This window comes from Stegodyphus dumicola, chromosome 12 (assembly GCF_044657685.1).
Source record: "Stegodyphus dumicola isolate Sdum_Otavi_A_Nest chromosome 12, ASM4465768v1".
Classification (NCBI taxonomy): Eukaryota; Metazoa; Arthropoda; class Arachnida; order Araneae; family Eresidae; genus Stegodyphus; species Stegodyphus dumicola.
The window spans coordinates 35,474,183-35,546,271 of record NC_140779.1 but is presented as its reverse complement, the minus strand read 5'-3'; the positions used below and the strand labels follow the sequence as shown (position 1 = coordinate 35,546,271).

The following is a 72,089-nucleotide window of genomic DNA, read 5'->3' as shown; positions in this document are numbered from 1 at the left end:
CCCTTCGCTAATGGAATAGGCTTCCCTAATCATTACACTGTCTCGACGGCAATGTTTCTGATGAACACACGGTTCAGCACTTCATATGAACAAACGTCTGTGATATCAAAAGATGAAGCGGCAAAATACTGAAGTTTGAGAAAAGTCAAATTTATTCCTTATAATTAATTTGAGATAAATTTAACATTTTAATTCTATGTCTACTGTTGCTAAACAAATCGAGTTTCTTCAATTACAATTTTTTTATTATTATTAATTTAACAAATTTTTAAAACTCTTTGAAAACAGGAGTCTTCGCTAACTGTACGTTTTATGCAATACCGAAGCGCTCGAAATACCTTTCGGGGATTCACAGCAGTTTCCTCCCCTCCCCATCCATTAACGCACAAAGAGGTAAATGACATCTTTTCTACTTCCGAACAAATAAAGATAAGAAACCACAAATAAATCCTTTTAAGACAAGCTTTCTGCAATAAACTGATACAATGTATTTGGAGAACTTGCACTTTGTACTTCATACCTTAGGGGAGGGAAGAAACGAACATTGGAATTTCGGCCATTGGGGCAGTTGTGGTCGTTTGAATGAACGGCCATCTGGGGCGTTATGGTCTTCAAAAACTTTTAACCATTCGAAAGATTCTAATCTCAATTGCTTTAACCTTTTCCGGCGCAGTGTGTTCGGTGTGAACACACCAAAATTCCCTCTTTAGACACTGAAAATAATCGATAAATATTACGAAAAACTACACTAATGGTTACTTTTAATCTCTTTTATGAATAATAGATGGCAGCACCAAACAAACAAATACGTAGGTAAGTTGAAAAATAAGTTTCCCCTGTCGACTGTGGTCAGAGTTGTGTATGAAAGTCAAAAAATAGAATGAAACATTCAAGGTATGACATACCTTTATTTTTCCACATAGGTACCAAGTACATTGAGACATTTGTCATATCGCTTGATAAGCTTCAAAAAGCCCTCCAGGAAAAAATCAGGCCTTCGCATATGGAAGAAGCGTTGAACGGCTTGTTTCACTTCAGTATTGCTTCCAAAGCGCCTTCCCCCGAGATTTTTCTTCAAAGCCGCAAACAGATGAAAGTCGCTTGCGAGATCAGGACTATATGGCGGATGGTGTAGGCGCTCCCAACTAAGAGTTGCAATATGGTTTTGCGTTGCTGTCGCCGAATGTGGTCTGGCATTGTCATCCAACAGCAGAACGCCAGATGTGAGAAGGCCAGGCCGCTTTTCCCGAATCGCATCTTTCAATTTCGACAGGGTGTCACAGTAGCGCGTAGCATTGATGGTTCCAACCTCCAAAATGTCCAGCAACAAAACTCCTTGGGCGTCCCAGAAAACTGTGAGGAGCACTTTACCTGCAGAGGGAGTTGTCTTGAACTTCTTTCGGACAGGTGATGACGGATGTTTCCACTCCATAGATGCGGCCTTCGATTCTGGCGTGAAATGGTGGACCCACGTTTCATTCCCCGTCACAATCCGAAACAGAAAGTCATTGCCATCTTCATGGTAACGCACGAGATGTTTCAAGCGACTTCCATCTGTTTCCGGCTTTGAAGAAAAATCTCGGGGGAAGGCGCTTTGGAAGCAATACTGAAGTGAAACAAGCCGTTCAACGCTTCTTCCATATGCAAAGCCCTGATTTTTTCCTGGAGGGCTTTTTGAAGCTTATCAAGCGATATGACAAATGTCTCAATGTACTTGGTACCTATGTGGAAAAATAAAGATATGTCATATCTTTAATGTCTCATTCTATTTTTTGACTTTCATACACTCTGACCACAGTCGACAGGGGAAACTTATTTTTCAACTTACCCTCGTAATTAACGTTGAGATATATTCTGTTTTTAAAGACACTGATTTTTCAAAGAAATGTTTCAGATTTTTCTTTAAATATAAAGAATATCAATGAAAAAAATCTGTATATAACTTTGTTGTTCGTATGCTAATCTGCTTATTCTGTATTACTTTTGATTTTTCTCTTTGAAATATTGCGTATAGTGAAGTCTTCAGTGTATGGTGTGTTCGGATTGAACAGACTGCACTGGTAGCGACTTTACGTGGGAGTGAGTCACAGAATCTGGTCTCGTGCTTCAAACACGGGGGAGGCTGAGAGCGCAGATTTATTTATATTTGTTTTTATTCTTTTCTGTTTGTGGTTTTGAAGACCCCGGTGCTTTATTTTCACTTAGCTATTTGATTTTCAGCGAGAGCAGATCCTTTTTTTCTCTTGCTTCCATCGTGCGTAGTTTGCTTAATTTTGATTTCTGTAGATTTTTAATTGTATATATGTTACCGTGAAAGACTGAAATTGGAGAATGTCGACTTTCACCGGAGAATATCAACATTCACCAAATACGTCGGTGAAAGACCGAATATTTCACTACATTCTTGTATATTCGGACCCTCACCGGTATATGTCGACAATCACAGATATGCTCTGGTGAAAGTCGAAAAGAGAGGTCATAAAGTGCCATAATAGTTTAAGTTGTTGTAATAAATAAGATTTGAATGACATAATTTAGTAAGATTTTTATTACTGTTATTTTCCTTTCTCATTTTGAATGTATTGTGTGTTTTAGGTTCTCATGTTCTTAAGTTCTGATTTCAAGTCTCAAGTGCGTTTATTCGCAACTGAATTACGGAAAAGAAAATATAATACTGTTATATGTTCAACATGGTGAATGTCGACATTGACCGGTATAAGTCAGAAATAAGAGTATTTGGAAAATATTTCGGACATACACCAAGAGACTATGTGAATGTTGACATTCACCGGTGAAAGTCGACATTCTCCAGAATTCGGTGTTTCACCGTAACATATATATATTTAATGATTATTTTTCTAGTTAATAATTAATTGTAAATATTATAGTATTTTAATTATTTTTCTTATAAATTTTAAAATTGTGTAAATGGCTCGGAGAGGCCTCAGCATTGCCGAAGCATTGAGAATTACCTTTTTTTCCCGGTTTTTTTTGGGGGGGCTGTAGAGTAGTTGGCCTCCCCGTGGTGCAGCCTGGGTTGTGCTAAATCTGCTACAGAGATCCGATTCTACTGTTTTTAAATCTTAGACAAAGTATTTTACTGTAATATGTGCTTCACAGCAATGCTCACTTATCGCAGCTCGTGCGGCTCAGTATATTCGCTTCGGACCCACCCACAAAATGGAAACGGTTTGTGCAATCTTTGTAGAATTATACCTGCATACCCTCCTAGGCCTAAATAGACTGCCTACAAATTTTTTGGGTAAAATTCCAACTTTAAAGAGTAGCGTGCCGGAAAGGATTAGGGAAGAGATGCCTTTGTGGAAGGCTATCTAACATTCGTATGTAATTTAAACGCAAAAGGGAAAAAAACCCTAAAATCTCATGCAATCAGTCAAGTCACCTACCAAAACCTGAATATGAGTTAGACTATTAACGTTCAATGGTCTTACTAACTCAGCTAGTTGATTGCATTAATTGTGCATTGAAACTGACCCGGTGTAATGAGGATCCTAAAGTAATCAGAATGGTTTAGAAACCAATTTTCATTAAACATACAGTATACAATTGCAATTTACTGCCTTAAAAACGGACGCATGGTAATCAAGCATAGCGGTGGCAATGTCATTATCACTCTTCATAACAAGCTAGATCAACGTCTTCAGCTGACTCGAAATGATGTCTTGTCTAAAAAAGATGAGCTTTTAACTTCAGGAATGAAAGATTTTGTATGGTTTGGTAAATGGGATTATTTAGTAGATGGAAAAACTTTAAGCTTAGTGGTAAATTTGCATTTCTCTTTTGCGGCTGCGCAGGACTGAAAATGCATAGAGTTCTATGCTATATAGTCCTGCGACAGAAGCTAAGTTCTCTCTCTGTCTGTGTGTATTCCCGACGTCCTGGTTATCAACATGCCAACAGCCGTGATTCTCTTCTTTTCAGCGTTGTATGGCGATCTCATGTATAAAATCCTGACATGGAAAGAATCTACCGAAGATTACAATGCTAACTGGAATCTAGCTGAATGTTCCAGACAGCATTTATATGAAACATCATATGGAATTGTTGCATCCAAGTCATGACATACCAGCCAAGTTAATCGACCGTTATCCATCTTCCCATCCTCTTCATGTCATGTTTATTCCTCACATATCATAGGTTGACATATCCTGCTCATAGGTTGTATAAAGCTCAAGGAAAGGGCTCATTAAAGTTTATGCTTAACTTACAGCACGTATGTCCTTTTCGTAGGGAACCAGGTTTTACACTACGCCAAAACTCTCATCATCACCAAATTAAAATAAATAAATAAATAAATAAATAAAACAAATAAAAAATTCAACAATGATATCTGAAAATAGATAAAAACAAAAATGGAAAAACTTCGTGATACTGTCTGTCAGCATGTCTCTCTCTATATATATGCTTTTGTTGGAGCGAAAACTTCTCTCTCAAGCAAATTGGAAACAAATCACATTTAATTGCAATTAAAATAAAATAGAACAATAAATAAATGAATTGTTTTGATAAAATGCTGTTTTCAGGATCGCACAACGCTAGAGAACAAATATTTTTCTTGATACCATCAGTCTCTCAAGACTCAAATACTTGATAATATTTATACGGTTGTACAGTTTTTGTAGAGAGTGAGACAGGTCTTAATTTTTAAAATCTGAAGTACCGGAGCCCTGTGGCAGGATGTCAGGAAAGACGAACAAAACTAGTAAATAAATAAAATAACAATTAAAGTAGTAAAAAAAATAATAATTAAATAATTATTAATATAATAATTAATAAGTAGAATTTATTAATTAATTTAAATTCAATAAATTATAAAGAGATAATATGAACTGAAAAAGAAGACATCAGTGTAAAACTCAAAATTAGGCAAAACAACAAAGTTATTTTGATGTAACTATCGATATCGAAGACGATCAGATACAGATCCCTTTTTTCCACGAGCAAAAAGAATTCTGAAGAAAAAATAAGTTTACTGTTTTTCCTAATTTTGAGATAAATAAAAACTTGTTAAAAATAAAATAATACAATGGACCTCATTTTGTTTGGGGTTCCGGCTGAAATTATAGTGTTACTTAAAAACTGAGAAATAACTAAATCAGGCTCCGACTGAAACCCTACATATACAGTATAATGTATTACTTCAAGGATGATAGAAGCAAAGGCCATTGTTTTTCGAGCACACCAATTAAAAATGCTCAAATGGTTAGAGCGGCATTAATATGAATAGAGAGCATACCAGAGACATTAACAAGAAACGAGAGGGAATTGTAATAGAGGATTAATAGGTATGAAAACAAAGAGAGAAGAATCCAAGACTCTCTGAGCAAGATCGCCTGTCGATATACACTCATGTCAATAAATTAAGGATAATTCGGACTCACGCGGAAATCGAACTCTAAAATATAGATATCACCTGTAAAATCACTACACACATCTTCAAGAATCATATGCAAATTTCAGGAAGTAACCAGATGACACCGACGGTACGTCACAATGACGAGAGTGTAAAAGATTGATATATAAGGAATACAGGCAAAGATGTAAAATTGTTCGCAGGCGCTTTATAAGCATTTCAGTGCAATAACCGAATAGTTATGACACAAAGGACGCATTTGGATGATTTTTAACGTGGTAGAATTATCGGCCGTCTGGAATGTGGGCGTACCCAACTGGAAATATCAGACGAACTTCGAATTGCCCAGAGTATCATCTCCAGGCTTTGGCAACGATTCCAAGATGATGGTAATGTGAGTAGACGTTACAGCACAGGTCGCCCCAGAGTTACAACGCCGAATGAGGGCCGGTATTTGGCAGTTACTGCCAAAAGAAACAGGCGAAGCACAGCCTCAGACCTGTCTCGTCAGCTTTCTTCAGCCACTGGTACGACAATTTCAAGGCAGACCGTGTACAGACGCTTAGGGCAGATTGGTCTATATGCTCGTAGACCTGTCAGATGCGTTCCACTTACTGCAACTCACTGTCGTCTGCTTTTAGCCTGGAGTAGAGAGCATGCATTGTGGATACCACAACAGTGGGTTTGTGTGATGTTTTCCGACGAGTCCAGGTTTACCTTGCAGTCTGATTCTCGCCGGACTTTCATATGGAGAGCTCCAGGTACCCGTTACCACCAAGAAAACATCAATGAACGACACCGTTACGATGGTGCAGGAGTGCTCGTTTGGGGTGGAATTATTCTGGGTTCCAGAACTGACCTGCATGTTCAAATTGGAACCATGACAAGCCAAATCTATCGGGACGTCATTCTGAAACAACATGTACTTTTTGTTTCGGGGCGCCATGGGCGCACAATTTGTGTTTATGGATGACGACGCCCGTCCTCACCGTGCAAAACTCGTAAGCGAATGCCTTCAATCGGAGGATATCACCCGTATGGACCGGCCAGCATTCTCACCGTACTTGAATCCAGTAGACCACGTGTGGGATATGCTTGGCCGACGAGTTGCAGCCCGTCAACCTCCTCCTTCATGTCTACCGGAACTTCGGAGAGCATTGCTTTTTGAGTGGTGTAATATACCCCAAGATCAGATCGATAATTTGATACTCAGCATGCCTAGGCGTTTTACGGACTGTATTGCATCGTCTGGGAGACATACAATGTATTAACAATCATACCAACCATGTAATATTGGTTTTTTTTAAATAGTTTTTTTTTAAATAGTTTTTTTTTTTTTTTTTTTTTTTTTTTGTAATTTGCTTCAGGGAGAAAAAATCGCTCATTTTTTTTTAATAATATTAAACATAAAACATCTTTTTTTTGCTCTTTACCTTTTTGTTTAATAAATAAGCTTTACAAATAAGTCAAATTTGTTTTGCTTCTAACTCTTCCTTTGCCTGATTTTGCATTATCCTTAATTTATGGACATGAGTGTAATTCTAGTTATCAAGCAAAATGCGACAGGGGGAAAATTTCCCCGAATCAGAGGAAAATCCAGGACTTTCTGAGCACGATCTGCTGCCGATATAATTCTAGTTATCAAGCAAAATGCGGCAGTGTGAAAAATTTACCCCGAATGGGAGGATTAGTTAAGAGACAAGCGTACCTCTCTTTATAAGTGATAATTTTCATCCCCCGTATTTAGTTATATCGCTCTAAAATGTCTGTCTTTCTGCCTAGGGAGATCTCATCTAGTACTTTCGGGAAAGTACCATTTACTCGCTCTCATAAATTCATTAGACTTCCGGGAGCTTTGACATATTCGTGGGGGCTTTTCTTTCCTTAAAAGTCTCAACTTGTATCAAAAGTTTTGTTTTCCACCGTGGAACGATTATGTATTCAGAAGTTAGAATCGATTTTGAAGGCTTGCTTATTATTAAAATAAAAGAGATCAAAAGAATGCTGTGCTGAAATTGTGGTTCAGTTATATAAAAGAAGAGCAGGAGCCCTTTTATTTAGGGATTCAGTTCGCTCCGGCTAAAATTACTATTCATCTCAAATTATCTATTCAAAATATATATTCATCTCAAATTATCTATTAAAAATTTCAAAATTATCTATTCGCCGGAGCTCTGGAGTGAGAGGAAGAACTTACGCTGTTAAAAAGCTTACACGAATACATGTACTTACATAAATAGATGTTATAAAAATTAGTTATTCAATACTATATTTGCCGTACCATTATTTATCACTGCCCTACATTTTACAGTGATAGTTTAAGATTTTCTAACGAATCGCCGGATACTTCTCGATTTTAGACACTCCAAATATTCTTCTTTTTGTGTTTGCTCTTGTTAATAGCTTTCAGTGTCTTTCAACAACTAATCAGACTTGAGCTCCAAACTATCAAACTAGCAATTTAAATTTTAGATATCATTATGATCAGCTGCTTAGCTAAGGAAGAACAGCAATTCCCGAGGGTCCATACTGATGGTATGAAAATTTAGAATGACATATTTTCCATTTTTGGCAGGAGGAGGCGCGAAATCTTCAGTTACTCTCGACAGCTTAAAACTCTATAGTTCTAATCCTAGTTACAGTTCTAACGACGATTTTCTTCGCCTACCATAGTTCTAAAACTTTAGAAACTAGAGTGACTCATTTGGAACAACATTGACGCTTGTAAGATTCTTTATGTTAAACTAATCATTTATTATGATTTTGATTAACTTCTTCTTTCCGTTTTCCTTACCAAAAGGCAAATGACCTTAAAATCTATTTAAACCGACGCCTTTTGGACTTTGAAAGAGAGAGAGTTTTCTGGCACTCGCGTGTCATTGTTAGATTTCTGCCAGCTCTATTTAAACGTCATTACCTCAACTTTGCGTTCTTGCAATTCATACTTACATGCTGCTGAATTATTTGGGCTAGTTTGTATTTAACTATGTAGTCTTAGACTACTTACTAACGTTTAAATTTATTTGACAGTTATTATTTATTTGCATTGCTCAAGTCGTGGTAATCTGTAGCAAGAGCCGTGCACTGTTTTGTCAACCGTTTAATTTAATAAAAGGTTATTTAAAGCTTTATAAATCTTTGTCATGCTGTTTTAGACATAGAGGTAACTCGCTACCTGTCTAGCAAAGTTATAGGTTACTAAAGTTCCTGTATCACACCAAGTAAAACCATAAACCTTTTTTCACAAAATTTGAGTAAACTAACTGAAACACTTCACTTCAAAACTGCACAAAATTATCGACAATGAAAACGAAACAATCTTACAGAAATTATTGTAGAATGTATCATTAACGTCCACAGTATTGTTTTGCAACTAACGTTTAGAGATAAATAGCAGGAGAAAAGACTGTAGGATAATATCTGACTTTTGGAGAAAGACACCCCTCGAAGCATAAAGATCTCTTCCGTCCTTATGAACACATTCTGAAGACTGAATTTTTACAAAGCCACGCGATATTGTGTCTACAAGGCCATAGGATCTTTATTTGAGCACATTTAAGTTTTTCATCTCCGTCAAACAGTATCCTGTACTTATATTCTAAGGAACTAGCTTTCCCATCTAGGTTATCTTTGCATAAGTCCACGATTCGTGGTATGCTTTCACCGAAGCTCTATATCCTTTTGTATCTCTATGATAAGATAATGACTTTGCCCAGAATTCTGAGATTAGAATGAACGCCACAAGAACTTTAAAGCTTTGTTATATAATGATATATGTATAGGAATTTCTTTTGTAGAAAAGGAAAGAAGTAATGGAGGACTTGCAGACAATGATGAGGTATTTGAGTAAAATGATGCGAATTTATGCATTTAACCTATGAAAATAAAATATTCCTTCTTAAAAGCAAATTACGTAATAATTATGTCTTAAAATAGCTTTAAAAGTAATATAATATTAGATGGCTTTCAAGTTCTAACTCCTTTATCAGCATACAATGAATTTTTGTTCTGTACAAACTTTTCACTGATCTTTGTGAAAAAAAGCCGTTTTCTGCATCGATGACCTTTCAGCAAGTCACAACAAAAAAATTACGATGGTCGCAGGAATTGTTTTTCCTGCAAAATAAAATCAAGCTTTCTCGATATATATAAAAACGTATCAAAAATTTCTTCGGCATACGCAAGAGTATGAATCACCTAACAGGATCCATACTCAACTCAGGCCCATAGAATAATGTTGCTTGGGGAACTTTTATACATGCAGTCCAAAAAGGAAATTACCTGAGTTTTCTCAAAGATTTTTTTTCCAGAAAAACTGAACAATAATTTCAAATTACTTAGAGGCATTTTCCAAACAATTTTAAAACAGATTTGAAGATTTGAGAAATAGTAAGAACTGTCTGCTGCTTGTAGAAAATCCCTGGCATGCAGACAGCAGTTTTTATAAAATTAGCTGCACTAAAAAATACGATTATGCAACCTTACTAGACGAAGAGCTCAAGCAAATACGAATCTCAAAAGTAAAAAGTAATAAAGTAATCTGGAAAGTAAAAAGAAAAAAAAAAAAAAAAAAAAAAAAAGAGTTTGCTAACTTTTGAAAATGGAAGACTGTTCAGGAGTATGCTTAAGTTTTCTTTTTCTCCTTTAACATTTTTGGTAGTCATCTTATTCTAAAGTGAAATATGCAAAGAATTTGTGTTGAAACTGACTCATTGATCTTCCTTGATGGTGTATTAAGAGTTGTTGTTGTGACTTATCTCACTTGTCTGACAGCAACATCAGCGCAAGTCCACGAAATTCATCGTGGCAACAAGTGCAAGATCGCGCCTGTCATTGGCAGAAGCCTGGAGCATCATACAAGTGACAGTAGGACTTTGCTCAGTTCCGCCCCTAATTTTGATGGAGGGCACACTGTGAGACGAGTCCGTGGTCTAAAAGGAACCTGTCTATTAATCAATAGTCCAAAAAAACGTTTCACTTAAAAAAAATCATTCCATTTAATCGAGATTTACATGTTTTATTCTTTAAATGGGACTTTAATCATCAAAGCTAAAAGTTATTTCTGCGCCGGTTATAGAAAGAGATAGAATAAAAACATATTTTTAAAAGAGTTGAGAATGAAGCTTGTCATTTAGTTGATTGGCATCAATAAAAGTTTTTTTGAATAGTCCACTGAGTAAATGCATTTTTCTTCTTATAATGAATATTTACTCTGAACCACACATTGAAAGATTATTACTTTAATAAACTTAATTGCTGGCTGCAATGATAAAAAGTTCTAGTTACATAATTTTGAAAGAAAGTGTTGCTGTAATATTTACCAAATATATAATGTAACCAAATATTTTCATTTTAAGAGAGGGCGAAGAGTTTGTTTTATAATCTGCGAAAAACTCAAAAATTTTGTAACTGATGCATTTTTAGACGTTGAATTTTTTAAATCATTGACATCAAATAGGGGGGGAAAAAAAAAAAAGCGCGATTTTCTAGAACTGGCCCAAAAAAACCAACAGCTATGTTAAAAATTTCATTTAAAAGATTTTTTTTTTTTTATATATATACACGATGCTGCATATAGTAAATTTCTGAGATTTCTACTATGTTAGTTAAATAAAGATATGAGTGAAGAATAGTTTCAACATTAAAAAAAAAAAAAAAATAAAATAAAAATAAAAATCCAATTTTGAAAAAATCCTTTCTGTCACTCTATTTCATGCACAAACAGTGTGTATGCAAAATTTGAATTGAGTATCTTATCAGGAAGTTGTTCAAAAATCGCTGACAAACACCGAGTGTGAACTACGTAAAAGCTTATAATAAAAGAACGATGGGGGAAGGGAAAAAAGTAGACCATCTTTGCTACAGCGAAGTATCAGGTAGAAAAGCTACAACTCATTTCTTTGAATATGATGCTTCAGTGTTGTTGACCAGAAAAGTTGTGCCTAGGTTAAGAAAGCTTCAAAGTCTTCCAAAAATCGCGAAAAAGTGAAATATTATAGCTTTTGGTTCATAAAATTTTGGAATGGGCATAGAGGGGGTGAAAGTACAGAAACACCAGCCCTATGCTTATCCCAAACTTAACAAAACACCACATCACCTGGTGCAAACTGTGGCTCTCAAATTCTGCTGCCCAGTTTGTCTTTGCAAATTCTTGCACCAGCTCTGGGCCAGACCTGGTACCTAAGGTCTCAATATACATTAATCGTATCCTACTTAGAACTAACAGCGATAGTATTTGGAAATACAACAGAATCCCATTTTTCTAAAGATGGAATTTGTTTGAATAACACCGAAACATGGCAAGGTAACAGGCTGCTGTATAGGTGTTTTTGTAGTTTCCGCCTTTTATAATGTGGATAGGAGGCAGTTTCCCTTATAAATTCCTCCACCAGGCATCCCTCCCTTTCTGTATAATGCCAAATGGCACAGCATGTTGGGAAAAAAAAAATACCAAGGTTTAATTTAAAATCCGGCAAAAAGGCAGCCTTAGGTTGGTATAAATTTTGAATGACCGATAACACGCTCTTTAGGAAAATTAATATTTTTTTCTTAGAATGGCACTCATTCAAACTAAAATTCCATTATTATTTACTGTTTTTAACAAATAATGGTACATATATACAGGTGTATATGTACGTGTGTGATTATTTGGGAAATAGTACACTGATAGCACTTAGTATAGAAGATACCAATAACTTTCAGTCAAGGCCAAAGTAGAAATGAAATTGGAAGGTAGCTAAAATACTAGTTGCACAGATGACTGGATAAAATTTTAGAAGCACAAATAACAAGATAATCACAACACATCTTTATTATTTGATGACTATTACAGATGGCTTCTTGATTGGCACATTACAGTGGATGCAGGCGACAGTTTAGAAAAGTAAGTGCACACAACACAGCTAGCATATTTATGCTTGGAAATTTTCTGTTCAAGTTCTAAATGATGGTTGGATAAGAGCTCACAGCAATGCGGATCTCTGCACAGAAAGAAATGCTGCATCAATGAAATTATGAAGGGGGTTGGATTTAATATTTAAATCCGAAGTTTAAAGGTCTATTACCAATTAATTGTCTTTCGTATTTTACATTTATATATATAAATATGATGATTTAATTACAGATGAGATACGTCAGGCACACATGAACAGGATGCATGATAGAAGAAACTTGTAGATGTTGAATACTTTACACATAATTTTATTTTATTAGACAGTAATTTCCTTTCTCCACATAACATCATCATTGTAGGGGTGTAACAAACATCTCCACAATTCTATATATACTTATTACATTCTGAAACAATGAGTAAAGAGTAAAGCAGTGAGACGTGTATTGGCTGGAAAGAGCTTGTATGAAAAAGTGACTGCATATTAGCAGCTGGGGTCTATATATAACGTCAAAATCCTTTGTTTGAGTACTAGACAATGACTGGACAAGAGCTTTTACATTGCAGATGAAATTAATGGCATAAGTGATGCAGTTCAGATTCCAGACCAAGGATGCAGCTAAATTAAGAGCAGGAATTAAAAGAGTTACTGCCAATTAAGTTAATAAATTTCTTCCATTTCGTTTTAAATCATCACAATCTTAAGTGCATATCTTCAAATAATGATATCAGAAATTTTATTTTGATTGGTTGAGCGCCTAGCCTGCTAGGGGTTTATATATCAGGAAAGGTGGTTTTTTTTTTTTTTTTTTTTTTTTTTTTTTTAATACCACCCTGTATAAATTTTAAAGAACTCTCTTAGGAAGTTCTGGATACTAAGAAAAATAGCACTGACATGTTTTGTGACAATAAAAAACTATTTATTTATAACTTCAATTTATGCCCATAAAGGTTTTAAAGCTTTTATTAAAACAATCAAACAGCTCTTAATTTATTTGAATATTTTAGTTTAAAAAAAGACACAGTATAACAAAAATAATTTCTGTCTTATTTTGATTCAAAATAGCAAATATTTATCTTCATAATGTTATGCAATTCTAGTGAAAATTTTACATTTTAAAAGCATGTGATTTATTTTGGTGTATCACAGAAGAGTGGGTTATATTTAGAGTATTAGATTATGGAACCCAGCATTAAAAATACAGCTGTACAATGTAAGACATCAATGTTCATATCGCACCTTATTAATAACATGTCAGCTCAATAAATTTTTTTAAAAAATTCTAAATTGTGTATTTCTTTACTTCCAAAATTACCTTTTAAGATAAAATATATGTTATTTACAAGACCAAAATTAAATATAAAAATTACAATTACCACTTTAATGGTGGCTTTTTTTCACAAATATTAGTATGAATAGTTAACTAATTTTACAAAGACTAACATTTTGCATGTACTACACATTTTGAGGTTCCATGTGCAAGTTAATATTTTACCTCAATACGATTTCTTTTAAAATACGGACCACAACACTAGTTTCTTCCTCCCCCTACAATGCCTTGCAGTATGTTCAGTGCTAAAAACATAAGTTTCATTTGGTATCACAGGTTTCTCAAAAGAAATATCACATTTCCTTCCCGAGAAGGGTAAACAAACATTTAAATTTTGAAATTAGATGGCAAACATTTATTAATGTAAAGAGATAACGGCATTAACTTCGAATGCGGAAAAAAAAAAAAAAATTTCTAAGTAGCTAGGCTTAACAAAATTATAACTTGATCTTACTTAAGATCACTTATTTAATGCCAGCTGCTCAGACAGATATTCCCTAAATCGAACAAAGGTAAAGTTTTTTTTTTTTTTTTTTTTTTTTTTTTTTTTTTTTTTTTTACAACTGATTTATATGTAAGAATTCACACACAAATTAGATATATAAACCAAAAAACAAACTCGAGACCAGAAGACGGGATTTAAGAACTTAAAACTGTGAATTCGCAGCTTTAAGGCTAGAAACAGCCATTATATATATTTTTATTCTTAGTATCTATGGTTTATATTTCTGCATCTACATTATACCTCCCATCCCCAATAATTATTTTATTACTTTGTAATAAGTCAAAAATGATCACTACTAATCCAAAATAGACAGTTCACACCAATGAATAAATCTTACATTCAAGCAATGAAGAAACATATAAAATAAATATTTATTTCATAAATTTATGTATAATTCAGCAAATAATGAAATAGTACGGAGGTCATATTTTTACATCTTCAATTCGACAATCACCTTCTATAAAGCAAGTGCAAGAGCAACCATAACAAATATACAAGGCTTTTGTTGCCACTATTATAATAAAAATATACACATAAGACTTGAATCAGCTGCATTTCAGGTGAACTAAGACTGCCTCAGCTTGGCTAATCTCTGAGTCAGTTCATCCTATTAAAAAAAAAAGGCATATTAAGAACAAAGTACAAAAAAAAAATTCATTTCAAAGATAAATTTAGCTTCAATGTTAAGATTGTGCAAGAGCATATGAAAAATTGAATAAAAATTGCAGAATGCAGTATTTGATAAATTACTAATGTATTTAAATAACACAGGCTGTTAATACAAATGTTATGTCACCTCTTATTAGAAAATCTCAATATCTGGTTAAAAAAATAATACCTACTTAATTATTATTCTGATAAGAGTTTGGAACTCTTTTGGTTTTGCTTTTCAAAAACACATAAAATTATGAAGAGGAGAAAAGTGATTCATTAGACATGAAAATGTCTTAAAAATATATAACAGCTTTTGATATTTCCTTTTAATTTCTGTTGTATTTATTACAATTTGATGGATGTATAGTAATGTTATTATGTAAATTAACATACGTATCTTACTCATGACAGTTTTGTGTTCATTTCCTTGAGACAGAGCTTAGTTTACATTAGCTGAATTTAATAATAATTTTACAGCAAAACTTCTTTATTAGAGTGTGTATTTTTGAACACTATGTTTAATAAAGACTACTTTAAAATTTCATATTTATTTTAGAAAATATACAAGAAAAGAAGTATGAAAAATATACAGAAACATTTCATAAATTGTAACATTTTTTTTCAACTGCGCAAGAATTTTTTCAAGCATACTTTTGAAAAGATAATAACATGTCATTTGCATGCAACTAAAAAGGGGGAAGAATGTTTCAATTTCATAAAGTTTAAACTTTTAACAGATTCATAAGAATTTCATTCTAACGACTCTTAAATTACTCAGCAACTCCCTTTAGAACCAAACTTAAAAATATACATTTCTGTTAAATATAAACATTTCATATTCAAACATTCTCTGTTATTTCAAATTATATATTTTAGTTTACTTCACTTATTTTATACCCAAACTATTAGTCACTTTCCAATAAAATATCTATTTCAAAAATCTAAATTACTAAACAGTCAAATCTCTCTTGCACTAATCAAGGGTTTTGAAACCTTTATTTTAAGAACTCTATTTATAAGATGATTTATACATTTTAGCAAGCCCTTCTCTTAAGTAAATTTCACTAAATTTAAAAAAAAATCCACTAAACCTCAAAAACTAAATTTGAAACACACTGATGACATACTTTTTAATACATAAGCAGTAACAAAAGCATGATATATCTCTTACACAGATAAAAAAAAATTAAGTAATTAATTATTCATTGGGAGGAGAAGCAAGTCTAATACTTTCTCCACTTCAATAAGTTTATGTCACCTTATTACTGGGCTATGAACACTGTTTTAAGCAAATTTGGTATTTAACTACAGATTCAGTTTTCCCATTAGACTGAACAAATTATCAATCATTGACAAAAGTATATTTTTAATTGCAAAGTGTTATGTGCTGGATTTCAGGGGTTGAGTTTCAAACAGCCAATAGCATCTAAAATTAAAAATATGCAAGAAAGAAAGACTACATTTTAAAATTATACACAATTTGCAGAGCTAATATCTTATATATATATATATATATATATATATATATATATATATATATATATAAAATTCATGTTCTTTATTCTTAATGATAGTGTAATTCAAATTATAAATACAAGTGATACTGTATAAAGTTGTTTAAATGAAATGAAAGTGATTCAGTCTAGCAAGTGTTTAAGCAATAGCATTCATTATTAAATGTATCATTATAATCAATATTATTAAATGTATCAAGCAACAGTTACAATAACAGAAACACTCTTCCTCTAGAGGAAGGGGGAGGCTAAAGCACATAACAGATCTTTATTGCTCACTTTATTATGTCCATATAGGTACAGGAAAGAGATTCACTAACTTATCTCTTACGCGGGGTCTTACACTGGCAGCCCCCAAAGAAATTTTATGTAACTCATAAATACATTTCCTATAAATTAATTAGCATCCCTATGATATAAATTATTATGGCAAGAATTTGAAGGTAAGTTTCAGATTTTAACAATTTTGAGTCCAATTTTACAAGGTCCTGCTATTAATTTCCAGGATTGACGTAACTGTAGGAAAACGAAAAGTCAGAAGATGGCGCTAATAATTGCATATTGAAGAGCGTTTTCTTGTGCATGTGCAGTGAAATTGGCGCCATTCTGAAGTAAGTGGTTCTCATGGAAAGGTGCATTAAAACATAGTTCTTAAATTCCTGTTGTCGAAGTGAAAATGGAGCGAATTATTAACATTAAATTTTGCTTCAAATTGGCCAATCAGCTGCAGAAACCTACGAAATGTTAAAACAAATTTACAGCTAGGAAGCATTACCCCACTCAAGAACTTTTGAATGGTTTTGTTAGAAAATATGACCTATTGTAACCCTTTTTCTGCATCATCTCTCCTCCTTGAAATAATTCTAACTTTCACATAAGGTTTAGTTCTTATTTTAGCAATCTTAGTTCTTATATAGCAATTACTTCTTTTTTCACTGCCACTGTTTGTATTAAGAGCGGACTGTTCCAGCTTAATTAAGATGCAAAAATGAAAAATTGATGTTACGTGATCTGGAAAGCTGAGTCGTGCCAATAGCTGATTGGCTGCCGTGAGATGACGTCATGTCTACTTCAGGTATACGTATCTCGCGTCGTTCTGGTTTATTGCTCCTTGGTGTGCCATTCCAGCCCTCATTGGAAGAGGATATTGCGATGTGTGCCGTCCAGCGATAAGTGCCATGGTTCCAGTCCGAGATGATTTTTCCTGGATTCTGCAAAGCGGCTACGATGTGAGCAACTGCCATGGCCGGCATCCTGTTTCTACGGTTTGGCGGTGATAGATCTCAAGTTGCGGTTACTGGTGGTCAACTGATGTGGGCGGCATCCTGTTTCCAAAGTTAAGCAACGTCAAATTCCAAACTGTGATTTCCGGTGAGCAACTGCCATGGGCGGCTTTCTGTTTTCATGAAGGCGGCATCTTCAATACAAGAGGACTAGCGGTGATGTTTTTCCAAGCTGTGATTTCTCGTGAGCAACTACAATAAGCGGCTTTTGCCAGTTCAAGTGCACTCAAGGTTTAGTTTAATTTTTCACGTGCCTTCTTGGCCAAAAGTATGGACCTATTTATAGTGAAGTAAAATTCATATTAATCATGTAGTTTTTGTTCTGTGACATGTTTTTTGCATATTGAATGCCAGTATTCAAAGATCAGGTAATATATTTACTGTATCATTAATAGTGTAATATTCTTTAAAGGAAAAATGCTTGGGGTTAACGAATAGTCAACTAAATGTAATTTTTGATAATGTTACACTCTTTAAGTTTCTGGTATTGATTAAATTTATTTATTGTATTTTTATTTTTATATATATTGTTAATAAATTGGTCAAGTTTAAAACTTTTGTCTTCAATGTCTGTACAGTATATAACCTTAGGGAGCTTCTATTGCTATTTCTGCTAAATGTTTTTATAACTTTAAACTTTGCTTTTGCATCAGGTTTAAACGCTTTCACTAAGGGCGCGAAAGCGGCGAAGATGATCCACATACAGGTCGGCTGCACCGTACCCACGCCGGAAGCAATTGAAAAAGTTCTCGATATGGTGAAATGTGATCGTCGATTGACTATTCGAGTACTCGCCAATGAATTGAACATGGACAAAAAGACGGTTCGGCGAATTTTGATACAAGATCTAGGCAAATGCAAGATTTGTTCCAGATTCATTCCTCACCTTTTAATGGACGAACAAAAGCAATTGAGACTGGACACATGTGGCGAACTTATCGACAATGCTGATGCTGACACTGCGTTCCTGGATAGGATAGTTATGGGAGACGAGTCTTGGTGTTATCAATATGACACTGAAACCAAGTGTCAAAGCTCCGAATGACGGTCTCCAAGTTCACCAAGGCAGAAAAAATTTCGATTTGAAAAGTCCAAAATCAAGGACATGATAATTGCTTTCTTCGATTGCAATGGACTCATTCATCATGAATTTTTTCCTCCTAACATGACTATCAATGGACAGTTCTTCACAGAAGTTCTTGACCGACTTCGAAAACGAATTCGTAGAGTGAGGCTTCATTTTCAACAAAATGGGAGCTGGCTGCTGCTACATAACAATGCCTGCCCACACATTGTGTTGCTTGTGAGACAATTCTTAGTCCAGCATGGTGTCATTGAAATGCAGCATCCACCATACTCTCCAGACCTAGCACCCACAGACTTTTTCCAAAGCTGAAAAATTCGTTGAAGGGAACAAGATTTCAGGATGTAGAAGCTATCAAGAAAACTGTAACGTCACTATTAAAGAGCATCCAAAAGAGGATTTTAAAACTTCTTTCCGAAATTTGTACATTTGAGCACAAACGAGCATTACGGCTGATGGGGATTACTTTGAATCATATTAAATGGCTATGTGTTTAACCTTTTTTTCTTCTGAGTTATTCCACGAGTCCTGGAAATTAATAGCCGGAATTTGCATATCCTTTTTATTAAAATGAATATGAGAAACACCCAGAACATATACAAATGGATATATTTCATTTAACACAGTGATATAAATCTTATTCAAAGATTTGGATATATAGACTTGATTAACCTTTTTCATACTTGTCAAAACATAATTATTTTCAGTTTTAATTTTTTGCAAAAAGAATAATTGCTTTGTTTGAGAACACATCTAGACATGAACAGTTTTTTCCGCAGGTGAAAATTAATAAGTCAAAAGAGGAACCACACACTGACTGATGAACATTTACAGATAAAGCCTGCATGTAATAATATTTCCCCAATGGTACAAACTTTATCAAATCGAAATGCTTTGAGATGTAGCTGAAAATTGAAATAAAGTTTATTATTATTTAGATGCATATATATGTATTTTTTCCATATGCATCAAAGAAAAAATTAATAAATAAAAGAATGCTAATAGTTGCCATTATTTATTATCAAGTTTTCTCCCACCTGGAAAGTTTTTGCAATTTGTTTATTTATTTATTTATTTTTTCAAATTACTTAGTGGTTAATTCAGCTTATTAGAATTATATTTCTATTTAGCTACTGATATGCTTAAATAATAATAATAATAATAAAAAGTAACCAACAACAGTTTCTTGCCTTTAAATTTCAAGCAGAAAATAAAATTGGAATTTTTTTCCTTCGTGTCATCATCATTACTGTTTAGGTATGTTCTGATAAATTTAGTAAGTAAAATTTAAAATTTACTTCATTTTCTGATGGTCATGAACAAACTCAGCTCACATTCCACTTATGTACCACAGTGGGTCCAAGCTCACATTACAATTTTACAACTGACAGAAATTGTGCTTATTTGGGAAGAAAGAATTGTTCACCTCACAACTGCCAAAAGTTTACAGAGTTTGAGACCACTCTATGTATGCTTTAATGATCAATAATTTACCTACTATATAAAATTATTATAAAAATCAAACTAAAATGATTTTAAAGAATGTGCAGTGAATGATGAATTTAGCAAAATGCATACAATTATTAGCACAGATGAAATTACAGTTATGATAAGAGAAGCAGCAATCAAAATTGTGGCTACCTAGCCAACCATCAAACAGTTGTTGGTATTTAATATAAAGTATACAGCAAAAAATATCAAAAATATAAAAATTTAAAATACATTATATGCAATTTAATTTACCTGTTCAGTTGATGCAGCTGTTGCTGTTAAAGTTCCTGTCTCTCCTTGGGGTAATTCCATATTCAAATCAAGTCTATAAAATATAGATATTTCATTAGAAGCAATACGGATACAAAAATAATGTATTAAAAATTAAATCATAAATGGTGGAAGGAGTTGCCTGAAACATGTTAAATCTTTTATTTTATAAATACTGAGAAAGAGATTTCACAAAATCTTTGTTCTTCGATGCAAACACTAATAATTTGCATTCAATTATGGCAAAATCTTTAAGGTAATGGTGGAGGTAAGTAGTGAAATCTCATGCTGCATTTGAATTACAAGAAAGAATTTTGAGATGGATTTATGAAAATAAGTGTAATATATATATATTAACATAAATTACTATATTTATATACATATACAAAGTCCACCTGAAGAAGTAACACATAAAACTTTAAAGTAATACTTCGTAAAGTTTAAGATAGACTAAATATATAGTCTTAGCTAAATCAGAATTAATTCATTAAAAACTATGTATCATAAAAATTTATTCATTCAACTGAACATGTCTTCTAAAATTTATCTATGCATGTCAGTGATGTTAGAGGATAATTATAAAAATTAAGCTAATTGTACAAAGATGATTAAAATCCCATTAAATGTAATTATTTATGATAATTACATGCCATTGAACACAAAAACTTATTGCTGCATATGTATATGGACACAAAATATGCAAAATGTCATATGTAAACAAAACACAAAAGGAAATATTCAATATCATAGATATACTTATGTTCAATCTATCATAAATTTGAAACAGGGCATGTTATTTAATCATGGCTGAAAGACATTATTTAGACGAAGATCAGAGGCGGAAATCTTTCATAAATCTGAAGCCATTCAAACACAATTGGATGCTTCCAGAGAGCTGTACATTACCCAAAGCATGATCTCAAGAATATGAAACTATTTTTAGAGTGAGAACATTTAGGCTGATCGGAGGAAAACTGCTGCATTTGAAGTCTATTACTTTTCACTGCGGGCACAAAGAAATCATTACGTGACAGCCAGACGGTTAGTTGGCTTAAGACGTTCTGGCAGACACTGGTATTTAAATAGTTACACTTTTGAAAAATTCTTCAGTAAGTAAGGTAGTGAAATTAAGCTACACAGCATCACAAAGCTGATTAGTATCAGCATGTTTGTTCAGCTTCATTTCCAATAGTTAAAACCAGCTAGGAAAATTATGATGCAAAGATGTACATCAAATGTTACTGAAATAATCCAATAATGCATACCACAAAATAAGACCATTCTACACAGTAACATTAAATATGCCACACATACACAATCAAAAATATGTAACATATAAATATTACAGCCTCATTCATATAGTTAAGAGTTCAGTACTCATTTATGTATCACTGCATGGTTACAAAGCCTCTACCATAGACATAAAGCTTGCAATGGCCATTTCTCATAATTTCTCTCCAAAGAAGTAAACTGCCATGATGGAAACAATGTTTTTCATAGATATATGATAGAGGATTGTTCCAGGTTTTCTCCAGGTAAAGGGTAATCCAGGATCGCTACTTAAACTAAGCTTGGTGTCACTGAACAGTATTCAGGTCCATTCTTAGCTTCACAGATTATTAAGACATAACCGACTTAAAATGCTCTACTCTAGAAATTGCAGATAGTGAGATATAATACATGAGTTGTCTCACAAAGAGACTATGATTGGGAAGCATACAGCATGCAACAAATATGTTTCTTTGAGCCTGTAATAACCAAATGACTAAAAGTTTGAAAAAGAGTTGCTTCAAGCAAAAATGATAATTCTTCAGATACTCCTTTTATCCTCTGATGCCCTTGGCCAGCAAGAAGATTAAGTGTTGCCATACTTAAAAATCAATTTCATATTGCTTTGGAAAATACTTAGCTCTTTAAAGATATTCAGTAGTGGTCAACCATTAAACATTTAACCACTTTTAAGCTCATACTTTTACATTTAATTAAGATATGGGTGTAACATAAAACATGTTTCATCTTATGATTTGTTTGTGTCATGCTATTTGCATACCATGTGCACAAATAAATATTTGCATAGCAAAAAATTTTTGCGTTCAATAGTTCATTATGACAAGTTAGTTTATTACTATGGCTATAGTATGTAATGTAAATAATTATAAATAATGTAAGACCATGGTCCTTTTTGTTTCTAAATGTGTATTTAGTATTTGATTGCTCAAATATTAAATGTGTATTTAGTATTTATGCTACAATAAACAGTTATACTTGGTGGGATTTTAATCAGCCTTTGTATACAGTACTACCACTTTTACAATTATCTTTTAATTTTAAATACCAGTGTACTTTGTATTTTAAATTTAAGTTGAAAAAACTGGAAAACAATAGTCATAAAATTACCATAATAATATTCTCTTATCTACATACAAAGAGTTATCCTTTTCTTAAAAAGGCAGTATGTTGCTTAATGTAACATGTTTAAAAATTAAGCATGACATATTGAAAAGAATGCTATTTTAATTTTTCTCACAATAATAATGTTAAAAAAAGGCTTACCCAGCTTCATCAGCTACTTGCTGCATAAGATGCTCAACATCATTTTGAGGTACAGTGACAGTTGTTGTAGAACTCATTGTGTTTTCCATGTATGATGACTGCACATCCAAATCTTCAAACTGTTTCTCAAATTTATCCATAAGTGCCGAAATCTGAAAATTAGCTGTTACATTAGCAAAAGAAGAAAAATTCAAATTTAAGACAACTTAATACATTCTAATATACATATTTTGAAAATGATTAATAAAAATGAAATTAATATTTTACACAAATGAAATGAAATAAATAATCTAGATACTTAAATTCTATTTTAATTAAAAAAAAGAACAAGATATTAAAATGGTCACATATTTAGAATTTAGCTATTTTATAAGTCTTCATGTAAAATCTCAGAAATTAAAATTATTAAACAGAAAAGTGAAAAATGCTTTTTCTTTATGTTTCTATATTTCTGAACTCCTGAAATGTTCACTGAAGAATACTACGGGGATTTTTATTTATATAACTGAAAAATAAGGCACATTTTGAAAAGAATGTGTACAAATCAATTCTGTCATTTCTAAGCTAAGATATACTAACTTAGAAAATGAATACTTATATACATAAAGTGGTTTAAAAACAACTGTATACTGAAAACACTAACATTTGTCTATCCATTTCCTTTTGATTAAAAAATGGTACAAATGATAAGGGATATTTGCAATCTGAAAACTTCAGATTACAGATCAATATCTAAAAAGTTTCTCATTAAAGCTTTTTTTATAGGCAAGGAAGCGAGGAATTAAGTCGCACAAATATTTCTTTTCTCTTCTTAAACAAAAATAATGGCTACTATTTCCCCTGTCTTAAAACTAATTTCTTAGTGTTGAATAAAATGAAACTTTAAAAGTTCCAGTATTTTCTTTTAGAACACAATATGATGTAAACAATATATATATTGTTGCGTGCATATGGGTTCTTTATGAATTAAATGCATAAATCAAAGGAAAAATTAATAAAATTTATTATTATCACAAGAAATAAAAAAAAATGCTTAAATGTCCTCAGATATTTGTACAATATCCCAATATCTCACAGTAGTTACCTTTTAAACTACTAAAACTGTTCAACAGAACTAATTCAAAATAGAGAAAGCTAATCCAATTTCACCGCGAATTCACAACAGCAGTTTTCTAAACAAAACTTATAAAACAACTAACTAACTAACAAATTAAAAGGTTTTCATGCGACTTATTTAAGCTTTTAAATGTATCAAAAAAAGATATTTATTTATTAAATGTTAAATGCACGTGCTTTTGTATTTTTAATTTTCCGGCTTAGCTTTCTCTTAATACTCATCCCATACTGCACTGCATGGGGAATAAAACAATTTAATTTATAATTCTACTAACATTAGGTATTTAAATACCAAATCCGTAACAATACATTTAATTATTACTGGGTGCTAAAATGAATTTTACTTGCTCCACACATAATATAAAATTATTACAAAATTTTAAAGAAATCTAAAGTAAATTTTTAAATTATTATTTATGTTGTAATTCAGCTAGGTATACATTTTATGTGGAATGTTCAACTGGAATTTATTACCTAAACTTTGAATATAATGACATGATTTATAAGCTATTTTTATATGTAGTCATCTGTCACTACAATATACTTGCTCTAGTGCCTAGGGAGTTTTTTAAGTACAGTAAAAGTCTTTTTTTTTTTTTTTTTTTTTTTTTTTTTAAGGAAGAATAAAAGTCTTTTTTGCATATTAACCATTCTTACACAGAGTCAATAACTTGCTCATTAGAGTTGAATTTTTCCACTCTTAAAAATTCTGTAAGTGGACCAAAGACTGGGCGAAATACTCACCCTCCAACTAATTTATAAATTGTGAATAATTCTGAGTTGCAATAACACTTTCATATGTCCAAAATTAATGATTTTTCATGCAGTGCTGCTGTCAACTTTCTGCTCCAGCATGCTAATTAGAACTAAAAGTGATGGGAAGAGAAAATAGCACTTCTTTTCCTGAGTTCAAACATATATGTGTGTGTGTGTGTGTGTCTGTCCAACGATTTATGAGTATGTTGAACTCTTTGCAAGAGCAACGAAGCATGCAAATTTCTGTTTGTATTTGAATATCCTTCATATAATACTGACGATAAATGAAAGTTTTTACATATCATTTGTATTATTAATCAAGCAAAATAAAATGATTTCTCTGTTTTGAATTTAACTGGATAGAAAGAAGCATTAGCATGTGAAACCAAAGCCCTGGTCACCATACAAAAAGCCTCTGGACCCAGAATAACTGATATAATAGCCATAATACATGTAGCACCTCCTTCCCTCCAAAAAGTTACATCTAGTTATACTTGCTACTATTTCCCCCTCTTTCTGCAACAATACGAGTCTTGATGTTCCTGGAGACAATGTCTTATATTCATTAAACAGCTTTTTTTGAAAATTCGGCTTTCCTTATTCTTGTCTTTTCATGGTTCTTACCTGGACCACTTTTAAAACGGAGTTTTTTTACACAGAAATACTTGTTGCAAATAAAGAGTGATTCAGAAGTCAAACAACAAAAATCAGCGTTAATTCACAAAATTTTCACAGGACTAGTTTCGATGGTTTTACCGAACCATCATCTTCAGCTGCAAAACCGCAAATGAACAAGATAGGAAATAATGTTTAGATAAGATAAAAAAGCCTGGACAAGAATAAACAAGTGGCGCCATCTGTTGGCGAAACCAGAACTAAAACATAATTTCTCTAAAAGCTGAAGGCAAATTTGGATTGGAATTAGGATCGTTAACTAGAATAGAAAGATTTTTATGAATGTGAAATGCCTCTAGAAAATCCAGTTCTCCAATGGAAGATGTTTTTTGAATAATTTTGGCAGCAGAAAAATTGAAAGTGTGATTTTCGGACCAACAATGTTGAGCAACAGAAGACTTCTGTGTTTCCTTTTTTCTAACATATGCCTCATGTTCTTTGACGCGAAATTTTAAGGCTCTCTTAGTTTGGCCAATGTAAATTAAACCGCACTGGCAAGGAATCCTATAAACACCCCAGGAATTCATATCCGGAATGGGGTCCTTGAGTATAGAAGTTGGAATTTTATTGATGGGAGAGTAAACAACCCGAAAGTTAAATTTCTGCAAAATATGTGCAACTTTATAGCTAATTGATGGAAAGAAGGGAATGACAACAGAATTTTTATAATCTCCTAAAACAAGAGTGTGGCTTTTAGTGTGTTGAGATGAGAATTTTTTAACTGCTTGATTAATAATGTTGGGTGAAAAGCCCCTGTCAATAGCTATTGCTTTTAAATAATTTAATTCTTCATCAAGGGCTAGTTTGGAGGAGCAAACTTGAAGAGCACGGAAAACATAGGAATAAAATGAAGTTACCTTTTGTTTAGTCGGATGACATGATTTAAAGTGTGGTGGAAGGCAAACCGATGAAGGTTTACGGTAAACTGTAGTACTGAAGTTGGATGTGTTACGTGTGACCAGAATGTCGAGAAACGGAAGAGAATTGCAAGTCTCAAGTTCAAAAGTGAACTGAATAGCAGGATCAATAGAATTCATTGTTGAAAGACCTCTATTTAAATCATCTTTATTACCTTCAAACAGGGTAAAAGTATCATCTACGTAGCGGAACCATGCCGGGAAGTTTAAAGTTTCAAACAATTTTGATTCATAATAATGCATGTAGATATCAGCCAGGATGGGACTGAGGGGGCTTCCCATGGCTAATCCCTCAGTTTGCTTGTAATATTTATTTTGGAAAACAAAATGTGTTTGTTTCAAACAGAGTTGAGTGAGAGAAATTAGCTCATCAATTTCGATGCAAGAGAAATGAAATTCGCGAAGTCTGGTTTCTAGACATCTTAATGCACCCTCCACTGGGACATTGGTGAATAATGATTTTACATCAAAAGAAACCATGAGTAAATTACGAGGAGAAATGTTTTTAACCTTTTTTACAAACTCTATTGAATTTTTTATGGTGTAAATGTTATTGTCTAATAGAGTGGAAAATCAAGAAACTAAATATTTAGCTAATGGATACGAGGCAGTACCTAAATTTGATACAATAGGGCGGAAAGGAATACCACTTTTATGAATTTTGGGAAGAGCATATAATCTGGCACAATTCGCAACAGATGGGATAAGCGAATGTTTTAAGTTGCTTGAAATGATTTGCGAAGATTTGATCGCAGTTTTTATTTTGGATAAGTCCGAAGGTGAAGGATCTTTAGGGATCAGATTATATGGTCCTTCGTTTAAGAGTTTAGTGACACCATCGATGTAAGTGTTCTTATCCATGACGACTATCTGGCCACCTTTGTCGGCCTTTGAAATGACAATATCCGGGTTAGAATGAATCTCGCGCATTGTAGCTCTTTCTCTCGCAGTTAGATTTGGTTTCAAAGGTTTATTATTGAATTTCACACTATGAGCGATAAGATGCCTAATCATTTCTTTCTGTGAATCTGAAACTTTACTGAACTTGAAAGCTTTTTCGATAGGAGCCAAAATCTTTGGAATCGAGGGTTTACAGGTTTGTGAGAAGTTAAAATTATATTTTAGAATTCTCTCTTGTTCTTCTGAAAGACTAACATTAGAAATATTAACTATTGGCTTGATGTTTACAATGGGAAGATTTTTTGAACTACTTGAACTGGAAGACTGTAAAAGAAGTTTTTCGAATTTAACTGCAAGGGTGTTTTTATGACGGTTAACTGCATTCTCCGTTCTAGACCAAGACTTTTGTTCAAGGGCATTGAATTTTGGATATGTTTTAGCGAGTTCCAGATGAAGCTTATAGAGTTCATGTTCAATTTTGGACAATTGTTGACGTGTATCCCTTATCACGGACCGAAGTAAGGCAAGTTTGCAATTTAACAGAATTCTTGAAACGCGACTCGAAGGTTTTTGATTAGATTTGATTTGAATAAAATTGGGGATCAATTTTTTACATTTACATTTAAGTAAAAAGTCAAGATGATTCAGGAATTTTTGCCGTTTCAGGCGTAATTTAGTGAAACGATTAACGGATGAAGGCATGATAAACAATGCAGAAAATCAAACTAAATTAACTGAGCAATAATAAAGTACACACAAAATAGCAGAAAAATCCCTCACTGAAATGAATAGAAAACAAAATGTTTGTAAGCAAAATGCATGAAATCAGACAAGCAAAGTACAATATCCAAATGTACAAAACATAAACATAACTTGAAAATTGCAAAAATGTACTCACCGAAACTCCTACAATCACAAAATGGCGGCCACACCACGTGCAAAAGAGAAAAATTTTGTGAATTAACGCTGATTTTTGTTGTTTGACTTCTGAATCAGTATTTATTCGGCGTGTTATTGTGTCTTAAAAGAGTGATTATTCAAAAGATGGGCAGCAGATGTGAGATACGATATCTTTCTGAGCATCATGAATGATCTTACAAGTTCTACGTTGATAGAGTAAAACTGTCTTTTGCACATTCACAGCAAAAGGGATATAACTTGCAATATTAAAATTTTAAAAGTGTATAATGAAAAATATTTATTTTTCTTCTATTTAAATTTTATAATGCTCTACATTCCAATAGGCATATCTGAGTGTGCATATATCACATGTAATTATTTCCAACTATACGTCAGCTAATTTATTATGCAAAACACACATGGGCCATTGTCTAAGGAAGTGATGTTTTTGCTGAGAACTTTCTATTGGAAAATGGCTGTACTTATATTAAATATGGGGAAAATTACAAAAACTCCAAGTAGCTTACACATTCATTAGAATATCAGTTAATTTGAATTACTACTGTTAAACAATTTTATACACCTGATCTCTACTGGATGCTGCTGCTGTACTGGATGTCATGTTTATACACTTGGAGAGTATTTCAAGAAAGAAAAATTATCATTTGATATTTAGAACTTCAAAATAATATAGTCGATCCCCTAGCTAATATAATAGCCATAATACAATATAATATTCTTCTGAAGTTTTATTAACTGTTTATTATGTTACATCTGACTTTCACAACCTAGTTTACAAATTTTTGATAGGCAAATCTAGAAATGATTATAATTCTAATTTCGTTAAAATTTAACAATAAACTGAAATAAGCTTAATTTTCTTTTTTGTATAAACATACCTTTTCTAAATTCATACTTTTCATTGCAGCCTCCATAGATTTAACTACACCTGCCATTGACTGTGTGACCTTCTTTGTAGTAACAGCTGTTTGTACTCGGCTTGCCACAGCATCTACTCTAGAAGCCATTCTTAAGTAGTTAAGAGCTTGATTTTTCTGCCTAATAGCATTTTCAGCATGGATTCTAGCTCCTTCCATATTATTTTTTTGAATGGCCTAGTAAGAAAAAAAAAAAAGCATTAACTAATGCTTTTTTATAAATAAAGTACATTAAGGTCACCTATTTGCAACCTTATTATTTGACGGTGAGAACTCCTATCAAAAAGAAGAGGGGGGAGAGAGAGAGAATACAGTTCTAAATCTCCCACTTCGGTTGGCAGACAACAAAATTTAACATGTATTTATCATGTCTCAAAGGTAAAATTCTGTAATGGCCTTAGTGACAGAAAATGGCAGTGGCACAGTTTGGACTTAAGACAGTACGATTTGCTGTCAAATTTTGTAAACATCCACGAAAACATAATTGACTATGGAAAGAGATAAATCAGCAATTCATTCAATAACTACATGAAAAAAGTTATTTAGCATACATAGAGAGAAAGAAATTAATATAAGTTTTTGGTTATTACAGTATTTAACCCTTCGAGCACCATGAATGGCTTTATCCAGACATCAGATTTTCTATTGATGACAGATGATCTCTTGATATCCAGAATCAGATATATAAGGTAAATAAGACTTTCTGTGGGCTAAGAAGGTTTTTCAGATCTAGATTAAATAAAGTTTTTGATTTACAAAACGCTTGTCAGACCCGTTTTAATATACGCTTCTGTGACCTGAGGAAAGACAAAGCTGGAGAAGAGTATATAGCAACTTTTGAAAGAAAAATACTATAAAGTATTCTTGGTGGTATAAATAAAAATAATATCTGGTAAAGGAGACATAGTTTTGAGCTTTACAAGATATTTAGACAATCTGATATATTAAAATATTTAAAAATTAACAGAATGAATTGGATAACTCCCATGATTCAAAGGCAAAATGACAATGTTGCAAAGAAAAGTGCTTTTTAAACCTACTGGAATCTGACAGCAGGGAAGATCATGGCTGATATGGAGTGATTCAGTAGAGTTGAATTTTCTAACAATTTATGAGAGGAACTGGAGATTGAAGATAACCAGTCAACATGGAAATATCTTCAGAGAAAAGCACTGTCACATGATGGGCTGACTGGCCACCTACAGTGATGAAGATGATGGTGCTAAAAAAAAATGCTCTGATTTGGTGATATTAGTGATTTTAATTCTCTGCTAATTTTAAAGTCACTGCAAAACATTTTTAGTATTTAAATTTAAATATAATTTGAAAATTTTCAAATATAAAATTCTAATTTTTTTTTGGAAAAAGTTTTAAAGATACTTACACTAAGATGGTGTCTAAATTTTCATAAGCTATAATTCAAAAACTTTCCAAAAATGTATTTAAAAATAAATAAAAAAAAGTCGGGACTTTATATGGATTTAAGCCTTAACCTTAATAATTTAAGATTATTAAAAATGAACAACAAATGAACATTATGGAACTAAAATTTTGATGACACATTTGTAACTACTCATCAGACACAAACTTAATACTTTGAACACTTTTACAAAACTTAATGCTTTGAGGCACAGCACAGAAATATAAGTTATTTTAGAAAAATGTCTGACTCTGTATTGAAATATTTATGTTAGAATAATGCAATATATATATATATATATATATATCTAATACATATCTTAAATCTCACTTTTGAGACACGAAAAATACAAACGAAATTTTGTCAACTGATTGACTAAAATGAGAGATATAGGACAACTCTTGTTTTACTTATGGATACTTTAATTTTAAAATAAACTTATATTACCCCCCCCCCAAATCAATAGCTGTAATAATTCTTTTTGTCTTGGTAACTCGGATAATGTTAAATACAAAATTAATAGAAAACAGTATAAAAGCTGGTATTATGGTTGATTTCATATCAGAAACTGATAAAAATTCCTGCATTCAGTGATTTCATCCATTCAATCCACTGTAAATATAACTTGAGAAAAATAGCAATTACATTATTATTATTTAGATAGCCAACTTTTATAACTGATCATAGTATTTTATGTAAAGCAAAAACTCCCATTTATGAATTCTCTGAAATACTTATAAAAAATTGAAATTCATTATTACACAAAAAGCATTAAAAAAATTACCTTTTTTAGTTTAGTCTTTTCTGCTTTTTCCTCTTTCTCACATCTTTTTGAATTCCTTTCCATTTCTTTTGCAGCAAATTTTAGGTTGAATAAATGCTCTTTTAAACAGTTAAAGGAAACATCAGATAATACATGTATTTTAAATACCTTATGGATATGAGAATCAAAATAATGACATTAAAAAAATGGTATGGGTATTTTCTGATTATGTGCACGCTTCACCAAAAAGTTATATACTTGCTGTTAACTCTGGAAAGCATTCACGAATTCGCTGGAGACAAATTTTTCACCAAACTTATGCATGAAAGGCAACAGCCATTTCAAAAAACGGCAGCATGCTAAGAATTCCATATAAAAGAGATCAATTAATCAAATTTAAAAAACATGAAACATTAGTTTCTTACTTTTTTTCATGAAAATCTTTTTTTTTTTTTTTTTTTTTTTTGCACTTTGTTTTCCAAATGTACACAGTGATCTGTCTTCACTTAGAAAAAAGTATCACAATTTGTTACACGCATCCACACATTTTTGTGACATGGTGGGTTGCCACATAACTACACTGCCTTCCAAAAGTTAAGGAACAGCATGGTTTTCACAGCTGACCATTACAAAAATGTCAGTAATGTTTAAATTAACAGTTCATATGCATGAGAGTAATGAAGTTTAAGAAAATATATACGTAAATAATAGCTACCACTTTATTCTATAGAAATGAATACTCATGTAGGAGTTGGAGAAAAAATGCAAAAATTGGAGTTTTTGTTCACAAGTGTTGATCTTCAGTTGTTATTACAGTTTCATGGACAATAACCAGGAGAAGTCGTTTGCCCAATTCATTGAGATCGCTAGAGATCGGATGGATGGAAATGGGGATATTACAAGCTGATGCTGCTAGACGTCTCAATGTCTCTTGCAGTTCGGTCCACCTACTAGGAATCAGTTTGAATCCGAAGATTCTGTGTCTAGAAGTCATGTTCCAAGCAGACCTGGTACAACACCTGCGGAAGATTGTTATTTAGCTCTTTTGGTCCGAAGGAGGAGTAACATTACTGTGCCTCAGCTCATGGCAGATCATTTAGTGGCGACAGGAACAAGAATCTTAGCTACTAAAGTGTGCAGATGCCTGCACAATACAGGTTTGTATGCAAGATGACCAGTTGTTTGTGTCCCTTTGACCAAAGGACACAGAGGTGCCCGTTTATGTTGGGCAAGAGAACTGTTCTCCTGGATCACTCAACAATGGCATCTGTTGTCTTTATAGAAGAGTCCAGGTTCACACTGGAGAGTGATTCAGGTCATCAGCTGATCTGGAGGGAATAACATACTAGATACAACCAATCCCACATAGTGGAATGACACAGTTACAGAGGTGGTGAAGTAATGGTTTGGGCTGGGATAACTCTCAATGGTCACACTGTCTTCCATGGAGGAACCAGTGCGAGATACCAAGACGAGATCCTTGATCAATATCTCCACCCATCTGCCACTGCTATGGGTCCTGGATTTCTTCTGATGGACGACAATGTGCGACTGCACAGAGCTCAGGTTGCTGAAAAATATCTTGAGGGTCACGGTATAGAATGAATGGAATGGCAAGCTCAATTCCCGGACCTGAATCTGATAAAACACCTTTAGGACTACATTGAGAGACAGGTTGCTGCTTTAAGTCCTCCTCCAAGGTCATTAGATGAGCTTGAACAAAGATTACTCTGTGTTTGGTCATTGCTTCCCATTTCACTGACCAACAACTTCATTGACAGCATGGAACGTTGCTGCTGCCAATGTATTTCAGCTAGGGGTGGACACATTCCTTCTTACAACCTATTTTTTGTAATGTTATCACCCCATTTTTCGTCAAAAAACTGTGATATACTGTTTCTCCAAGACTGGATTTCTCTGCCAAGAATGCAATTTTTTGTTGTAATTCATTTTTGTGTTTAACTATAGATACATTCTATGTCACATTCATTAAAAATCTGTTTAGCGAACTAAAAAAGAAAAAAGACAAAAACAAACTTGGTGGCATAAAAGCCCTAGTGGGTCACAGCCTGCAGTGCCTCGAAAATCTGCTTTCTTGACCTTGGCCCTGGGATGCATCAGCATATGCCCTGGGCAAGTGGTCACTTGTAGCAGGATCCCCTGTATTTCGTCTCCAAGCAAACTTGGTACTCATTTTATCATCTCTTGAGTCAGCCTTGCCCAGCCCAGTGATCAAACCCCACACCTGTGGTGTAGCCACTTTGCCATCAGGCGATCATTTAGTGAAAATGTCCTGTAAATTTCTTATTTCTATGTTGCTTCATTCTCAAATTAGACACAAAAAACATGCTGTTCCTTAACTTCTGGAGGGCAGTATATTTCAGTGACATACTGTTTTTCTTCGTGAATACTTTTTTCAACTTTTCAGTGAAAGGGCAAATAATCAATTTATGCATTTAGCTAAGCTTCACAATATACATGAAACAACCCAATTGCATATAGTATATGTCATATAGTATATTAACAGCATATATAGAATATGACAAGCATATTACATTAAAGACAGTTGATACATTCCTTTAGTATTGATGGTATACCTACCCGATTATTTACCTTAATTTATCTGGATTGCTATTTATCAGTTTTAAATTTATGCAGTCATGCCTTTTTAGATGCAGAAATATACATACTAGTACTAATGGCACAAAAACAAGAATTACAAGATATCTCTTAAAATCTTTTAGTTGGCCATGGCCTGCAGTGCCCTGATGTCTACCTTCCTGACCACAGGATCTGGGTTGCATATGCCCCAGACAAGTGGTCAGCTTGTCACGGGGCCCTCCGAAATGAACTTGATACTCATTTTATTGACACACTCAAGGGATAAAAGGCTGAGTCAACCTTGCCTAGCCTAGGATTTGACTATTTAAAAAAGTAATCAGTTTAGATTTACCAATAAAGTAGTTTAGGGTCTCATAATCCTTCATACATGCTTTCCTAGGTTAGCGCCCTTAAAAAAAAAACAGTAATAAAAATAAAAAGCATACATTAAATATCATAAAAATTACCTCCTATTAAGGGGTCATCATGATTTATGAATTATCAGTAAGAAAATAATTAAAAAGAACTATGCATTATGTTTTTATGCAATTATAGTTTTTATGGTCAACCTATATTGTAATAACACTGAATCATAAAAAGGATACTTTCCATTGCAGAAGTGGACATGGTAACAAATCTTCGTATGCAATAACTAGGGGGAAAAAACTATTTAAAAAACAAAAAGATTATATTAAAAATATAAAAATAATTTTCTCTACAGAAAAATAAACTTGAATTATGGAAGAACAATTACTTCACTAATAAATAAGAAGAAAAAAAAAAAAAAAAACTTCATTGTATTAAATACTTGAAAAGTAATTATAATCTTGTTCTTTATCTGTGATGTTTATAGTGAGCTTAAAGTATGAAATTTAATAACACATGATATGTGTATTTCTTAGATTAAGATGCTATTCTTTCGCCACATACACATCTCTAAAATACATGGTGCCTCATAATAACACTTCTCCTCTGAATTTTCTACAGTTTCAAGCATAATATCCAATAGTTCGTTACAGAAAAAATGTTGCATTATTAATGCTCTCAGTGGCCAAGGAAATAACATTTGAAGGGAAAAACAAGATAAAGATGGCTCCAAAGAATAATACTGACTATGGAGTACATTGCTATTAGTTATGATGCATTATTGCATATTTAGAAGATTCTACAAGAAGTGAAGAATACTGACCTACAGATAAACAGGTATGATTGTTATTATCATAATAACATACAAAATTGTTCAATAAATTCGCGGAGTGCCATCTATTCATCAATATTAGAACTAAAACTTTGATGCCATTTTCATATTTGTTCTTTCTTAGGAACACGTCAAAAGTTTCATTTCAATCTGTTAATTTATTCATTGTTTAACTGCCCTTTATATCTAACGTGTTGTGGCTTTTTTCAGGTATGGATAAAATTGAGCAGCGTGCAGTTATCAAATTCTTTGTAAAGAAAGGTTTAAAGGCAATGGAAATTCATACCGAAATGGTGAATGTGTTGGGTGCATCTGCTCCTTCAAAAACAATGCTTTGCAAGTGAGCTGGTTTATTCAAAAGTGGTCGTACCAGCCTTGAAGACGATCCGCAAGAAGGACGTCCAAAAACTGCATCAAAACCGGAAATCATCGGAAAAATACAAGATATGGTATTGGAAGACCATCGATTGACTGAACGAGATTTAACAGAGGCTTTAGGCATTTCATTGGGCACAATGAGCAATATTTTGAGTGTTAATTTGGGTTTCAAAAACTCTGTGCAAAATGGTTGCCGTATTCTCTAACGATGGAGCAAAAACACATTCGGATGTGACTTTGCCAGCAACATTTGGAGCGTTTTAAGAAGAATAAAAGCAACTTTATCCATCAATTTATCACAATGGATGAGACTTCGGTCTACTATCATGATCCTGAATCAAAACAGGAGGCTAAGGAGTGGTGTGAACCCGGCTCTTCGGCGCCGAAGCGAATTCGTGTGCAAAAATCAGCCAAGAATGTGTTAGCATCAGTTTTTTGGGATGCGAAAAGAATTTTGTTTATAGATTACCTTCAAACTGGCAAAACAATTAATTCGGATGATTATTGTAACCTTTTGAATCGATTAGAAGAAAAAATTCGTGACAAAAGACCCGGATTACAGAAGAAGAAAATCATTTTCCACCAAGATAACGCACCTGCGCACACAGCTAAAAAAACCATTGCTAAAATAACTGAATTGAAGTATGAATTGTTGCAACATCCAGCCTATTTGCCAGATTTAGCTCCCTCCGACTTCTGGCTCTTCCCACACCTCAAACAATATCTCTGTGGAAAACGATTTTCTTCAAACAAAGAGGTAATAGCTGCCATGGAGGGATATTTTGCAGAGCTGCCGAAAAACCACTATAGTCAAGGGATCCATAAATTAGAAGACCGTTGGAATAAGTGTATTGAAGTTGAGGGAAACTACGTTGAAAAATAAAGTCATTCTTACAAATAAAAATTGGTTTCTTCATTTCCATTCCGCGGACTTATTGAACAACCTGGTACATTCATGCATATTCTTCATTATTTAATTTTCTTAAGTATAATATAGAGCAATAATATTTTGCGGCAACAATTTGAAAAGAGATTCAATGCTTTTAGTGATTTGAAACAAAATGCTGTTTCAAGACTAATAGCCTTTTTAAGCTAATACCTCTTTGGGCTAAAAAGAAAAAAAAAAGGTGGGTTTGCAGGAGTGAGTGCAAGATCAGTCTGCAAGCTCAACAAGAGCATAAAAAACGTTAAGAAATTCTTTTGGGCAACTGCCAAAATTTGAAACCTTTCAGACTTTTTGGCTAATCTTTGGAATATGGTAACAGGTAGTTTGGCGACATTTTGATAAGGCGATAAAGGTCACTAGCTAGGACTTTAGCAGTGTACACGGATAAAGTCAAGAGTGTGCGCAATGCCATTTTTTGTGCGATTCTGGGATGTTTTTTTAAGTGAAAATAGGTCGGCGTGTACATGGATACCGTGTATGTGCAATTCTTAAAAACGCGGCAAGCAGTGGGCGATTCTGCACTTCTCCCATTTTCACACCTAATCTTCGTCGTGATTAAGCACTTTTCTTCCATAAAAGTTCTAGCATAAGCGTAATTTGGCTAGCAGATTGTTGGAAAAAAATGTTGAGTGAAAACAAAATGGCATCCAAAAAAAAACTAGCAGGTTGCTGTAGCAGAATTGGTCACCAAATTTTCGCAAAAAAATCTGAAGTTACCATAATCCAAAGATTAACCGACTTTTTTGTTTGTTTGTTGTTCCCCCTCCCATTTTCTTTTTTTCTGAAATGCAACCTCTATAGTATAGTAGAGTTTCTTAAAGTATGGGTTGCAACCCCATTTGGGGTCGTGTGACCTACGGTAGGGATCACCAAAAATTTTAGCAATTTTGATATTTCTTTAACTTATTATAATAATTTTAAAGTTACCAAATATTTTTATATATGTAACTCAAAATACATAAAGATAAGACAATACTGACAAAGGAGAAATGAAAAAGGTTTGCATGCATTTTTTAATAATGGAAACATTCATTTTACTTTAAAAATTAAAGTTAATGATCTAAAACTGCAATAGTATATTACAGCACAAGTGAAGAAACTGACAGTTTCACTCACGTGTGTGTTGGATTTGTGCAACGCTTGTGGGGTTCTACAAAATTTTCGTAAATATTCGTCCCCAAACCAAAAAGTTTACGAAACCCAGTTCCTATAGCAAGAATTACTCGGTTTGAGAGTCAATAACAAACCTAAGGACACAACTACAAGATCAGGAACTGCAACTGATACAATATTTTTAAGATATCTCAAGCAATCTCAGTCTAGAATGCTTATATTATATTCCCATAACAAACCTATTATATTATTCTTTTTAATTCCGAAGATACAGAAACAAAAGTTACCTTTGATTACACATTAAATGATTTTTAATTAATTATTTTGATAATACCATTTCGCTCAGTTACATTTTGCAGGAAATTCAATCCATGCTGTCCATCTAATTTTAAATGAAGCATATTTGGCGCCTCGGCCGACTAAAGATAAACTAGAACTTTAATCAGGGCAATCACCAATTTTAATGTCTGGGGATCATGTTAACACATCTGCAAATCTTCTAACAAATGTGCTGAAAGGCCCCCATTTAGAATTACATAACAAGTAAAAAGAAATACATTCTATACTAACAGTCTATAAAGTACTCTCTCTATGTTTCAGGAATTTTTTATGCTCAGTAAAATCACAAGTTAGAAAATCGCCATCACTGGTTATCCCGGGATAGCGCAACCGCGCGGGAGCCCGCTTTAGCGAACTGCGTTCGCCTGAGTCGTCTATAAAATAAATGAAGTCAGCAGTAACACTAGTTATTCACACATAGTAAATAATGCACTAGTTATTCATATAAAGTAATGCTTAAAAAAATCTACAGATGTATTTGACTACATTTACATAAAAAACAACAACATCAACAGCACCATAATACGATTTCTATGGACAGTAAGGAATTTAATTTTTTACTTCAGTGTAATACAAAGGTAGAGATTAGACTTTAACAAAAAAAAATTCTGATTCATTGTTCAAAGGACCAAAAGTATATACACGACAGTATACTGGTATATTAATGTAACATACATAAATCTGAAGATGTTATAAGAGATAAACATAAATAAGATGAAAGTAAGAAAGATAAAGAATGTAAACAGATGTTAGATACTTACTAAAAGTGAAAATTTGAGCTTAGTTCCAAAAGAATGTGCCGTAAATAAATCACATATATATCACATAAGTTTCAAAATATTTAACAAGTATTATGACACACTCACATGATATTTATAAATAAATGAAATTGCCTACAGAAAAGTAACCGATAACGATTAAATTGAATTAATGGAAACGACTTTCTGTTGCCACCTATTAAGTATAGAAGAACTAAATATTATATTAACCAAATAAGATATATTTTCCTCCCCCCCCCCAATCTGTACAGTATTCGATTTATTCGAAGAACTTCAAAAATTCAAAAAGGGTCTTCTTTCCTTTTCCATTATCGATGAATGACACTTGTTTAATAGCTAGCAGCCATGTTCCTATTAGCAAAACATCCATGACAAATGTTGAAATATTCGAAGTAGTATATTTGCCTCATTCATAGAGTTAAAATATTATTTATTTAAATTAAACTGGGATCAGGGGCACTGAGCCAAGCATGATTTTAAGGGATATTACTTATCGCTTAGGGCACCGAAAATGCTGGAATCGGGATTTTGTCATTTGATGGCAGTTGTTGTTGGATTTCAAATTAAATGTAGTTTGTATTTTATATTTACTTTCCTTTAATTTTAGATATACTTTATATGTACCAAAAGTAAATACACGACAGTATACTGGTACATTAATGTAACATACATAAATCTGAAGTTGTTATAAGAGATAAACATAAAAGAGATGAACGTAAAAGAGTTTAGTTTCTTAGAAGTCGCAAGGAAAAAAAATAATAGAATAAGCTAAATATATGTTTATGTAGTAGTTAGTCTTATTAAAGAAAAATGACATATTATTTACATGAGTGATGTTTTACTTAAGTTAACAAATGACTACTTTAAAATATTTTTAGTAGTCTCTTAGAGTTCGTGATACGCCAGGGTTCGTACGGTCCTTAAGTGTTGAAACTCTCAGGGCTACAACGTGCAGGTTACAAATTAAATAATCACAGCAGGGATTATTAATATAAAGATTTAATATGGATATTTCACACAAGCTGAAAACATTACATTACTCTAACTAGTGCATACATATAACTGAGTGAAAAGGGAATTTCCCCGCTTAGTTCGCAGTTAAATAAAAAATAAGAATATTAAAAAATAGTCCAATCAGATGCGGCGCTCCTTCTGTTGATCTTCGCCGAGCCGTTATGTAATCGTCTGTCTGCAGCAGCCGTCTCCAACATTAAGAGTCCTTAAAAGTCCTTAGATTTTTTGGAATCGATTTTTGGTACTTAAAAGGTCCTTAATTTTGGCCAAAATCATCAGAAGGTCCTTACTTTTAATTATCTGAAATTTCTGTCAGTTTTTACGACTGCCGTTTTGAGTGTGAAATAGCATTTTGGAGAAATATTTTTGGCTATTCACTGCTGTATATATGGTTATCTTTTGAATTTTTTTATTGAGTTATAATTAGTTTTATTTCTAATATAAATGATGGGATATTCGAGTTTCTGAGAAAGAAGTAAAACATAAGCATTTCGAAATTCATTCTTTCTAATAAAGAGCTCTTAAACAACTTTTCGCTTTTGGGGATGTGATTTCTTTTATTAAACATTTCTAAATTTGGCGACTTTTCACCATTCTGGCGATTTTAAGATTAGTTTCTATAGAAACTTCTTAATTCCGATATCTGAGAATTTTTAGACGATTTTTTTAAAACATTGTAACATTCATAAATTTCATATAAAAATAAAACATTTTTATTTTTCGCTGTCATATTATAAAGTTTCATTTTGGCAACTTATTATACAATATTTTCAATCTGAAAAATAAGCAAGTTATAATACTATAAAGCACAATTTTACGAAACCACTCTTAGCAAAAGCAAAATTAGCTATGTAATTAATTAAAAATGTCTTGTTTTTAATTTTTTCATACTAAGAGTTTTTCCCATGTAATTGTCTCAGAATATTCAAAATTCTCAGAATGTGCAACAGTTTTTCGGTACTTTTCCGTTTTGCCGGAGCAAGCGATAAAGACGCCAATAATAGTAGAACTGATGCCAAACGGAATATCCTAGCTGGTAAACTTTTACGTCTCATTTTCAAAACAAGTAGCAGCCATTTCTTATCAGATTGATTGTTCTCTTTCAATACAGGTATACAATTACATGGAAGTTTTACCAGATAGTTCAATTTTATGTCTTAAGAACATTCGCGGTAATTAAATAAAATTAGGATGCGATCACAACACTCACCCGAAGGCAAAAATATAGCTAAAGGCAAAGTCAAGGATTGAACTCATCAATCCTATTGAGAATGCACTAGCGAAGTAAAGCACTGCCGTTTAAAATAATTGAGTAAGCTATTCGTACGAATTGAAACAATTCTTGCATTTAAACTTGTATTCCAAATTAAGATTTAACTTGAAATTAATGTAGATAATTACTGAGAGAACTAGACTTTTGTAGCGTAGTTTAAGTGAGATGAGATCACTTAGGGTCACGTGATATGAACTGGTGAATCAGAATGTTGAACAATGAAAACATAGTAAATTCTTAAATTAATGTCTTTTTACAAATTTTTGTGTTCATTTATTGGATTTTTACAAAATTTTAAACGATATTAAAATGTTTATGCCTTCAAAATAAAAAATTCTTAGAACTAACATTTGTTAACATTTTTTATTTGTATATTGTATGTTGTCGCCTACAAAGTCTGCTTGGCGAGATTTGCGCCGACGAAACGGAAAAGTATCGTTTTCTCTATAAAATTTCTCTATAACTTTTTCCCTCCCTTTTTTTCCCAAAATATTTCTGGCCTTTTGCTGTTACAGAAATGGTACGGATAATTTTTCTTTAGGATTTTAAAAATTGCAGCTTGGGAAGTTTAGAAGGATTTGAAGGCAAGATTTACAGACCCACGATTCTAGAAGATTCGAGAAATATGTGACAAAATTAAAATTGTCTCCATGGCATCAACACGTAATGGATGTATTTTACAGAAAGTTTGCAATGATTTTCTTACTTTTTGGAGAACGTCTGAAAGAACAATGAAAACATAATATTTGAATGTTTTAGTTATGATACTAGAATCTTAACATGTTTATCTTCCCTTTATTTTCTGTACTTTTCACTAGACACAAGCATGGAAAATATCAAAAGTGCTTCTAATCTTATCACATGGACAGGCATTAAAGAAAGGTTTTTTTTATTAATAAAGTAATTGAAAACTTACAATTTAAAAGATTCATCTAATATTTCTTAATGCATCATACACATAGCTGGCACTAAGCATTTTCCCACCTGATGCAATCTCTGTGGATCCTAAATTCTGCTGCTTAGTGCCTTTCTAAGTTCTGCTTCCAATGCCTGCTCTAAATTCTAAAAGTTTTGCCATTTCTAGATTTTGTTGTTTGGTGTGTCACTAAATTCTAGAAATTCTGCACATCAGATCTGTAACCGGCCTTTATTATATATATTTTATATTTCTTCTGAATGTTTATATTACTAAAGAAATAAAATTAGCCGCTTTTTCTGTACATTCTAAATGCATTTTGTGTTTTTTAGAATAACAGAAATCCTTAATTAAATCCAAAAATTCTAAAATGAAAAGGAAACGAGTTGAAGACAGAAAGTGAATACATAAAGAAAATTATTCTTCAAAGATATGTGCAGTTATTACTATGTAAATTACTCAATTGTTTATGATTTCAGCCTATACTATAGTTTCCCATTTCTATTTCCTCATATGATAGGAGTTATTGAGCCAGATTAAATTAAAATAAAATTGTATAATGTTTGACTATTAGTCCACATCATTAGTTTGAATTTGACTGTTCTTCTTTAATTATGTCACCGTGAGCTCTAATTGATGTTGTTAACATCAGAACGTGCCTTTATGTTCTAAAGTCTTTTTAAATAAGAGGTATATTTGAATCTTTGTCTGATATTGTAGTTAATTTCAGACATAGCGATAATATGCCTCACGTCTGTCGGGGGTTTTGGACTATTTAACTTTTACCAGATCAATTAAACCCTCATAGGTACATTGTGGAGAGATTGACAAGTTAGGAGATAAAGCACACAGAAACTATCGACAGCATTGGTTTGCATATTGAGACAAATCTCTAATTGTTAGAAAAGATGCTTAAAGAGAAGGAAATCGATATAAACTAGCCAAAATGTCTAGGAAGGCTTCAAATTAAAATGACGGATAAATATTTTGTTCGGTGTTGTTGTTACAAAACATAAATGTTTTGCAGCTTTTAATGTGTAATTATCGTAATATCGTTTACATAAATTGTGTAATCTGTGTTATAAATTACATGTATTTTAAACTGTGAAAGTTTATTAGATTTTGATTTTAATAGGGCTTTTTTAACAAATATTGTTAAAAAATAAAATTTAATAGTGGTCATGTAAATCCATAATGACTAAGGTTATCAAACTACCTAATTTAGTTATTTATAACTAACTGCTTACCCTTAACTTAAACGTCTCGAACTCTACACGAAGCTACGACACTAACTGCACAACGTCACCTAGACTACAATCTAGGTGGCGTTGAACTGCATCAACCAGAGCCTGACTAACTTTCAACACTTGCCAACCGTGCCTACATCAGGCCTTTCATGTTTGTTCTAATCAGCAGATCTCTCTCTAGACACGCAGTAGCGGTGATAACATGTCTTTTCTTATGAATCATGCTGATTATGATCGTATTTCTTATTTTAAAATATGCCGTTTCACATAAAATTTACATGCTATTTACTAAACCTCTAGACTGACCAAGTGTGTGACAGAATGAGACATAAAAATAATCGACATAAAGCTGACTGTTAGTAAAACGTAAATGTCACTTATCTTCTTTCAAATATGACCAACTATTATAAGTATAAAATATTTAATGCTACTTGATAAATTGCACAAAGTTTATTATTTTATTCTCAAACTTATTAACAATTATGTTAATTAATTCATGTTTAGTGATAATGCATACTACTTTAAGATCTATTTCATTTTTAAGATGATATTACAAAAGTGAAATTCAGGCATACTTTTTAGAAGAAATTTTAAAGAAAAGTGAGATAAATTCTTTTGAATTACAGTCGGAGCTTAATGTTTTTGTTTCGAAAGTTCTACGTTTGGAAGATACGCACGTACGTTATCTTAGCACACTGTCCGGAAAAGAAATTGAAGCGGAATTTATGTTATTGAAGATTACCGTGACAAAGCCGTTAGAATCGAAACTAAAGTGAAAGATATTCTTCAGAATCTACAAAATGTAAATACTTCAAATTTAATTTTGAATGAATCTGTTAATGAGAATGCATGTAAACATACATTTAAACTTCCAAAGCTTGAATTACGAAAATTTGATGGTGAAATTAAGGCATGGTTATTTTTTGGAGCCCTTTGAAAAAAATTGATAAAGATACTACGATCTCTGATAGTGATAAATCTCTCTTCAGATTTATTACTTCAGATAAACAGAAATCTCTCTTCAGGTAATAATATTCTAGAGTATTCGAAGTTTGATTGTCCATAAAATATTTCTCTGAAATATTAAATAGATATCATTTGTGAAATATTTCATAAAATATTTCCGGTACTTTTCCGTTTTGCCGGCGCAAACGATAAAGCCGCCAATAACAGTAGTACAACTAATGCCAAACGGAATATCTTCGCTGGTAACCTTTTACGCTTCATTTTCAAAACAAGTTGCAGCCATTTCTTAAATACCGGCATACAATTACATAGAAGTTTTACAAGATAGTTCAATTTATGCCCTAAGACCATTCGCGATAATTAAGCCAATTAGGATGCAATCATACCTCTCAGCCGAAGGCGAAAATATAGAAAAGGCAAAATCAAGGATTAAATTCATCAATTCTAATTAGAATGCACTAGCGAAGTAAAGCAATGCGGTTTTACATAGTTTCTGAGTAAGCTATTCGTACGAATTGAAATAATTCTTGCATTTAAACTTATATTCCAAATTAAGATTTAATTTGAAATTAATGTAGATAATTACTGAGAGAAATAGTTTTTGTAGCGTAGTTTACGTGAGATAAGATCACTCGGGGTCACGTGATATGAACCGGCGAATCACGATGTTGAACCATGAAAGCATAGTAAATTTTAAATTAATGTCTTTTTACAAATTTATTGTCTTTGTTTACTGGCTTTTTAAAAAATTGTAAACCATATTAAAATATTTATGCCTTCAAAATAAAAAATTCTTAGAACTGACATTTGTTAACATTTTTTATGTGTATGCTGTATGCTATCGCCAATAAAGTCTGCTTGGCGAGATTTGCGCCGGCGAAATGGAAAAGTACCATATTTCCTTACCTATGTTTTTCGCATTTGCTAAAATATCCCATCTGTGTGTAATTTTCGTTTAATTTGGTATCAGAGAAACTGCATTTTTTTTTTCTTGTTCAGCTCAGTTACCAACAGGCCATATTAGTGGTTTTTTTTTTTTTTTTTTTTTTGTACAGAGGGCCAATTTTCCCAGAAGAACTATTAATTTCGTTTCGGCATTTTGCATTGATTCACTACAAGCGTTGTTTTACTTTTCAAATTGTCGCCACCAAATAATATTGCCTTGTATTATATTTAAAGAATTAAATAATGAAGAATCTGAATAAATGTATGTATTCTCACGTTGTGGTAAAACAAAGGTGCCTAGAGCCATCAGAATTTGAATAACGTCCTCCTGCGAATATGGGCATCTGGGATCCCAAATTTGAAATTAGGAATTTATTTTATTATCGATTTCATATTTTGTAAAACTTGATTATCAAACTTATTGCTCTTGAATTGAGTTTTATGGTTTAAGTACGAAGAACATGATATTTAATAAATAAAAGTAATACACAAAATGTAAAAATAAAAAATAAAAAAAAAAAACTTTGGACGTAATTTAAAATCTGAAACCTTTTTTTTTAAATTGGGTTGTATAAATAAACTACACGATTAAAAATAGTTTTCATTTCAGAGATACCAGAAAGTCATTTCATTGAAAGATTGAATTCAGAGATGGAATCAACATTCAAAGATCGAATATTTAACATCATCAACATACGCATTTTTATTCATAATCGTGGTTTGATTTCCTTTATCATTTCTGGAAGTTAATAACATTTAGATTCAAATAAATTATTCAAAAAATTGTTTTTGAAAAACTCATTAAAATATTACTTATGTGGCGTTCCGACAGATACTTCAACTTCTATTCATGAGATGGCGCCACGTGTAAAATCCAGTTCTTAATCGGAGCAGCAAAGCGACGTCATTACTCACTCAGACTTCTCGTTGGACAAGTGTACGCGACGCTAGCACGAACTGTGTTCCGAGCTCTGTGTTGATCTCTGCAATGTAATTTAAATTGTAATTTAGTATTTAATATATTCTTTTGTTATAGGAGATTGTCTACTCTTATTTTCTTTAATTATATCATGCATTAAGCACACACGACCACCAAAAGTGGTGACCTTTTGACTGAGCACGCTACTGACAATGGATTTTCAACGACCCTAAGCCACGTGCATCCAAGGCATTTTAAAGAACTGACTAAAAATAACAACGAATATGGACATTAAACGTATGCTACAACGTACCCCTTCAATTATTTCTAGATGTATTGATATATATTGCTTGTGATTTTTTCAAAGTCGTGCATATCATCGCAAGGAGCTTCAGCAAATCATCAATGTGATCTGTTCCGTTCCGCTGACTTCGCCAGTCGTGCAATAATTCTTCGATCATTCAACTTTTGTGACAAATGTAATACAATAGTGATTTTCGCTAAATGTGCCACATCAGTAACTTTTGTACAACGTGCTACGGCAAAATTCTTTTCTCAGTGTTCGAAAGTAGTGAATTGTTTTCCCATGTGCTACAGGAGTGATTTCCTTTTTTCCTCCGAAAGTGCCTTAGCAGTGTGAAGTGGTGATTTTGTGCGTGCGCAATACAAAATTAACGCATCATTTTTTTTCTCAAATAAGGGTTTCTTTTCAAATGCATTTCGGTAAAATATTATTTGTGTGTGTAATTGCTGACCCTGTATTATTTGTGTGTGTATCGTTACGTAAATTTTTTCTGCATGGTTAAAATATTTATTGTTATCATGGTAAAATATCAATAATGTATCCTCATTCTTCAAGATTTGTGCTGTTAAGTGTTTATTAATTAAAGTGAAAATTATTTATCAGTATGCCCGACGATATTCCACCAGAGCCACAAATCACACGCGTTGCGGTGAAGCCACCGCCTTTCTGGAGAAATAATCCTTCATTGTGGTTCGCTCAGATCGAAGCACAATTTTCTATCGCTCGCATTAGTGAGGATTCTACAAAATTCAACCATGTATTTGCAGCAATTGAGTCTGATATTCTGAATTCAGTGCATGACTTAATTCTCAAACCACCTGACTGTGATAAATACTCCAAACTGAAATAGCGGCTCATTGAAATCTATTCAGAAAGTGAATCTTCAAAAATACGTACTTTACTACAAGGACTTGAACTTGGAGATCAGCGACCTTCATACTTGCTGTCACGAATGCGTGATCTGGCAGGAAGCCATTTTAGTGACGACTTGTTGAAGTCACTATGGCTTTCGCGTCTCCCTAATAACATACAAATAATTCTTGCTGCTTCCAATGAAGATCTAACCCGTTTAGCAGCAATGGCTGACAAAATTAATGAACTTGTTACTCCAGCTTATGTCAGTGCTGCTAATGCTGCACCTTCCAGTTCAACCCTCGAACAAAAAGTGGCTGAATTGACCAAAAAAGTATCTGAACTCTCTACAAGTCTTCATGCTTCACGGAGATACAATCGATCAAATCAGGGCCCACGTAATAAATTTCGTGCCCGAAGCAGGAGTCCATCCCGTCTTAATACTCGAACGCAGTACAAAGAACCCACAAGTGGCATATGTTTTTATCATATGAATTTCGGCTCTCAAGCTCGCAAGTGTGCCCCTCCATGCACTTTTGTACAAGCGGGAAACTAAATGGGCGGTCTTCTGCTGGCCAACAGAATGTCCGCCACATCGACAGAATAGTACTGGCTGATCGTTCAACTCAGTTATGTTTTCTAGTAGATACTGGAGCTGACATATCAGTGCTCCCGAGAACTAAAACAAATGCTCACCAACTTAATAAACTTGTACTGTATGCAGCCAATGGTACCCAAATTGCAACCTACGGCACCAAACTATTGACACTTGATTTAAACTTGCGCCGGACTTTCAACTGGCCTTTTATTATTGCGGATGTAACTCAAGCAATTATTGGTGTCGACTTCTTGACACATTTCCACCTTCTAGTGGATGTCAAGAATAATTGCTTAATTGATGCTACAACTCAGCTGACATCACAGGGCCAAGCTTCTCACGTATCAAACGTACCTACCAACATAAGTGTTTTATCGGGCAGCACACGGTTTCATCGGTTATTAGCAGAATTCCCTGACATTTTAAACCCATCCAAATCAGGGCAGCATACTCATCAGCCAGAAGTGTATCATCACATTGAAACACATGGCCCACCTGTATTTTCCAAGCCTCGTCGTCTTTCCCCAGAGATGCTAAAAGCTGCTCGCAAAGAATTTGAATTCATGCTAGCGCAGGGAACCATTCGCCCATCTAAAAGTCCATGGGCCAGTCCACTTCACATGGTTAAAAAGTCTAATGGTGACTGGCGGCCTTGTGGAGATTATCGTCGACTTAATGCCGTCACAGTCCCTGACAGATATCCAGTCCCACATATCCAAGACTGTACCCATCTTTTTCATGGAACAAACATATTTTCTACCCTCGATCTTGCCAGAGCATATCATCAGATCCCAGTGCATGCTGAAGATGTGCCTAAGACCGCAGTGACTACACCATTTGGTCTCTTTGAGTACTTATATATGCCATTTGGCCTTCGCAATGCTGGCCAAACATTTCAGCGTTTCATACACCAAGTACTGTCTGGCCTCGATTTCTGCATTCCATATTTTGATGATATCCTGGTTGCATCTACAGATGCGGAAGAACATTTTCAACATCTGCGTCAGATTTTCACTCGCCTTAAAGATCATGGATTAAAACTAAATCCATCCAAATGTGTACTTGGTCAACCCTCAGTTTCCTTTCTTGGATGTCTTATCACCCAGAATGGAGTTAAACCTTTACCGGAAAGAGTCAAAGCAATTAACGACCTACCCCAGCCCAAAACCATCTCTGAACTGAAGCGTTTTCTAGCAATGTTAAATTTCTACCGACGCTTTCTGCCAAATGCCGCAAAAACACAAGCCTGCCTACATGAGTTTCTGAAGAATAGCAAAAAAAAACGATCAACGAGCTGTCCCTTGGACTGAATCTGCATCTGCAGCATTCGTGCAATGCAAACACGATCTGGCAAATGCAGCCACACTTTCTTATCACTCACCTAGTGATCAGCTCTCTATAATGGTAGATGCATCTGACACGGCCATAGGAGCAGTGCTTCAAGCCCATACCACTAAAGGACTTTCCCCAATGGCATTCTTTTCCAGAAAACTTACTACTGCAGAAAGGAAATACAGCACATATGACAGAGAGCTACTTGCTGTGTACTGTGCTGTTAAATACTTCCGGCACAACTTGGAAGGACACGACTTCATCATTTTCACCGATCATCGACCATTAACCTTCGCTTTTAAGCTTCGACATCTGGATTTCATCGCCCAGTTTAGTACAGATATCAGATATGTCTCTGGTACTGATAATTGTGTCGCTGATGCCTTGTCTCGGGTAAACAATATCAACCTCACTACCCCAGATTTCTCTGAAATTGCAAAAGCTCAATTGCATGATGAGGAACTCAAGAACCTAATCTCAAACCCACAAACCTCCCTTCAGTTACAACCGCTGCACATTGATCCAACGCTTAAAATTTACTGTGACATAGAGAACAATAGAATTCGTCCCTATATTCCTGTCAATTTTAGACGTGAAGTGTTTAATGCCTTGCACAATTTGGCACATCCTGGAATCCGTGCCACCAAAAAGCTGATCGCAGACAGATTTGTCTGGCCAGCGATGAATCAAGACATCACAGAATGGACTCGTTCATGTATTAGATGTCAACGGTGTAAAGTATCCCGTCACACTCACAGTCCCATTCAACAATTTAACCTTCCAGCAAGACGCTTTGATCATGTACACTTAGACTTGGTTGGCCCATTGCCTCCTTCAAATGGTTACACTTACCTCCTCACTTGTATTGATCGGTACACAAGATGGCCTGAAGCCATTCATATTGAAAATATATCCGCTGAAACTGTAGCTCGAGCATTCATCTCCCAGTGGCTTTCAAGATTTGGCATGCCTACCACCATCACTACTGACCAAGGCCGACAATTTCAATGTCACTTGTTCGCATCCCTCACCTCTCTTCTTGGCATTCGCCATATTCGCACAACACCATACCATCCATCTGGAAATGGGATGGTGGAACGCTTTCACCGATCTCTCAAACAAGGTCTGAAGTGCCACAGTAGCACACACTGGACAGAAGCCTTACCCCTAGTCTTGCTTGGTCTTCGCACAGCATTCAAAGAAGACATTGGTAGCACTTGTGCCGAAATGTTATATGGTGCAACCCTCCGTCTGCCAGGTGAATTCTTTCATCCAGAATCTACTCCAGTTATCGACCCTCCAACATTCCTTCAACGTTTACGTGAGACCATGAGCAATATCTCGCCAACCCCAGCATCTTCGCATAACCAGCCAAGCTATTTTGTACATCCTGCGCTTAAGACATCTTCGCACGTATTCGTGCGCAACGATGCAATTAAGCCAACTTTAACACCTTCATATGATGGTCCATTTAAAGTTGTCAAACGAACACCGAAACATTTCACCATCATCTGCAATGGCAAACAATCAGTGATTGGAATCGATCGTCTCAAACCAGCATTTCTAATGCAAGATCCAACAACTTCCTCATCAACATCACTCCCGGAAGAAAGCTTACATCCCGTTAAAGAGCAACCTAAAACTACCAGATCTGGAAGAAAGGTTAAATTTAACCCAAAGTACTTATAACGTACCGATGGTACTTGGGGGGGAGTACTGTGGCGTTCCGACAGATACTTCAACTTCTATTCATGAGATGGCGCCACGTGTAAAATCCAGTTCTTAATCGGAGCAGCAAAGCGACATCTTTACTCACTCAGACTTCTCGTCACACAACGGTACGCGAAGGTAGCATGAACTGTGTTCCGAGCTCTGTGTTGATCTCTGCAATGTAATTTAAATTGTAATTTAGTATTTAATATATTCTTTTGTTATAGGAGATTGTCTACTCTTATTTTCTTTAATTATATCATGCATTAAGCACACACGACCACCAAACTTAAATCCGCATCAATATAATAATGAAACTGCATTTGCATTGTTTAAAAAGATTAGAGAGAAAGATCTATAAATGCTAGGTAAAATATTTTTTAAATTTCTCTGTGTTACTTTAGATAATGTAAAAATGAAAAAAAAAAAAAAATGTTTTCTGTAAAAGGAAACAGGACATTTTCGCTGATTGCGATAAATCCATCAGTCAAATTTATCACTCATATTACGTGCACATTTTTACAAGGCCCAATTAAATTATAATGGTTGCGAACCCATTTATTAGTTACGTATGTGCATAAATCTTTATTTTTATATGTTTACTGTATTCGACGCATAGCTATCAATTATGAAAGTATGAAGAACATTAATAATTAAAAAAAAAATCTTTATTTCAAATAAAATTTGTTATTGAAGTATGTGCTGCCATCTGTTATCGAAAGGTAAAATTATAAAATGCCTGTGTAATGCATCGTAAAAATTACTATTTTCATATTTAAGAGCTGTTAGAAATGGTTTCCAAATTCAGATTAACTTCCGAATAAATAAATTATTTTTCCAAAATCAAAAATTGGAAAGAGAAACTTTTTTTCTTGATACTGCATTAAGCAGCAGCGGGATGAAATAAAATAAATGGAAGCAAATTGCATATAAATTAATTTATCCCATTAATTGGAGTCAGCAGTTCAAGATATGGTACTATTTGCATTCTCTGAATAGAGCAAAAATGGTAAACAGAATTGTAAAAATAAGAACACAGTAAATTGTATAAAAATGTATTAAATTGTTTACATTAATTAAACTCTATTTTGAAAGCAAAAAGTAATGGAAAATAATCTATTGTAGTAAACTGTGATAAAAGAATTTTGCAAGGCAATCTGTAATTTTAGTTTAAAGTTAGTAAATATTGCTCAGTTAGTTTTAGAATGATTTAACTTACATATGGGAAAAAACAACAACTAATAATTGTTGAATAGGATCGGACTAAAACTTTTATAAATCCTAGGAACTTAAAAAATTTAATTGCCCCCGCCTATCTTTGCATCAGTTTTTCCACCATTCTTCCACTCTTAATCTTACCTAACCGCACCATATATTTCACTGTAAAAATAAGCAATAGGAAATTTTTGTGATACATTCGTTTTTTGAGTACCTAAAGGCATATTATGGTGGCATGGTGGCCCATTTCCCTAAGTCTCTAATGATATTTTTTGTGATGCCTTCTTTTTTGAATCCATAAAGGAAATAATAAATAAATTCCTTTTTCGAATTTTTTGTGGTGCATATGCTTATTTTATCTTACTGGTTAACCCTGCTCCGCAGCGGCAAATTTTTAATTAATTAAGTAATTAGGCAAACTTTTAAATTTAAACAAGCGCAATTTTTGAAGAGAAGGCTATCAAGTTCAAAGGTGATTGGACATAGGTTCTTCTTTATAAGTAAAAAGGTTTTTGCAACGTCGGAAGGGGCGAGGATGGTTGGAGCGGCAACCAAAGCGAAAATGATCTGTCGAGAAAAATTCTAATGAAATATGCAAAAGCTAAGATATGTCAGAATTTTTTGGGAGATATGGATTGCAAATAATGTCAAAGGTAAGTTTTTATAAATGAGAAAAACTTCGAGGAAATCTAATTCGCCAATTCAAGAAGCTTTATTTATGGATAACAAAAAGTAGCAAGTCAAAATTCAGAATAAGCGCCTAATTGCGATGAACTATAGTTCTCTTTTATGAAAGTAAGGTACCTTGATGTGAAATTTTACTGCTGTTTTAGTTAGGGCGATATATGTGAAACTACTTTGGAAAGATATGCTATGAATTTTCAAATAATTAAAATCAGGGATGGGATCCTTAGCAATAACGTTTATTGATTAAGAGAAATATGAAAGGTTTCATATTTCAAATTACGTCCAAAGGGGTGTTTTTTTAACATTTTGTGTGTTACCCTTATTTATTAAATATCATGTTCTTCGCACTTAAACCATAAAATTCAGTTCAAGAGCAATATCTCAAAATAATTTTAAATTGAACATATCTTTAGAATTTCCGATACACAGTCTCGCGCGCTGGAGATAAAAATGTTCCTTCTGATACAACGTTGCCATTGCTCGTTTTTAAATTCTTGAGTTTGTTAATCAAAAATTCGTTAAGTTTTACAAAATATGAAATCGGTAATAAAATAAATTCCAAATTTGGGCTTTCAAATGCCCATATTCGCAGGAGGATTACGTTATTCTAAATTTGATGGTTCTAGGTACCGTTGTTTTATCACAATGAGAGACATACATACATTTATGCAGTTTCTTCATTATTTAATTTCTTCAAATATAATACAGTCAATTTAAATATAATATTTAGTGGCAACAATTTGAAAAGTGAAACAACGCTTGTAGTGAATCAACGCAAAAGCCTTTGGACTTAAAAAAAAAAAAAAAAAAAAAAAAAAAATTTGAAAACTCAAACTTAATCGAGAAAAACTAGCCGAAAAAGCAGTTTCATAATGATAGGAGGGACAAATTGTATGGCGACGATGTTGACAGTAGTACATGAGAAGAGGGAGTGAAATTTGCTATCCACAAAAAGACATTACGTCGCACAAAAGGACACTATGCAGACATACTCAGTATCCATTAGGAGGGTTGGGATATAGTCATAATCACTTTGTAGAGAGGGATATACAAATTTATTCGCTATGAACGAGAGCCTCAATCCCGGAACGCAGACTGGGGGGGGGGGAAGTCACCTTTCTCTTTGGCTCAAGCAGGTAGAATAGATGGAGTATGACGTCACAAAAGTAAAGATAAAATGGCATAATGTCACAAAAGCATGACGTCACAAAAATAAAGATAAAATGGCAACAAGGTGACGCCACGACTTATCATGGCCGCCATACAGCGTACGAATAGGACTTCGAAACATATTGTTAAATATAAAATTACACTGAGAGAAAATAACAACGTTCACAGGCTCATGAAAGTGTTTTGAGGCATAATTTGCGAAAAATAGCATTGAAACTTTCACTGGTCTTCCAGGTTTTACCATGTATACATTTGTCTTAGTGTTACCATTTACACCTTTTCATGTACCTATATTTTGTTAAATTTGAAACAGTTATTTGCCATCCTTGTGACCTTTTCTATATATTAAGTAGAAAATCAATTACGTTAAGTATTAAAATTAGAACGGGAGACTTATAAACGTTCAATGATGTAGAGCTAACATATAGATAGCATCAATGAGAATGTAAATATAACCAACCAGAAGTTCGCTTATGGCAGCGACACCATGATAAGTCATGACGTCATACCGTGTTGTGTCATGGCGTCATTTCCATTGCACGCAAGGAAAGGAAGAGACTCAATTTCAAAAAATGAATTGAATGACTTGGATTAAATTAATTTATAATTTAAATCTTTTCGTATTACCGTCAAAAAGCGATGAAGTGTCATCATCATAGCAAATTAAGAACTCAGAAGCTGGGTTTTCAAATAATTTGACCTTAAAATAGTGCAAGCAAATGCCAACAAGTACTGGCCTACAGGAATTATTAATGACTAATCCTTCAGTTTGGTGAAAGAAATTATTTCGGAAAACGAAGCGAGATTAATTTAAAGAAAGTTTAGAGGAAGAAATCAATTCTTGTATTTCAGTATCCTTGAAATGGAATTCTCGAAGTCTGGTTTCAAACCATTGTAATGCTCCTTTAAATGGAACATTAATCAACAGGAATTTAACATCAGAGAAAACTTTAAGTGAGAGCTGGAGAGAAACACAGTGGTACCTTGGCATACGTTCTTAATCCGTTCCAAATCTGTAAACATATACCAAACTGGACGTACACCAAACGATATTTTTCGGTAAGAAATAAACGGAAAATAATTTACCATTCTTATTAACTCTTTCGCATCGAGAGATCTCAATTCTCCAAACATCGAAAACGCCCGTATCTAAGAATTTCTCCTGGAATGCTTTTCCTTCCCCCATGACAAGTTGAATACTACAGCGCTAACAATAGCCTTACTTAAGTAAAGCGAGAACTTCTTTCTTCGACGCTTTGACACTGTGTGAAGTTCCCCCTTGGGACGGGATTGAAACTTCGGGCATCAAAAGCTAAACACTGACAGTAAACACAGGAAAGGAAGGAACAAAGGAAACAAGGAAGCTACTTTAGTAGCTTCAAAAGAATGATTGACATGTGATTTAACAACACCTGAAAGCAAAGAGTAATGCAGTAACGTGATGGGGGAAAGCACTGGGTAGGAAATTATTCAGGCGTTTCGGGCGTCCAGCCGATGTCTGAACGCTCGGGCGTTTGGAGCGACTTCGATGCGAAAGAGTTAAACAAATTGTTATTATTTATTTAGACTGTTTAATACTAAATTACAAATGCAATGGATGAAATATATGTTGTATATAAATGAAACGCTTCACATAATCCTGTACATAAATGTTTTTCTGCTAACCAGAACAAGAGTAGTATTTTAACATGACCTAATGTTTCTGATCTTTGTTTGGTAATCGATTTCACCCCCTTCACGACGTTAGCCAATTTAATAGCGTCTATGATTTCACAGTCGTAGACACTTATACTTGACATACCGCATGCAATGGCCAAGTTCCGGATACTTATTTCATATTCATACTTTGCAGCAATCTCTTCATCTGCATGGTGATCCTAATAATTTCTTTCGTTGCTTGACTCTTCTCATTAAGTTTCCTGAAACACATTTTTAATAAATTTACAGAACATTTACTCGAAAAAACACAAAAATTACTTGAAAATTCAGAGTTATAGCTTGGGTTGTTTTATAAATAACAACAAACGGCGTTCTGACGTTAATGGGCAATCGCAGCATTGTCTCGAAAGAGAGAAATAAATGTAATGCTCGTAGTCGTGACTCATAGAACTTCGACAAACATTTGTGATACATTTTGAAAGACAAACATTGTGAGCATTTGAAACGACAAACATTTTCCAAACAAATGTCAAATACCAAACAAAAATTTTCACGTCCGAGCAGGATGTATACCAAGTTTGACGTATTCTTAAGTGGACGTATACCTAGGTACCGCTGTATTTTAAAGTTTATCGATGGCTACAGAATGACTTCTTACAGTGTAAATTTTAATTATCAAAAAATGATATAACCTGTAAATGTTTTCAAAATTTATGCGTTCTAATTTCAACTCAAGGAGTTCTAATTTCAAATCAACAGCTGCACTGCAATTTTTTTAAAGTGATTAGCTTACATGAAACTTAATGGTGAAATCATATTCTCGATAAACGTAAACTGAAAATTAATTTTAAAAGTACGTGTACAAATTTTATATTGCGGACATATTATAAAAATTAAATGGAATTTAAGATATTTATATATCCTTAACCTCGATATCACGCTTCATTATTGATTAATCTTATCCTTTTATTAATTTAAAATTTAATTTTTTATTTTTTGATATTCAGTTTTAAATTTAGTAACATTATTTTACACCCTTTGTAATATTTCTTTGCTATTCTTTTAACCAACAGCATAGCTGTGCTTTCTATTAATATACTCACTAGTCATTATCAAAAAGGCCAGTAAATAACAAATGACCATGCAACTCCTAAAGGGCTGTAAATCCTTAAAAAGAAATAAGATTCTTCAGAATCTGGCTTTAAGATCTCAAAAGATATATTTTTACTACGTAGTATATTTTTCCCTTCATAATTTTTTGGATCTTTACATAAATCTCCCCCCTTTCAGCACCTGATTTGCTGTTTAAAGATCCATTATATAAAACCGTTTATTTCCACAATAGCATGCTGTTCCTTTATGTTTAGAAATGGTCCTATAATGACAGATAATAATTTATTGCCTATTTTTACAAAGAAATTTGAGTTACAATTCTGTTTTTACTAAATTTTACAACAATTAAAAAAATCTGAAAGCTTTCAAATTTTATATAAGCTCAAAGGAGCGTTTTTTTAATGTTTTGTGTGTTACTTTTATTTATAAAATATTATGGTCTTCGCACTTAAACCGTAAAATTCGATTCAACAGCAATATCACAAAATATTTAAAAAGCGCATATCTTTAGAATTTTCGATACACAGTCTTGCGCACTGGAGATAAAATTTTTTTTTTTTTTTCCATACAGTGTTGCCATTGCTCGCTTTGAAATCGTTGAGTTTGTTAATCAAAAATTAGTTAAAGTTTTACAAAATATGAAATAGATAATAAAATAAATTCCAAATTCCAAATTTGCGTGTCCAGATGCCCATATTCGAGTACCGTTGTTTTACAGTGCGAGAAACATGCACACATTCATGCAGATTCTTCATTATTTAATTTCTTTAAATATAATGCAGGGCTATAATATTTGGTGCAACAATTGAAAAGTGAAACACCGTTTTATAGCGAATGACGCAAAATGCCAAAACGAAATTAATATCCCTTCTGGGAAAATTGCTGCTTTGGGCTAAACATTTTAGGTCTTTCTCTAAATTAAAATATACATTTCGCAAATTTTCTCAAACTATAATTTAAACATCTGCGATTCAGTATTTATTTTACGAATGTAGCAATGAATAATTAGTATAGTTTAATACCTTTCAAGTCTCATTCATTTTTTACAAATTCCCATACTCTGTTATCGTTTTCTTCTAGTACATTACCAGTTCTCATGCAAACCACTATGGGCTCGGTTTCAAAACCTACACAAATAAAAACATTCTTGTGACAACTGTTTGGTGAATGCGTTGATTAAAGTACATCAAATTAAAAGTCCTTTTGAAGAGGCTGGCATACAAGAAGGTCACGAGATCTTCGAATTCCATCCCTTGGGAAGCTCTGGATAATAAGCATAAAGGGGCGCAGAGAATTCTTGTATACTTTGCCTGTTTCATAAATCGAATTCAGTCTCTCAATATGATTCGGATTTTGTAGAATATCTTGTATTCTAGCTGCATTCGCCTACAATTTTCGTCATCTTAACCACCAGGAAGATACATAATTACAATTTCTTTCCATTCCTTTTTACTTCTCAGCTACGTTATTCTGAAATTATAACAGGTTTAATGCTTTTCAGCCTTTTATTTCTTACATTTACCATACGACTTCCAGCTACATCCTAAGGGGATTCTGAGAAGATTGTCACAAATTTCAAGAAGGAATAGCTGTAACATGCGTCTAATTATCCCTTTCTGAAAGTTTTTGGCGGACTGGTTTCTTGAAAGGATGGTGCTTCAAAACTTAATTAGCTCGCAATAACTTTAATTAGGTAAATAAAAACAACAATAACAATAAAAATAGTACTAATTGCGAAACTTAAAAATTGAAATCATAAAAAATTCCTCGCAATGTTGTTTCTTACAATAACTGGTTAAGGAATTTTTTTAGAATAGTTTTGGCTTGGAAACAAATATTGATATTTCATACAATATTTTATATTTTTCAAAACGTATATGTTGTAAATTGCATTTGTTCTATGCAAGTAATAGTTATGTTTTTTAATTTTAAGTATAGCTATATCTTTATTATTCTAAAATTCTTATACTTCTTTTTTCCAGTCCTTTTTTCTATTTCATTCGGGGGGGGGAAGGGAATTTCCACAAAATGTAACAGTTGCCAAAGTTGCCTGCAGAAAACAGCAGTTTGTTAAACTTTACAGTTAATGAGGAGTGTAGAATTAATCGTTGGATTTTTAAAGCCTCACTTTCTATTCTCGGCTGTCTGCCAGTTTCTGTCTTTCAAGACCTGCTAAGCTGAAAGATAAGGTAGCTATAATTATGATGTTAGATGATACTTTGCCTTCTTACTTGGATATTTCCCTCTGAAGTTTAATACATAAATATACAGAAAACCTCTGTTTAAATTTGAACTGCAATTCTAAATTTGAGTTCCAAATTTTTATTGAAATTAAATTAATCTAAACTTACAAAGACGTGATTGAAATCTCACCTTTAAAAATACAGAGTTAGTTTTGAAAAGTTGTAAATCATGAAACGTTAGACCTTGTAAAGCATAATTTATTTGCTAAATGACATTTTTATTCACATTAAAGGAATGAAAATATTCGTATAAGAGAATACGTGAATCGCATTATGCCTATTTTTGATGGGTAGGCATGCTTTCATGGAGGAAGGAAAACGGAGTTGCAATTTATCACATGGGGAACACGAAATGCCTATATAAGCAATCTATTCGCTGAGATATTAATTAATGTCTAAATACCAATGTTCGAACTACCAATTTACTCGCTGAGACACTGGCTGGTTCAAAAGATTAAAATATTGCTTTGTTATGTTACTTTGCGTAAGATCTGAAGTAATCTTCGTCACTTTCGTTACAAGTTGTTTGTGTTTTTTTCGAAGCGTTGTGGTTTGTTTTTTGATTTCTCGTAAGCTATAGAAGAAGATGGCACTTTAAAAATTAACGTACATAATAAATTTATTCGCACAGGAGCAGTATAAAAATGTATTATATAAAGTTTTACATATACTGATGAGATCCTCTGAAGGAAGAGCGACGGGAGCTCGCGACTTCGGTCGACTTCTAGGGGTCCTCCCATAAATTGAATCAACCCCGTGCTTTCTCAAAAGGGGAGATATTCTTTCACATATTTTGAACGCAAATGGAACCCCTCGGGGATCCATACAAATAAAAATGACAGCTCTGAGCAGTGGATCACTCGCCTCACAGGTCGATGAAGAACGCAGCCAGCTTCGAGACTTGGTGTGAATTGCAGGACACATCCAAACGCACATTGTGGTCTCGGGTGATACCCGGGGCCTCGCCTGTCTGAGGGTCATACATTTATTCGGACAGAAGCAGTATAAAAATTATTATATATGCTACACAATGAAGGCGGCATGCAACAAACTTCAGGACTGCATGAAAAATTTACATGTTGGGGTATAACAATGATTAATATTCCATCGCAGCGCATAACCCAAGTTTGAGTAATGCCATTTACATTATGTATAAAAGGGTAAACTGCAAAATGGGTTTCTCATTTGAAAATCTCAATTCAACTTTGATTGTTTGCGTAAAGATTGTGTTATACCTCGTGTAAGAAGAAGAAATTCTTACCAGCACGTGTCGGAATTCGACCCTGGGAAAATCACGGCCTCTCGGGACTTCACTTCATCGCTTTTTGACTATTCGCATTGAGTTGGGCTGTGAAGCGAATATAGAATCAATGTGTTCAAAAAGGCTGAATGTTGTGTGAGATATCAGGAGCCATGGGCTATTAACCTCCGAGTAGACAGACATGATGCCCTCTCGGCCTTGAGGCATCGCACAACCACATCACATACCCTGAGTCAGTAGCTTGGTTCGTGTGCAAGACAACAAATGTCTGCATGGACAGTACGAGACGTCTGCAGCATCACTAACTGTCAGCCCGGCGACCATTGTTACTGCTTCCCTTAACGCTGAAGCAGAGATACACGTGCGTATAGTGATGCTACGTATAACAACAATGATACAAGAGTGGCACCATCTGGTTTTTTTCAGATGAAAAACCTTCTGTATTTAGCATCACGATGAACGTATTCGTGTGTTGAGCCACCGGGAAGAATGGACGTTGCCAGCTTGCATTCGTCATTGCCATGCGGGCTCAGTACCTGGCGTTGATAGTATAAAGTGCCACTAGGTTACATATCCCAGCCACCTCTTGTTCGCAAGACGGGTAAAATAGAAAGCTGACTTCATTTCTGACATTTCTGACTTATTAAGAACCATGGTTGTGCCCTACCTTTGAGACGCCATCTTTCAACAAGGTAATGCATAACCGCATTACCTTGTCCCTGCTGTCGCTGATCTTCTTTGATATAGTTCCACCGTCTCAAGCGCAAATCTGGTTGGCATTCTGTCAAAACACATAGACTCGTCCAAAAGAGGCGGTATTACTTGCTGCGACGTGAAAAGTCTTCTCTTCTCCGAAAAGAGATATACTGGAGAGAAAGAAAGTCTTCATCCTTCCACCCTATTTTGAGAATAATTTGGTCCGAATGGCGCATGCGTGTTTGCGCTCATGGTCGCGGATGAGGCGGTCGAACTACAGTGGTGAACAAAATTGTGGAGACTTTTGGAAATTTTTATGTTTTTGAACTTTGTTTGCTTATAGAAAACGTTACATTTCACAAAATGCAAACTTGTATTATCAGGTTCAATGTTCCGTCTTACTTTCTTTGGGAACATGCACAGACCTGACTCGGAACAGGGAGCTTACTAAAGCTATGTTCAATAAATGTGGGACGTAGACAAGATACACAGGAAGGGTATACGAAACCCTTTATTTTTAACTCTTTACAATAATTTCCGTACTTCGGAATACAGAGACCAACTACTTGTGGTCTGAACGTAAGAATATAAAAATATTTAACTAAACTCTAACTTAACTTTGGAATAATAAACAAGGGCCTACGTGGAAGATTGGCCTTATATTAACAGGAAGCCGTATGTAGTACAGAGAACTGTTAACACTACAATACGTTTAAAAATTATCACGAGGATTAAACCTCTGGCCTGGAAGGCAACCAACAACTGAGTAAAACTGCTAAGGTAAGCGGCCTGCTTCGACTAACTCCTTCCTCTCTCTCGCTTGGCAAAAAGCCACAACTTAAGTACTTGGCGTTCGCCAGACAAATTTGCATAAATAAGTTAAAGCTTTTAATTCTGGCCGGAAGTAGAAAATAAGAAGTGATAGTAAAGATTTAAAATAAAAATAAACGTTAGTAAAACTTAAGATCCTTACATACTTCCCTCCAGAGTTAATTAGTTTGAAACTGAGTTCTAAAACGACCTTGTTGAAAACTTTTAGCTCTAGAATCTAACGCGAGGCCAATCTTTTACAAACATTTCTCACTAGAAACTAGAAATTAAAAAAAGAAAAATTTGTGTTTACAACATCAGCTCCATGGACAACCAATTTTTCATCTGTACTGCATCTAAACAGGAGCTTTTATTCAAATCTGGTTCCTTCCAGAGATCTGGAAGGAAAACTAGTTTAATGAAATGTTACACAATGAAATGGCAAGTAACATAAATATTTACATTTCTCTTAACATTCTTATTTCATTCATGACTTTATTTTAATTATCTCTCCCCGTGCTCTCTGACATGTGTTGTAAAAGAACACCAAACACGAATGTGTTTATGTATACGTGTTCAACACTGCCTCCTACAATCAAAACACTAACGTGTTAAAATTCAACATAACAAGACCTCGTAACACACCCTATCTTCAACTCTAAACCCTGAGGTACTATTCTGAAAGTGGCTAACTCTGAAGTGTAGCGTCAGAGAGCCTAACTACATTCATTCAACCTTTAACACATATTCACCATAATTTGATCTTTTTTCAGTCACACGAATAAGTTTTAAATTTTTTTTTTGCATTACTTTCACTTTTACCATATCACAGTATTTCTTAACATTTAAAATAACAGTTCACATTGTATATAAGAACATATTAACACGCTTTTAATTTTACGCATTTTAAAACATACATTAGTAGTACATTGTTAACTTCTATTCTTTTCCAAGCAAGTGCCAATTCTTCTACATTGAAATACTACATTTCAAAAAGTCTTTCAGACTAAAACTTCTTTATTGCCAGAATGTTTTAAATAAAATTTATACAATAACTTTTACAATATTTAAGTATTTACACATTCCTATCATACATCAACTTTAGTTTTACGCGCGAGTAATTGAAAAACATAATACCAAAATCGGTAACAACTCATTTGGCGATAAAGGTAGACCTCACATGAGGTAAAACTTCTTGAAATCTGCCACTTGCAGTAAGAATGAAAGATTAACTTAAGTTTGCATAGTAACATAAAATGTTACTTATCTTTGTGATATTCGGACATTCTTTTCTGAGCCCAGTCCTGGAAGGTAGCGCAGATTATAGTTTGATTTATCCTCCTTCTTGCGCGGGCTCGCCCTTCAGTGTCTTCCTCTAGAAGCTTTCTTTTTCCTCCAGTTCGGTCACCCTTGAATACTTTCTTTTTCGCCTCTGCCTGTGGTCATGGTCGTTTGATGGCAGCTGGTCTTGGCGGAACCGGGACACTTCTTTCGCGTTCCTGCTTGGACCTCGTTGCTGGCCGTTCAAATTTTCCTTGTACCTTTTCCTCCGCCGCTGGTGGCCCTTCCGCAGTTCGGCGACATTTGCTGGGAGAGTCCTGTCCGATGAGTAGATCTTCCGTTTGGGAGCCGGCTTATAGTTGCCGTTATTTCTCCTGGCTTTCTTTGCATTCGTCGTACTTCTCCCTTCTTTATTCTGGGGGTGATCGTGAGCTCTCTTTTCTGGACGGTGGAACGGCTTCTTTTTCTTGTTACCTTCAATTTTACAGCGGGGAAACTTTCTTTTCAATTGCTCCTGCCTCCTAATGGCTTGCCCTTGTACTTGTCGTTGTTCCAGCTCTGGAGCTTGTGCCTGCCGTGCCGGATCCTGCAAAAGATCTTTGAAAATTTGCATTTTATTACGATCATAGTAGGGTTTTATTTGATCAATGTTTGCGGAGCATGTTTCACCATTCCTGGCTTTTAACACCACTACAGCGTGAGTTATTTTTTCTATGACATATGGTCCTTCAAATCGTGGAAAACATTTGGCGGTTTTATCTTCTGGTGCTGAAGAAAGTGAATGCTTAATTTTTAACACTTCATCCCCTACTTTATAAGTTACTCCCCGTCGTTTCAAATCATAATAAAGTTTTTGTTTTCTCTGTGCTACTTCAGTATTCGTTTTTGCTTCTTTAATTAATTTTTCTATATCACCCATTTTAAATTCTGGGGCTCTTTGTTGCACATAAAATAATTTATCTAACGGCGTTATAATCTTTCTGCCTAAAAATAACTCAGCAGGAGTTTTGCCCGTTGTATCATGTTTTGCGGTCCTAAGGGCGAAAGCAAATTCATTGACATAGTTATCCCAGCTTTTATGAAAATTTTTAACATAACTACGGATAATTTTCACTATATTTCTATTGACCCGTTCCGCTATATTTGATTGCGGACGATACGGGACCATTTTTAAATGACGTATGCCCAGTTTTTGGCACATGTCTTCAAATACATTACTTACAAATTGAGGACCATTATCCGATATAACTTTTAGGGGCGCCCCGTATTTTAAAATATATTTATTTAAAATAGAATCGGTAACCAATTTCGCGGAGGCTCGTTTTAAGGGAACAATTTCGGTCCATTTACTAAAATGATCAACCATAACAAGGAGATAGCGACTTTTATTTAACTGAGTTTTTGGGAAAGGGCCCAATAAATCGATGCCAATTATTTCATTTGGAAATTCGTATTTAATACTATTTAGAAACCCGGCCGGGCGGAAATTAATATAATTAACTGCTTGACATGTTGGGCAGGACTGCACATACGCCCTTGTTCAGGAAAATAGACTGCCTCCCGTACGCGTTGGATAGTTTTTCGAATACCAGCATGAGAAACTAAAGGGCTGTCATGTAACTCCTGCAGGATATTTAATCTAAGACTAGCTGGGATAACAGGTCGAAATTCGTTGTTGGAATTTGTAGTTTTTGTATAAAATAATAGACCATCTATTAGTTCGTAATGGGCCGCCCTATTTCTTATCGCCACAATATCTTGGTGGCTAAAATTTTCAGGATCCTTTAAATACTCATAAATGTTTCCAAACTCAGGATCCTTACCCAGTTCGGTTATTACAGTTTCTCGGGAATTTATTGTACATGCTGTGAGCATTGCCACCTTTACAGTATTACCTTCTTCATCTATTTTTATTCTGGATAGGGCATCTGCTACGATATTTTCCTTTCCGGGGGTATGCTTGATTACCAGATTATATTCTTGTAGCTTGAGTGCCCATCTTATTAACCTTGTGGATAAGTTTTTCCCTGAGTACAATCTAGTTACCGCCGCAAGATCAGAGTACACTGTTATTGGCGCCTTTCCAAAATAGACTCGGAACTTTTGCACTGCTAACAGAACTGCAAGTGCCTCTCCCTCACTCGCGGAATAGATTCTTTGTGTTTGATTTAAAGTTCGGCTAAAAAATGCTACGGGCTGCTGATTTTGTGAAAGTACCGCTCCTACCGCATAATCCGAAGCATCCGCTGAAATTTCTAAATTCTCATTCTGTTCAGGAAATTTCAACACAGGGTCTTGCGTTAATGCTTGCTTTAATTTTTCGAACGCACTATTGGCTTCGGCCGTCCACGAGAATCTTGCCTTTTTCCTTTTTAATTTTAACAATGGTTCAACAATAGCTGCAAAATCTTTTATAAAGGACCTATAATATGAACAAAGTCCTAGAAAAGAAGAGAGCTTCTTCGCCGTGTTTGGAGTCGGATACTTTTGTACAGCAATTATTTTTGATTCGTCTGTCTCGATTCCTTTCTGAGATATTTTGTAACCTAAATATTTTAATTCAGGGGCTGCAAATTTGCACTTTTCGACATTAACTTTTAGACCGGCCTCATTTAATAAAGAAAACACCTGTCTTAAATCCTGTACATGTTGGTCGAGATTATCACTAGTAATAATGATATCGTCTAAATAGATAAATGTGGACTTTCCAAGAAGAGGCCTTAACACAATGTCCATACATCGCTGAAATGTTGCCGGTGCCCCTGAAAGGCCAAACGGCATACGCAGGAATGCATAAGTGCCAGACTTGGTTATAAAAGCAGTCTTAGGCACGTCCTCAGGCCTAACCCCTATTTGAAAATAACCAGTCGTTAAGTCTAAAGTCGTCATATATTTGGTCGACGTTATGTTCCTTAGAATTTCTTCAATAATAGGTAACGGATATACCGGATATTTAGTTATGGAGTTTAATTTACGGTAGTCAATCGCGAATCGCCACCTTTTTGGATGTGTCAATGGATAGTCATTATTTTTCTTACATAAAACCACCGGGCTAGCATAACTACTTGAGATGGGCGTTATGATCTTTTTACGTAGCATATCGCTGATGTGCCATTCTATAATTTTTTCCTTACTCTTATCATACCGGTATGCTTTGTGGCGAACTGGCATTGAATCTCCGGTGTCAATACTATGGTTAGTAACTTGAGTAAATCCTGGAATATCACTAAATAACGAAGCAAATTCAATTACCACTTGTCGGATTCTTCGTTGCTCCTCATTAGGCAGGTGGTCAAGGTTTAACATCGGCGGTTCAGCCTTTTCTTCTCGAACTGGTTTCATCGTCAGCTTAAGGGACGCTTCATTGAAATCCAGCGTTGCTTGTGCCTCTGAAAGAAAATCTATTCCTAAGATAATATGTGCTTGCAGATTCTTTACTATGAAAAACATAACCTATACTTGTTCGTCCTTGATACGGACGTATAGCGGTAATTTACCTATGCACTTACATCTTTCTCCTTGCGCAGCTAACACTGTCGTATTATTCGAATTATATATGCGATATTTACGAAAATACTTCCTAAAAAAATCTTCTGCCACACAGGAACACTGCGCGCCTGTATCCAGGAGTGTGGTGGCTGGGATATTATTCACCAATACTTCAATCTTCGAAAGAGTCAAATTTTTCACCATTACTGTATTTAACTTGAAGGAAGAGGGGTTTTCTTGGCCTTCGGATTTCCGCCCCCTCCCGTCAGCAGAAATCCGTTTTAGTTTAAATCATTTTTCATTTCCATGCTTTCCTTCTTTTTCCACTGGCCTTGAGACTTTTTTCCTGGATTGCTATTGAACTGTCGACGTTCGCCGGCTGTTTTTGAATGCTCGGGTTTCCTTGCCCACTGATTCGCTTTGCTTTCGTAGCCGTGTGCTTGACTTTGCTGTGGTCTTGGCGCACCAAATTGGTTTCGTTGTTGATATTGGCGTCTTCTTTCAATGTCCGCCGTTCTTCTACTTTCAAACTGGATTGCTAGCTCAAATAACTTTTCCAGTGCAGTCGGTTTCCTTAATTCAATAAAGTCTTGCACTTGGGGAAGTAACCTCGGCAAAATCACTTGAATTATCTCAGGATCCGGACGGTTTCCATACAAGAGTTTGAAGACGTGAATTTTTCTTAAAATAAAGCTTGAGAGATTTTCGATTCTTTGCTGATATATGCTGAAAAGTTCCGTTTCTAATTTCGCACGATCCCTTACGACAGGGAAGGCTTTTACTAGGGCAGTCTTGAAATTTTCGTAAGTACAGGTGGGACTTCCTGCTTGACCCAAGAGACTTCTGCCTATACATTTGAACCAGTTAAGCGCTTGGCCCCTCAAAGCGCTGGTAGCTAAGGTAACTTTTTGAAACTCGTGCACGGGGTAGAGCATGAAGTGGTCATCCAATTTTTCCAAAAAACTGGTTACCGGTGAGTTTCCATTAAATGTTGCTTCTGGTTTCATCGAAGCGCGCATTGTCTGGACTATGTAGCCAAATCCTTCCAGGGCGGCAGCTGGCATTTCTGGATTCTGAGCCGCTTCTGCAGGCAGCACGGGTTCTTCTTGTAACTCGGCCATGGTTATTCTTCTTCGTTGGACGCCACTATCAGGTTCAATGTTCCGTCTTACTTGCTTGGGAAACATTGAGGAACCTGACTCGGAACAGGGAGCTTACTAAAGCTATGTTCAATAAATGTGGGAAGTAGACAAGATACACAGGAAGGGTATACGAAACCCTTTATTTTTCACTCTTTACAATAATTTCCGTACTTCGGAATACAGAAACCAACTACTTGTGGTCTGAACATAAGAATATAAAAATATTTAACTAAACTCTAACTTAACTTTGGAATAATAAACAAGGGCCTACGTGAAAGATTGGCCTTATATTAACAGGAAGCCGTATGTAGTACAGAGAACTGTTAACACTACAATACGTTTAAAAATTATCACGAGGATTAAACCTCTGGCCTGGAAGGCAACCAGCAACCGAGTAAAACTGCTAAGGTAAGCGGCCTGCTTCGACTAACTCCTTCCTCTCTCTCGCTTGGCAAAAAGCCACAACTTAAGTACTTGGCGTTCGCCAGACAAATTTGCATAAATAAGTTAAAGCTTTTAATTCTGGCCGGAAGTAGAAAATAAGAAGTGATAGTAAAGATTTAAAATAAAAATAAACGTTAGTAAAACTTACGATCCTTACAGTATATATCATTTTAAAGATAATTTATTACTGAATTCAATACAAAACACAAAATTCAATTATTTGCAATACAAAAAATGTTAAACGATAAAAGGTATCGATATACATTAGATAGTGATGATTGAGTTATCAGTACTTAATAGGGTACCCTTTATTTTTGATTACAGCTTCACGTCGACGTTTCATTGAGCTGACAAGAGTTTTAAGCTCTTCTTTCGTTATTACATGATTCCAGGAAACAATTATAGCCTCAATTAGTTCCCTTTTATTTGATGGGCGCCTCATTCAGACAAGAGTTTTCAAACGGTGCCACAAATTTTCGATAGGACTGAGGTCAGGACTGTTTCCTGGCCATGACAGCAATTTAATGCTCTTTGTACGAAACCACTCTTTCGATATTTTGGCAAGGAGCAGAATCCTTCTGAAAAATAAACAAAGCATTGTTGGGAAAGAGATCTCTGATGGAAGGTAGAAGTTTAAGTTCTAGAATAGTGTCAATGTATTTTCTGGCATTCAGTGTCCCATCGATGACATGAAGGCGACCATACCATCTGCTGACATGCATGACCAAATCATAACACTAACTGGGTTCTTCACAGTTGCTTGAATGCAGTCAGGATGTAGCTCTTCTCCTATTCTACGTCTTACATATTTTCGCCCATCACTACCGAATATCTTAGTTTCATCACTCCATATAATTTGTGACCACTGATCATCCTTCCAATTAATGTGTTCCTTTGCCCACTCTTTTTTTTCGTTGCTGAAAATTAATATAAGGCTTTTTTCGTGGAATTCTACCTCTCAGTCCAACATCTGTTAATCTTCTCCTGATTGCTCTTGAACTGACAGAAACACTAGCATCATTCGGATCACTTCTGATGGCCACTGATGACATTTTCTATCTTGGAGACATAGTCTCTTTATTCTTCTGTCATCAATAGATGTGGTGCACCTTTTTCGGCCTTTTACTTCTTTGTTTTTTTATTTAATTTGTCTCCTGTTATCGTAAACAAAACTTTCGGACACCAGAAGTAGTCACTGAACCACCCACCTGTCTTGCAATTTCAGCATGGGAAAGACCACTTTCTCGTAACACAATAATATTACATCTCTTTCTAGGTGTCCAAATTACTTTTTTATTTGATGTCATTGGTTCTTGACTAAATATTAAACATTTTTACAAAAATTCCTACTTGTAATTGCAGTGTATAAGAAACAGGTCCTCCTTCTACAGAACAAAGCAAAATAATGAATTGTTTCAACTGTAAACATGATGTCAGCTTCTACTGGCAGTTACTAACATTTGATTGGTTCTCAGGACAAGAACAGTGATTGTCCAGAAAGCTAGACATTACAGACCACTTCATAACTGTGTTTTTTATTTATATTAAAGTACATATAACTTTTTTGTATTGCAAATAATTGAATTTTGTGTTTTGTATTGAATTCAGTAATAAATTCTCTTTAAAATGATATATACAAGTTTGCATTTTGCGAAACGTTACATTTCTATAAGCATACAAAGTTCAAAAACATAAAAATTTCCAAAAGTGTCCACAATTTTGGCCACCACTGTATACAGATGATGTTTGACTGTAGTCTTGGCCAGTGTATTCTCCAGATCTCTCATCCTTTGAAAATATCTGGTCTTAGGTTACAGAGAGACTGACGCGCCATCACTCGCTAGCCACTGCGATTGATGAACTCTAGCATAAGTCGAAACTACACGGAATGAAGTACTCATATCTATCAATCAAGTTGAGTTCGACTTGTTGTCGAGCTAGGTAACAGCTTCTGTTTCTTCCAGAGGTTGCAGATTTATGACTGAATGTTTCACGTTGTGTATCCCAAACTAATTGCAAATTTAATCATGTCTTCCTCCCATTATACTGTGTATATAAAATAAATAAGATAGTGCTATTTTCTCTCTTTCCTGGTGTAACACTTTTAGTGCCAAACAGTTTACTTTATAATGGCAATTTACACGTTTTAATGGTAAACTTGAAAATTCCTATCTCCAAGGGCAATATTCGGTTAAAGGAAAGCGCACTCCCGTGTCTATTGTGCAGTTATCCGGTTCTTATCTAAACCCTAACTGATTGCCTACATCTACATCTTTTAATCGTCAGAGGAATACATATTCTTCTTGAGACGTGAATGGAGAGGGGAGTTTCAAACACAACACATAGAATTTTGATTTCTTTGCATTTGAAAATTTTCATACATGTACCAGTAGCTTATCAAAAACATTCAAACAGTAGCTTATCATTTAACTATACTCTTAATTTAAAATTAATTCATTGAGTTCAATTGAAAATCTGAATTCAATGAATTCAGTTTCGGTTAAGTAGTACTGAGTCGTTGTTTTTCGAATGGACGTCAATCAAGTTCTCATTACTGTTATTTAATCTGTTTTTTAGTATGATAGTTTTTTAATGGCTGGTTTTTAGTGATGTAGATGATCCTTGCAGTTACTTTACTCATTCGATCCCTGAACGATTAACATAATAGTTTCGCTTTTTTGGTGCTCATGCATGGTCTATCAGTTGCATTATTCCAATGGTAGCAAACAGTAAACATTTTAATTTATAGCTTGTAGAGACATTAGGAATTTTTTGGAAGCAAAAGAGATTGAAAAATTAGCAGCGCCTTCACCGGGAATCGAATTACGGACCTCTGGAATACGCGCCCAGCTTGCAGACCACCACACCACGAAGGCATGCCAAGAAGGAGGGAGATATACCTTACAAGCTTTATACAGTATGCATAACAATAGCAGATACTTCTTACATCACCAAAGATAACTTTGAAAAATATGCTTTTCAAAAAGAAATTCCGTAATATTTCTGCAAAACACGCCAAATAACGCTATATAACACTTGGATTCCTCGAGCCAAAAACGTACAGCTAAAATGTCACTTAGTAAAACTAACTTCTTCTTTATGCATTTTTTTTCCTTCGTCGTGTTTCCCATTAGAGAGAGAACAAATGCAGGTCAACCCATTCTATCTCGCAACAGTGGATTAATTGACAAAGCACTCTATTTCTTTGCCTTTCGGATAAAGATTGTTATAGGTTTCAGCTAATATATTTATTGCATGCTTCCATGCTTTCTATAAATATGCAGAGGTCTAGATGTCTTCAGTTTGAGACTTTCATTAGATAGGATTTTACTTATATTTCAAAGTTTCTACATCCACTGTTTTTTTTTTTTTTTTTAAACTGCACACTTACTACATAGTTACATGGTGACGCTATACTAGAATTGCCATCATATTTGCTACATTTTACATCTCAAGGCTTGAGAAATATATATAGCAACAATCATGTTTAGATAATTTTTTCCACTCCCGTTTAAAACCTTTTAACTGTCATGCCAGAGATAATCTCTGGCACAGCCCTGGTGTTCGAAAATGTGACGCTCAAGTATTACTCGGGGTAATTTCTTTTTGAGTGCATCGTATTGTTATACCTGAATATATATCGGGAGACGTTTATTTCGGCTTCATCTCTTTGTCAAACCCGATTGTATCTCGGGAGAAGTTAATGTGCGCTCAATTCAGTAGATGGCAGCACTTTACTGAAGATTTCAAAGGTTAGCGGTTAGAAGTTCTTTGGTTCAAAGTGCGCGGGATCTTTTTGTTGTAAAATGGCGTCCAGTTCTTTGAAACGTTATATACACTGGTGTGCAAAAATTAGGGAGGAGACGGTTTTTTCAATATAACTTTGTACAAAAGCTTTCCAAATCAACACATTTAATACCGTAAGATCCCCAATACGTAAGGACATGAGTAATGTAAGCAACACTTACTAAAAGAGAAATCAGAGGGATAAAAAGAAGCTTTATTGAAAAAGTAGCATGGAGCGCAATGCGACTGAAGGCCGAAACATCCCTGTGATGGGTGTCATCACAAGGATGAACATCACAGGGAGAAACATCCGGTCTTTAATAGGGG

The 72,089-nt window shown here is 34.2% G+C and overlaps 1 protein-coding gene and 1 pseudogene across 4 annotated transcripts; one reads left to right on the top strand and one right to left on the bottom strand.

Annotated features, from left to right (window-relative positions):
- Positions 1–14,446: 14,446 nt before the first annotated feature.
- Positions 14,447–38,835, bottom strand: Chmp1 (charged multivesicular body protein 1). Of its 4 annotated transcripts, none has more exons than XM_035377483.2 (8): positions 38,670–38,835; positions 38,140–38,282; positions 34,540–34,600; positions 31,355–31,452; positions 29,112–29,327; positions 22,949–23,100; positions 20,378–20,450; positions 14,447–14,706 (listed from the first exon to the last, which is right to left on the bottom strand). In XM_035377483.2, the coding sequence occupies exons 3-8, from the start codon at positions 34,559–34,561 to the stop codon at positions 14,665–14,667; spliced, it is 603 nt and encodes a 200-aa protein (XP_035233374.1). In that variant the 5' UTR covers positions 34,562–34,600; positions 38,140–38,282; positions 38,670–38,835; the 3' UTR covers positions 14,447–14,664. The 4 variants fall into 4 exon arrangements, with proteins under 4 accessions (XP_035233374.1, XP_035233375.1, XP_035233372.1 ...); XM_035377484.2 differs by having other exon boundaries at positions 34,540–34,586; XM_035377481.2 differs by lacking the exon at positions 38,140–38,282.
- A 20,858-nt stretch (positions 38,836–59,693) lies between these two features.
- LOC146993534 (5.8S ribosomal RNA) lies at positions 59,694–59,833 on the top strand (annotated as a pseudogene).
- Positions 59,834–72,089: the final 12,256 nt, after the last annotated feature.

Excerpts from the sequence above, each read along its gene's own strand:
- Chmp1 (XM_035377483.2), bottom strand. The coding sequence starts at position 34,561 with ATGTCCACTTCTGCAATGGAAA. Across the intron at positions 31,453-34,539 it reads GTCCACTTCTGCAATGGAAA|AGCATTTATTCAACCTAAAA; the intron begins GTATCCTTTTTA and ends ACTGTTTAAAAG. Across the intron at positions 23,101-29,111 it reads AAAGTATGAATTTAGAAAAG|ATTTCGGCACTTATGGATAA; the intron begins GTATGTTTATAC and ends GCTAATTTTCAG.